The 55,721-nt window shown below is 30.7% G+C and overlaps 2 protein-coding genes across 9 annotated transcripts; one reads left to right on the top strand and one right to left on the bottom strand.

The window, feature by feature from the left end:
• Positions 1-12,777: 12,777 nt before the first annotated feature.
• On the bottom strand, positions 12,778-28,991 carry LOC105790166 (RNA-binding KH domain-containing protein PEPPER). 6 transcript variants are annotated; one of them, XM_052634617.1, is made up of 8 exons: positions 28,612-28,991; positions 27,893-28,142; positions 26,620-26,768; positions 26,287-26,541; positions 25,504-25,698; positions 25,017-25,154; positions 13,869-13,916; positions 12,778-13,008 (listed from the first exon to the last, which is right to left on the bottom strand). In XM_052634617.1, the coding sequence occupies exons 1-8, from the start codon at positions 28,900-28,902 to the stop codon at positions 12,793-12,795; spliced, it is 1,542 nt and encodes a 513-aa protein (XP_052490577.1). In that variant the 5' UTR covers positions 28,903-28,991; the 3' UTR covers positions 12,778-12,792. The 6 variants fall into 6 exon arrangements, with proteins under 6 accessions (XP_052490577.1, XP_012473068.1, XP_052490578.1 ...); XM_012617614.2 differs by lacking the exons at positions 12,778-13,008; positions 13,869-13,916 and adding an exon at positions 15,671-16,169 and having other exon boundaries at positions 28,612-28,990; XM_052634618.1 differs by lacking the exons at positions 12,778-13,008; positions 13,869-13,916 and adding an exon at positions 15,671-16,107 and having other exon boundaries at positions 28,612-28,990.
• A 6,208-nt stretch (positions 28,992-35,199) lies between these two features.
• Positions 35,200-41,333, top strand: LOC105790165 (protein trichome birefringence-like 5). Of its 3 annotated transcripts, XM_052635172.1 has the most exons (6): positions 35,200-36,043; positions 38,035-38,227; positions 38,683-38,852; positions 39,390-39,548; positions 40,147-40,478; positions 40,972-41,333. In XM_052635172.1, the coding sequence occupies exons 1-6, from the start codon at positions 35,436-35,438 to the stop codon at positions 40,974-40,976; spliced, it is 1,467 nt and encodes a 488-aa protein (XP_052491132.1). In that variant the 5' UTR covers positions 35,200-35,435; the 3' UTR covers positions 40,977-41,333. The 3 variants fall into 3 exon arrangements, with proteins under 3 accessions (XP_052491132.1, XP_052491131.1, XP_012473062.1); XM_052635171.1 differs by having other exon boundaries at positions 40,147-41,333; XM_012617608.2 differs by having other exon boundaries at positions 35,201-36,043; positions 38,686-38,852; positions 40,147-41,333.
• Positions 41,334-55,721: the final 14,388 nt, after the last annotated feature.

Here is a 55,721-nt window from a genome sequence, read left to right as displayed (position 1 = left end):
TTGGATATGGGATAGAGGTGATCATGGGTTGGGCGGCCCGGCTCGGCCCGACGGTCCGCCCGAAATATGGGAGGGTTCGGGTAAAAATATAGGCCCGAAATATGAGTTTGGGTAAAAAACGAGGCCTGTTTAGTAAACGGGCTGGGCCTCGGGCACCACTTTTTTGGCTCGGGTAAAGTTTATATTCATCAGTAATTTCGGTGGGAGGGTAAAGTTTTTACCCTGTTGGAATCCCTATAATTAAGGATAGAAATCTTACCTTATTACTAGTAGTTCCCTTGTAAATAGAAACTAATCTCAGTTACTGATTCTTAGGAAATTAGGATTTGTTTCCTTTAAAATGATTATTCCTCTCTTTATAATCTATAAACTAAAGCAATAGAATAACAACATAATTTTTCTCTCGAGTTTTTCATGGCATCGGGCTTTAGGATTCATTCGATCCTATTTTTCTCTAATTTCCTTCTTAAAATTCCTTGGTTTAGTCCTCCAATGGGTGATATCAATGAAAATTTCTCTAAACCGAGACATCAAAATAACTCGAATATCAATCGGGGAATCACTCAAGGTGAAATTAATTCCTCCTTATAATCAAGAATCATCGGCTAAATGGGAAGAACTTCTTGCAATGGTCACAATCGGTTCTTATAGTGATTCGTGGTCGTGGCAAATTAGGGTACATCAATGGAGAAATTCCACGACCAACCATAGCTGATCCTACTTATGCCACTTGGGAACTCAACAATTCAATTGTAATGGCTTGGCTAATCAATTCGATAGAAGGCCATATAAGCCGCACCTATCTTTTTTTCAAAACTGCAAAAGACATGTGGGATGCAGCCAAAGAAAACTACTCAGATCTTGGAAACTCCTCCCAAGTATTTGAGATCAAGCTTAAGTTAAAGGATATCCAACAAGGAACACTCGAGGTAACTCACTACTACAACAATCTGAAAATTTTGTGGCAAGAACTGGATATGTATTATGAGGCAAATTGGGGTGAAGGCGTAGAACACAACAGGTTTACGACCCATCTCAACAATGAACGTCTTTATGAGTTTTTAGCAGGACTAAATCGTGAGTTAGACGAGGTCCGTGGCTGAATTCTGGGTAGATCACCTCTTCCAACGATCGGTGAAGCATTTGCAGAAGTTAGAAGAGAGGAAAAGCGTCGTCTTGTCATGATGGGAGATTCAAAGGAGCCTAAACTTATGACCCCAATTTCTAACCGTCCTACTGAATCCTCTGCACTCATCTCCAAAGGTCCATAGCCACAAAAACAACGTGCTGGAAATGATTCTGGATCAACAAGACCATGGTAGTCACTGCAATCGTTTTGGTCATACAAAAGAAAAATGTTTGAAACTCCATGGCTATCCTGAAAAAAAACAGAAGGATAATAAGACTGCCATTTTATCCTCCACTACTGCTGATGATGTTCTTGATGTTCGCTTAACCAAAACACAACTTGAGACTCTCCATAAGATACTTGGTACTCCCACTACTCATGGATCTCTAGCCACTCAAGGTACTGCCCTCAACATTGCTTTTGAATTTAATAATCAATCTCCTTGGATACTCGATTCGGGCGCCTCCGATCACATGACAAGTGACTCCATGTTGTTTCACACCTACACTCCTTGTCATAACAACTCCCGAATCCGCATAGCTGACGGTTCTTACTCACACCATATGGAATAGGGGAAGTACAAATGACAGAGAGTTTTTCTCTCGATAAGTCCTACATGTCCCAAACTTGTCCTGTAATTTACTTTCAATTAGTAAACTTACTAAGGATGAAAAAGTTCTTGCTGAATTTTCTGCAATTGGATGTGTGATACAGGAACATAAATCAGGGAGGATGATTGGCACTGCTAATGTTGATGGTGGACTATATATTTGGAATAAAAATAGTACACAAGGGGGACTAGCTCTATCCACTTCAAAAGAGGACACTATTATGTTATGGCACCGTAGGTTAGGACATCCAAACTTTGTGTATTTGAAAAAACATCTTCCGCTGTTATTTCGAAATAAAAGTATTAATTCCTTGAAGTGTGAAATTTGCCAATTATCTAAACATACCCGTGTGCCATACCCATTAAAACCACATATTCAGTCCCAACCTTTTTCGCTAATCCATAGTGACTTATGGGGAGCCAGCCGAGTGAAAAATATTACAGGGGCTAGATGGTTTATAACATTCATTGATGATCATACTAGGGTCTGTTGGGTCTATCTACTAAAAAAAAATCTGAAACACCCAAAGTATTCCAAAATTTTCACTCAATGGTTCGAACCCAATTCAACTCTACCATACATACCCTCTGTACTGACAATGGGAGAGAATACTTCAACTCTGTCTTAAGTCTATACCTTTTTGACCAAGGCATTATACACCAAAGCTCTTGTCCTGACACTCCTCAACAAAACGGGATCTCTGAGAGAAAAAAATCATCATCTCCTTGATGTGGCTCGAGCCATAACGTTCACTATGAATGTTCCAAAATACTTGTAGGGAGAAGCTGTCCTCACTGCCTGTTATCTCATAAATCGAATGCCATCAAAGATCCTCAATTTCCAAACACCTCTAAATACTCTTTTAAAGGCCTTCCCTCTATTTCATGTTCCTAATCTTCCAGCCAAAATATTCGGCTGTAAAGCTTTTGTCCATAACCATCAACCAAATCAATCCAAACTTGATCCTCGATCCCACACCTGCATCTTCATTGGATATTCCCTTACACAAAAAGGCTATAAGTGTTACTCACTAACATTGCGCCGAATGTTTGTCTTTCGGGATGTTACCTTCTTTGAAAAATAACCATACTTTGCAGCATCTCATCTTCAGGGGGAGATTTTTAATGAAGATGAGACCCTTAATACTCTTCTCATTATACATCCTGATCTTACTACTACTATCACAAACAAACCTATCCCAGATTTAGTTGCTATTTCCTCTGTGCAGCAAGAATTTAACACCTTCCTTCCCAATAACAATACCTCCACCGAAGTACAACAGCCACCTGATCAAGGAAAACAAAAATCTGAGTTTACTCCCAACGGAATCGTTCTCCTGAACCGACATAAAGAAGCCAATTACATCTCCAACCGAGGACTGCTCAAAGAAGTCCCACCTCCGTCACCATCCATCTATCTTCCAATTGCGATTCGAAGGGTACAAGGAGTCGCACTCAACATCCTATTTCTCGGTTTGTATCCTATGGAAATTTATCTAAGTCTTACAAAGCTTTTGTGACTAATGTTGATTCTAAAAACTCCAAAAATATAGAAGAGGCTCTTGAATCACCGAGTGGAGACAAGCCGTGATGGAAGAAATGAAGGCCCTCAAAACAATGAAACATGGGAAGTCTCGAATCTACCTAAAGGGAAAAAAACAGTAGGGTGCAAATGGATTTTCACTACGAAATTTAAACCCGATGGCCGTATTGACCGATACAAAGCTCGACTTGTGGCTAAGGGATTCACCCAAACTTATGGTCTCGACTACAATGAAATGTTTGCACTGGTTGCCAAGCTAAACACTGTTCGGGTCCTGCTATCTCTTACTGCCAACCTTGATTGGCACTTGACTCAATTGGATGTAAAAAATGCTTTTCTCAACGAGGAGTAAATGAGGAGGTGTACATGGATTTCCCACCCGGGGTTGAAGAAAACAAGGACCAAGTGTGTAAGTTGAAGAAGTCATTGTATGGGTTGAAACAATCTCCACGAGCGTGGTTCAGCCGATTTGCAAAAGCTATGACTAGCAGAAATTACATTCAAGGACAAGCAGACCACACCATGTTCTACAAGCACTCGGAAGAGGGTAAATGCTACATCCTTATCATTTATGTCGATGATATAGTATTAACAGGAAATGACTCGAGCGAAATTTTGAGATTGAAAGAATTTCTTGGTACAGAGTTTGAACTTAAAGACTTGGGGAGTCTTAAATATTTTCTTGGTATGGAGGTACCAAGGTCGAAAAAAGGTATCTTCATTTCCCAAAGGAAATATGTTCTTGATCTACTGTAGGAAGTTAGTTTGATGGGCAGCAAACCAGCCGAAACTCCTATGGAGTTTAACCTTAAATTGGGAACTAATGAGAATAGAGAAGAAATTGACAGGGGGAGATATCAACGTCTAGTAGGAAGGCTCATCTACCTATCTCACACCGTCCGGATATAGCCTTGATGTGAGTGTTATTAATCAAGATATGCATGCCCAGGGAGAAGCACCGGAAGTTGCATATAGAATACTAAGATATCTAAAAGGAACTCCTAGTAAAGGCCTATACTTCAAGAAGACATCAACAAAGCGTTGAAGTCTACATCGATGCGCATCGGGTTACATTAATGATAGACGCCTACAAGTGGCTATTGTAGTTATGTTTGGGGTAATCTCATGGCGTGGAGGAGCAAAAAGCGATTCGTGGTAACACGCAGCAAGGCAGAGGCGAGTATCGAGCACTATCTCATGGTATATGCGAAGGAGTTTGGATACAAAGACTTATGGGACAACTAAAAGTGCCTTATACCGGACCTATGATGATGTCTTGTGACAATCAGTCATTGTCGAGATAGCACATAATCCATGCATCATGATCGGACCAAACATGTGGAAATAGATCGTCACTTTATAAAAGAAAAATACACTCGGAGAAGTATGTATCACCTACCTACCTACTAGACAACAAGTTGCGACATGTTAACTAAAAGTTTGAACGAAACATGTTTGAAGAACTTATTGGCAAGTGGGTTTGATTAACATCTACACTCCAACTTGAGGGGAGTGTTGGAATCCTATAATTAAGGATAGAAATCTATTGGAATCCCTATAATTAAGGATAGAAATCTTACCTTATTACTAGTAGTTCCTTGTAAATAGAAACTAATTTGATTCTTGATTCTTAGGAAATTAGGATTTGTTTCCTTTAAAATGATTATTCCTCTCTTTATAATCTGTAAACTAAAGCAGTAGAATAACAACAGAATTTTTTCCTCTGAGTTTTTTCATACCCAATTTAAATGCATCTGACCAACCAATGGAAGGTGATATTGATCAGTTAAAATATTTGATGAACTACATCGTCAATATGCCATTCGGATTTGTTATCTAAATTATCAGAAATTCAATATGCCGAATGAACTATCATGTTTTCTTACTCAGCTCAATTTTCGACACTTGTAAGTTATCTTTCACATATTTACTTTAAAGTTCGATGACTCATATGTTTTACTTCATTAATTTCATAATTTTTTATTTACTTATTTTCCTATGTCCAAATGGATAGAAAATACATGAGTCCCGTGTTTCTACTGGATGCGCCTTTATTTTGGAGACCTGTTGATAAGATCCATTTTATTATAAATCTGGATCACACGATCAAGCGTAGAGAGATTAAGTTGCCTGGTCTTGACAAATACCTAAATATGTTGAAAAAGAAATATTTATATAATTGGGTGTTGGCGGTGAAACGTGATCCGGTGCTTAAATCTATATTCGAGCATGCAGAATTTAGTTACTCAACCAAATCCTTTTCCTCTTTAGTACGGTACTGCTCTAATGTTTACCGTCATTACAACGACAATATAACACAAAAAGTAAGATTTCAATATTTTTTATTATGATATTCTATTTACTTTTGTTATTAACTTTTAGTTAAATTGTTTATTTTATAGATTAGCATCATTGACATTGAGAATAAGTTGAGTAGGCAACTGCCAGAATTGTATCTTCATCTATTTGAAGGTTTAATCAATTATGCAATAGGCAATAAACGCAGGTAAGGAATATAGAAAAATTATATTATTATTGTAAAATTGTTTTTTTAATTCATATTAAATGAATATTTATTTTAATGTTTTGCTATAGGGAGCCAGTTTGTTCGAAATCAATTATTTATGAAAATATATGAAAGGTAAGCAAGTTGGTTTTCTCTTTAAATATATTTAGAAACTGTCACACCTCAAAGTCTGGACTAGAAGTAGGAAAAAGAAAAGAATAAAAAAAATCACGTGATTAAGAGGAAGAAAAGAAAATACTGAGTTTAGAAAATACGGGTTAGAGAGTAGTAACTAGAACTTCGGATTAGCTTAGGTGAGATTAGAATTGAAATCAAGGATCAAACTGAAGCAAATTACTTCAATTGAAATCGAGAAATTCGATTTCTTAAAACAAGTAGCTAGAAATTAGACTATGTTCAAAGATTTAATTTCATGCATGTTAATAATATATTTAATCTTCTTACTTATTTTTTATTCAATTTTATTATGTTTATAATTGAATTTAAATTATGTTAGTACTATTGAGTATATATTACTCAGCGTATAGTTATGTTTATTTTTGTGCGTAGGTCTCTGATGGGAGCTTTAAGTAAATACATGGTCAAGCATCCATTTTCTCCAGCTCAACTCAAAAGTCAATTCGTTGCTATTTTGTATGTTGAGTCTTACGGTATGTAACTAGGGTTGGTAAACTTGTTACTTGAGTAATTTTAGGTACTTTCGGTACTCGAGTCTTATGTTTTTTCTTTTTAATCTACCTATTGCAAATTTTCCCTTAGCTCGGTTTGATTTGTGTTTAGTTGATCTCTTTGTGATAAGATTCTTACGGTATGTAACTAGGTTGGTAAACTTGTTACTTGAGTAATTTTAGGTACTTTCGGTACTTGAGTCTTATGTTTTTTCTTTTTAATCTACCTATTGCAAATTTTTCCTTAGCTCGGTATGATTTGTGTTTAATTGATCCCTTTGTGATAAGATCCTTATAGTGATTGCTTAAGCAAGATGCTTGATTGCTGAAATAAAATGAGTCTCTTTCTGGAATTATTTTGTTTGTGTTTTCTGTTTAATTTTCTCAGATACCTTAGGAAGTTCAGAATAGACTTTGAATTTAAGCACTCAAGCTACTATTGCTTGAATCCATTTGACATTCTCTGTTTTCGTTGGAACACATGTGGGAAGACTGGTGAATGGACAGTCTATGTAATGTTGTGATAGCAAATGGAATTGCCTACTTTTGACAAGCCAAAGTGCCATACTTTTCTCTCTACTTTGTGTTAGATGTTACATGAACTATGTGCTATATTTAATATTAAGTGGTAGTGGCACATTTATGCTTTATTCCCATTGAAAATTTTAAAGCTTGCTAAAAACCTGATTGATGAGGATCGTGTTGTAAAATGCTCAGCTTGAAAACAAGATAAGCAATTTGGTGGGAGAAAGATGGGGAAAGAGGAATGTGAAGAGAGAAGATGGATTAATTGTCAAGTCTTGAAATAGTTATAAAGCCACCAGCTATTGTCTAGCATAATACAAAGCTGTTCGAGTTATAACCAGACCAAATCATATTAGTTGCATTTCATAATAACAGGTCCAAGTCAAATACATAGTTTGATTTGGTATATGTAGTTTTAAAAAAATTGGGTCGAGCCCGAGTTTAACATATATAATTTTTTCATATATATAATTATATGTTTTTTTTATTATGTTGTTATTTTAATGAATATTGTTATTTTAATGTTTTGATATAGGGAGCCAGTTTTTTCGAAATCAATTATTTCTGAAAATATATGAAAGGTAAGGAAGTTGGTTTTCTCTTTAAATATATTTAGAAACTGTCACACCTCAAAGTCTGGACTAGAAGTAGGAAAAAGAAAAGAATAAAAAAAATCACGTGATTAAGAGGAAGAAAAGAAAATACGAGTTTAGAAAATTTGGGCAAGAGAAATACGGGTTAGAGAGTAGTAACTAGAACTTCGGATTAGCTTAGGTGAGATTAGAATTGAAATCAAGGATCAAACTGAAGCAAATTACTTCAATTGAAATCGAGAAATTCGATTTTAACAAAACAAGTCGCTAGAAATTAGACTATGTTAAAGATTTAATTTCATGCATGTTAATAATATATTTAATCTTCTTACTTATTTGTTTATTCAATTTTATTAGGTTTATAATTGAATTTAAATTATGTTAGTACTATTGAGTATATATTACTCAGCTTACAATTAAATTTATTTTTGTGTGTAGGTCTCGGATGGGAGCTTTAGTAAATACATGGTCAAGCATCCATTTTCTCCAGCTCAACTCGAAAGTCATTTTGTTGCTATTTTGCATGTTGAGTCTGACGGTATCTAACTAGGTTGGTAAACTTGTTACTAGGTGGTTATGATGATGTAAACGATGTTTTCCAATTAGATTGGAAGGACCTTGAACGTGGGTGGAGAAAAACTACTTCTATGTTGTTCCCTCGGGCTTTTCCCCTGGTTTTTGCTGCAGAAGGAAAAATTTACGTCTTCGAACAATTGGGTTTTGTATCTTTTGGCGAGGTTTACGATGTAAGTGGGGATATTTGGGAACCATTGTCGCCCCCTCCGGAAGCTATCGCTCTAAGTAATCCTGTTCTAGATTCTTCCCGATCTCGGATTTTGGTGCTCTGCCATGTCAAAGATTCTCTTTACGCTTATTACTATGATCGTAAACATGGGTTTGCCTCGAACAAAAATTTTGTTACTGGTCTGACTTAGCGTCAATTCGTGGACGATGTGCTGTATACTGTCATGTATAATTATTCTGGTGAGTTCTGTTGTTTGGAGGCGTATAATTTGCTTGATAAGAAACATTTGCCCGTCAAATGGTTATCAGAATTTTCAGTGGATCCACCAAGGAGTGGCACTCTGTTTCGTTTGGGCAATGGCGAGTGTATTTTGGGTTGGGTGAACCATATCGATATGAGTTTTGAGTACATAAGATTTAATATGTGATGCAACGAGCAGGGAGGGATTCATGCAGCTGCAGAGCATCAATCTGCCATCACTGTTCCATATCGATCCAAAGATATTTGTGATATATTTTTGTTCTGAATGAAGGTTAGAGCCCCCTTCATTTCACTACTACATCATGATTATTCATTTGCCAATGCTGCTTGCCATTACATTTGGTTTGCTCTAAATGAAGGTTAGTGCCCCCTTCACATCACTACCACATCTTAATTACTCCCATCCTTGTAAATTGACGGATATTTCATTTGCCAATACTGCTTGTCATTGCATTTTGTTTGCTCTTGTTGTCGCTAAGAAGTTGATAGTCAGCCTGGAACTTCCTGTATAAAACTTGAGTAATGGTAAGGTACGGAGTAGACGAATCAGGCGTCGTATTTGCATTGTGTGAAAATGTCTTCCTTTTTCCAAGACTCGGTTTTATTAGGACTATGCGCCGTGCTCTATTTGTTGTTTTAAATGGGTACGAGGCTCCTAGCACCTTTAGAGAACTAGAACTCAAGTTCTGTCTTTGCCTTACCCCCAATAGTTGCTTCTAGTTTTGTGTTCCAAAAAGAAAAGAAAATATCCTGATCTAAACAAAGGCTTAAATTCCCGATGAAGTACTTAGGAAGTTGGTAGACTATGACAATGTTTCTGCCTAAAATATCAGAGCGAGGTCATTACTTGTAGGTAAGTGAAGATTTAACTGACCTCGGGAATGTACAACCTTCATCACCGCACTTGCTCCTAGGGGTGTTCATTCGGTTAACCGGTCGGTTAACCGACCCAAAATTGCTATAACCGAATTAACCGACCTTCCAAAATTTTTAACCGTTAACCGAACCGAATTAAAAAAAAAAATGTAACTGAACTGAAATTTTTTCGATTAATAAGGTCGGTTAACCGAATTAACCAAAAATTATGTGTTTTTTATTTTTGGTTAAAAATTACCCGAATTACCCGATTAACCGAATTAACCGAATTACCCGAAAATTACCCAAAAAGTTCGGTGTTGAGCTTGAGAAAAAATTGGGCCGGGTTTAATTTGACCTAGTTTAGGCCCTACCCTGCAAAATTCGGTTTACCCGATTTTTTTGGGTTAACCGACCGGTTTCGAACCGATTTAACCGTTAACCGAAAAAATCGAAAAAAATTAACCGACTCCCGACCGAATTTTTTCGGTTAACCGACCGATTAACCGAATTCGGTCGGTTAACCGAAAAAAAATCAGGTTAACCAAATTATGCACAGCCCTACTTGTTCCTTTCAGTCATCCTTTCAGTCTTCTTGCAACATCTTGTTTTATTGGTTTACAAGGTTTTCTCATCTTACTGAACAGAAATTTTTGCAGCATGCATATGATAAGAAGCAAGGTGAAAGTGCAGAAAATATAACTATTACTAAGTGAGAATAGATTTATTCAATAGGCTGAATTTGATTTGAGATAGTGAATGTTATTACTAAGTGAGCTATTAGCTTGTTGAAATCAGTAAGAGAGTGGACAAACTATTACTTGAGAATATAACTCTAATAAATGGGAATTACTTAGTCCTACAACTAGAGAATTTGAAGTAGAGAAAAAGTAATTGGTGGGGGACAAAAATATTTTGCCATCCTATTTCCGGTTTTGTATCGAATGTTTTCTTGGAAAGTAAGAAGGTTTGAGAGCGATAATTATATCTGTATTGTTTTTTTCTCGTTTCTTTGATTTTGTTCTTGCGTGCTTGACTGATGAAGCTCCAACACGTAAGAAGTCAAAAATGAAAATGGAATGAATTACATATGAAGATGAATGTTGCAGACTGCAGATGTATATCTGAAAAACCATTAATAGATTATGTGTTTGTTTTGTTGGTAGTTGTGAGTTATAATAATAATAATCTTACTCACTTTTCATTGCTGTAAAAGGTCATGGAAGCTTTTATTATTATTAACAATGTTGATTTTTAGGGCTCATTTGGAGCCTGTTGATGTGGTCTGCTGATGGATATGTGTGTGTATATATTTTTAATTATTAATTTTATGTATCAGAATGATTATATTATATATCAATCAAATATACTTTAATTTGGGCTAAAGGGTAAAGAAAAGCCCCTAAACTTTTTCAAAAAATCAATTAAGCTCCCTGATCTTTTTTGTTGAGCCCTTGAACATTTGAATTACAATCAATCAAGCCCTTTAACTTTTTTCAATTTTCGCTGCAATGATATAAAATTATATTCTTATTCTCAGATTTTTTTCCCCCTTCCTTTTAGCCCGCAGCTGGAACGTGTTGGTGCCTGGAGTTGAGTCAAGATGTTGATGGTGAAGAGAGACTTTGAAGACGCTGTCAATTAGTTTGGTTAAAACTTTGAAGTTGTTGATGTAATTGGGTGCTTTCCTTTTGAATACCGAAATATTGACAAAGTTAAAACTATATAGTATTGTGATTTTGCACTTTCTTCAGTTTTCGTAAGGTCATCTCTCTTGCCCTTCAAATAACACCCATTAAGTGGCTTGAATTTTTATTTTTTAAATTAAATAAATGTATTTGAAAATTAAATTTAACCTTTGTGGTCAGAGACGAATTCAGGGGGTTGGCAGGGGGTCGGATCCCTAAAATGGGAAATTATTATTTTAGCCCTATAAAAAATTTAAAATTTTAAAATATCGATGAGAGTGAAGTATAGTGGTGAGTTTCAAATTTCACGCAATTTTGCATATTAGCCCTAAATAATTAAAGAAATTTGAATTTTTTACTAAATAAGCATTTAACAAATTGATGGATTTAGAAATAATAGTGAAGGTTATATTCGGAAGTATTTTACTATCCAATTTATATAGCGTTTGGGAACTTAGTTTTAAATTTTGGATTTGAATTTAAAAAATATATATACAGATTGAGTGATAACATATATACAAAATATAACATCCATCATTATTTCTTAAAACAAGAATTTGTTGGATTCCTACTAACTAGTAGATTTGAGTTCTTAAGGTATATATGAATTTGACAAATTCATACTTTTTTTAATACCATTTTAAATATATATTATATTGAAAAAAATACATTTATAAAAAAAATAATTTAAAGATCATCATATTAGAGTAGCAGATTTAGGGGTGTTTAAATTTCGGTTAAAATTAATCGGTCAGTTAACTAATCTAATTCGATCAGAGATTGGTTAATACTTTTTTGAAAGCTCAGTTATCGGTTAATTTGACTCGAAAGCGAGTAATTAACAAAATTAATCGAACTTAATAACTAATATCATGTATTATATGTATTAGGCTTAGCCTACTACCCACCTAATCCCCAACCAGCGGCTCACCCCAGCATTCCTAAGTCCAACCTAATATAAACCTAATCTAGTATAATTTATAAACCCAACCCAATTTAAAGTATTGGGACTGAATCTGCAACTTTCATAAAATACAAGTACTAATAGAGATATTTAGCCGATTATTTTAACCTGAAAGTTTCAGGGATGGACTTGCTCAATTGGTTTGCAGACAAGTCTAGATACAAAAGTTTGGACATAAGTCTTAGTTCCAAGAGTACACTGCCAGAAAGTTTATTTCCATTCAAACCAAGATAAAGCAAATATGTCAACTTTTGCACAACCCCCAATAGGAAGACACTACACCTTGAAATTCATTGTCAAATCAATGAATTTTAGGTTCGGGTAAACACCTAAATATTTAGATATATTCCCTCTAAGTAGGGGTGTTCAGTCGGTTAACCGAACCGAAATAACATTAACCGAATTAACCGACTTTTCAAAATTTTTAACCGTTAACCGAACCGAAATTTTTTCGGTTAATTCGGTCGGTTAACTGAATTAACCGAAAATTATATGTTTTATATTTTTGGTAAAAAATTAACCGAATTACCCGAATTAACCGAATAACAACACAGTTAACATGATTTGCAAAGATAAAATCAAATATATTGTGCTTCACTTCCTGAAAAGACTAGCATTTCCACAAGAGAACATTGTATTAGATGGTAAACCAGAAGAAATCAAATATTTTCTCTTAAAGAGGTATTATGCCAATGGTGATGAGTCTGTTCCTTTCCCACAGAAATTGGACAGTTTCCACAAATAAATTATAAACACATACAAATACACAGTAAGGAAAGGATAATCTAGCACCTTATACTTCCCAAGTATATCATCCATGTGACTAGACAGACCTAGCACTATGTCCTTAAGTGCAGCAGGAGCACGAGCACGAGCATGAGCTGTTGAGTGGCAGGCTCCCTGGCAGAAGATTTTAAAAGAAATAATACAACTACATTACATAAGAGAAATAAACAAAATGAATGTCGCAAGCAACAAATTTCAGTGCATAGTGCATGCAGAAAAGGAAACATAAAGCTGCTTCCAAACTACTTAACACTCTCCTTTATAAATAGGACCAGTAATAACTAAAACTAATGAACCACCACTTCGGTTACAAGAACAGGACAACAAACAAGGAGCAAATAACAAATAATTCCAGATAACACTACGTTAATCGTCGATTGTAGACCAATTGATCAAAACAGATGGGCATGCCACTATTTGATAAAAGGACTCTCTCATGCGCAGACATTCCAAATAAGTAAGATTTCTAGGGATCTTATATTCATGGGTTGATTCTCTTGGAATACCAGGAATGATGCATGCCTTAGCTACAGGTTTGCTTATTTTGCAGTTTGGCCAAAGGGACATGTAAACTTCACCTATCGCATCCCTGATATTGCAATGCTGCCATAACTGTTACGCATTTAAGCCAGATGGGCTATAATGCATTCTGAACTTGAGATGAAAATTTTGAAACAGGAACCTTGCCATTAAAAAAAGGGAATGAAATGCATTCTAATTGGATATCTTCAAAATCTAAAAAGCACAGAAGTTCATGGATTTGGTTTTTATTTAATTCTCAACCAAGGCATGGAAAGTGCAAGGAGACCAGCAATTAACAGCAATTCCGTACATTTGTAAACTGTAAATGTCATACATATAAAGCTCTCTGGCTTAAATTTTATTCTCATTCGAACACCTACATGCCTTATTACGTATCTTTGAATTCCATTTTTCAGTTAATCACTTTTTCTTTCATTTTTTGGTAATAATACCTGGATTATACCCAAAAGGTCCTCCATGAGTTCCACCGTTAAATCAACCTGAAGCCATTAAGTCTCAAAAACAAAGAAAATTAAAACTTTTATTAAAAGAACAATTATAAACTGACATGGTAATAGTGTTGCATCACCAACCATAGATTATACTACGAAGACATGCTTCAGACCAACCTTTGCAATGACCTGAGTTATCCAAGGGGCTAGCACACCACAACATAGATCAATCAGAACTAGAGGTGATCATGGGTTGGGCGGCTCGGCCTGGCTCGGCCCAAAGACCTACTCGAAATATGAGAGGGTTCGGATAAAAATATAGGCTTGAAATATGGGTTTGGGCAAAAAAACGAGACCCGTTTAGAAAACGGGCCGGGCCTCGGGCATCACTTTTTTTGCCCGGGCTTGGCCCGGCCCGAATGTAATAAATATTTATTTTTTATTTTTTAAATATTTTTAAAATACTTTTTTTTATTTTTGTTATTTTTAAAATACATTTTTGGTGTTTATTAAAAAAAAGGCCGGGCCGAGCTCGAGCTTAGGAATTTTTTCCTGAGTCGGGCTTGGACAAAATTTTAGGCCCATATTTCAGGCCGGGCCTAGGATGCAGGCCGAAATTTTTTTGGGGCCCGGCCCATGATCACCTCTAGTATGAGAGTATTACAATAAACATAGTCTTATTAGTTTGAAAATTATTTTATGGAAAAATTTGGTAAGACATTTTATTGAAAACCTTTTACGTTGACCATCCTATTTTACATAAAGCAAACATCAAAAAAAGCTGAAAATACTTTTCATAAAAGCTTTTATGTTGAAACAAATGGAGTCTTGAACTGTTGGTTTTACTTGAAGTATTTCTTTTACTCAAAATATGATTAGAATTGTTGAGAAATTGAAAGAATGTTTTTAATTTAATTTAAAATTTTGATTATGTAAAGCTAAATATGTTATTTTATAGTAAGAATTATTTAAGAGCTTTATATAAAAATATTTTTTCTAAAAATATCATATAATTTTTTATAAATATTTATGAAAGTGATTTTAAAATTTTATCAATTAATGTTCAAAAGCTTTAAAATAAAAGTTTATATTATAAAAATAAGTTAAAAATTAAAAATTCAATCGAAATAAATATAAATTAAAATGTTAAAAAAATTCGAGTGAAGTGAGTCAAAATGACCTATCTATGGATTTGATTGGTCAATTAGATTGGAAATCGATCGAGGTACTAATTTGGAGAAAAATTTTAGGTTCAAAATCAATTGAACAAAACTAAAAAGCAACGATTCAATTTTTTTATATTTTTATGGGGTTTTTAATAATTTATTTAATCGAACTGTTTGGATCAAACGACGAACCAATAACCTAACCAGTTTGACCATCAGTTCGACTTTGAAAACATTATTAATAATTAAACACTTTATCATTTCAGTATAGTTTGGGCTTTTGAACTAACAAGTTTAAATTAAGTTTTAAGATATGATTATTGATTTTTTTATTTTGTTTCACTGAATGATAAAGTGTCATAATTACTCACCGATGGTGCATTGACAATGCTTTTTTTATATAAATATATTTAAAAATCACTAAATTTATATTTGAGTCCAGCCAGGTTTGAGATTAACACTGAGCTAAATAAGATACAAGCTCAATAATCTTATTCAAGCTCATTTGTCGAGCTTAACATTTTTGCCAAAACCTTCTCATATTTTAAGTAAATCTTTCGAGCCTAGACGATAATTTGACCTTTGAATAAGTACAAGCGGAGCTATATAAACTATAAAAAAGAAGGGGAAACACAATTGAAAGAAAAAAAACTCATCCTTCATTCATAATTAACAAATCATTATTCCCGAATGAGATCGAACCGTGACTCAAATATTTTCAAGATTTTAATTCACGGTCTACTCTTGGATAGATCTACAATTATGCTCTTTCTTACACCCATCCTCATGTCTAGTCATTCAGCTTTGGTAATTTATCTTTCAGATAACACCCATATTTGCTTCTCACTTAAACAACTCAAGTTCCATCAAAATCCTAAACTATAAATCTTAAACCCATTTTCCTGTCGGATTCATTAGCTTAATAAAACCGACATATTCAACAAGCTGCAACATATTCAAATGGCTCGGAGTCGGGAGATTGACATTTGAGGGATGGTGCGATCTCGGGTTTATCCGCCGATGGGGGCGTTAATATCTTAAGGGCGAAATCCCACAAATTTCTTAAGTGAAACCTGAAGCCATGGCAGCATCACACATGATAGGAGCTGATCTGAAAGTTTTAAGTTTTGATTTCCTATATAACAATATGAATTTGCATTATGTAAATCCAATATATAACAATATAACACAAAATCATATATTGATATTGATATTAATATTAATCTACCATCTATAAAAATAAAATAAAATATTTTTTTAACTAATAAAAATATCTTTTATTATTTATTATATTCGTATTATCGTTCAAAATGTAAGTATTTTCATTCAATTAAAAGCTAAAATATCACCAAAAAAAAGTGTAATTTCATAATTATTTTCATTCAAATTTCATTAATGGTTTGAATTTTTATTATTATTTAAAATATTTTGATTATGTTCAACAATTTAAATTATATTACTTTACATTAATAATATGAAATAAAAATATATTATTTAATGAATTGAAAAATTGATATATATAAATACAAGTTTGAAAAATCTTTTGAATTGACAAAAATAATTAATATTTTTCATTATATTTCTAATTTTATCATTCTATCATATTTTATTGCTCATTATATTAATTTTTCATTCCATATTATTTTATTATTAATATGATTATTAAAAATATAAATAAAATTCTAATTCAATTCACAAGCTTTGGTTAAATGAGTTGATTTATAATAAATTTTAGCAAAATATATGTTAATAAAAAAGTTAAATTTTATATTAAACCATTTTACCTCAAATGTAATATTTTTTATTAACTTCACCTAAATAAATTTATATAATAAATAAAAATTAAAATATATATTGAGTTTAGTTATAATTTTTTAACCCAAAATAATGAACTTTATATTAATTTAAGAAATTTTTATATTCTATTAAATACTAATACAAATTTTAATTATTTATATGATACCTAACTTTACATTTAATATATAATTGTATAAAAAATAAATTTCTAATAACATAAGGATCTTATAATAAATTATATTATAAGATTTATTTCGTTATATTTTTTTATCTTATATTACAATTATTAAAAGTCTACCAAACAATTGTAAAACTAGAATTTACTAAGAACTAACTAAAATGTAATTAACACCTAATTAAATAAATCATTACTTTACCTTTATTTGTTTTTTTCTTTAAGATTTAGAGCTTTTGGGTGGATTCGGATGGAAGGTATGCTTACTTGCGGTTAGTGTAAAAATAGTGGTACGATGAGATTAGATACTGTAGCATGAAACAAAAAGTAAACTAAACGCACCACACCACACCCCATCACCTATCCAAACCTATCATTCATATCGGACGATAAAATTTCAATTTTAATCCTTCTATTATGATCACATTCGAGATTTAATTTTTATATTTTAATTTGACATAATTTGATCTTCTACTTTAATAATGACATTATTTAATTCAAACAGTTATTATCCTCAATTATTTCGATTAAAATGTAGACATAATTTTTTCTTAAAACATCTAACACAAAAAAATCAATCTCAACATTATAAGTTAGAATGCATATTTTTAGAATAAAATCTGCATTAGCATTTTACTTGAAATAATTAAGGTGCCAATAATTTGGACAAACTAATGATTCTATAAAAGTAGAGGGACTAACAAAGGTGAAGCCACGAATTTTTTAGGTGGGCAAAATTGAATTATAAATTATTGAGTGACCAAAAGTGTAATTTTATCATGTAATAACTTATTTTATTATCATTTATAAGGAGATCACAAAACAATTTTTTTCCATTTTGTGGGGGGCCAAAGTCCCTATCTGCCCCCTTTGATTCGCCTACGTGGATTAAAACTGTCCATGGGCCAGGCCAGATTGAGGCTCAATTCCATAAAAAGTTTCAATTCCAAGCCCATTTTCAGATTGGCACAACCCGCGCAAAAAACCTCTTTCACTATTCAAAAATTAATAAAATATAAAAAAATATTTTAATTGATATTTTATATATTTTTATAATTAAATTTAAATAAAAAATATTTTTCATTATTGTAAAAATTCTTACTCAAGCCCGACCCGACTCCTGACACTTAGACAAGTCTAGCATATGTACCAATTTATGTCAAACTAAATATAGATAGTAAATCCTAAATTTAAATGAATAAAACAAATAAAGTGAACTCTTATTAATGAAAATCTTGAATTAAATTTTATGGATTTACTCGTTTGATTTAATAAAAGAGTTTAAAAGTATGAAAAAGTAAATTGACATTGACATTGAACATATTTTAACCTTCAAAGTTTTACTTAATAATTTGACAACAAAAGATAATTAACTTAACACGAAGCATAGGATGGGAACCATACTCATTATTATATAGGTTATGATAAAATTAATATTTAATTAAGTATTTATATGTTATCATTGTGTTCAAGGGCGACGACAAGCGGCTAACAAAGGCCTCCAACCCCTTTAAATTGAAAAATTACATGTTTGGCCCCTTAAACTGCTAAAATTTTAATTTAATCATTTAAAAATTATAAAACTATAAGCTAATGAAATAGTGAAGTTACATTTTAGCTCTTATAAAAACATTGAACTTAATTTCTCCCCAAAGATTCCAGGCTTCGCCCTTAATTGTGTTTTTATTATTAATTTTTTATATTATGTTCATGTGTCACTATCATGTTTTCAAATTTGTTGTGTCTAATTGATACTAAATAATTCCAAATTTTGTGCCACTTATTGTTGCATTAATATACATGCTAGTTTTTGTTGTTATTTGTTGTGTCGTCGAAGCACCATTGGAGTAGTGGAAGAACAAACCAACAAGCCGAATTTCATGGCCCCAATTGTGAGAAACTTGAATCAAGTGAAAGGGAGTGTGTATAGGGTTTACCTTCAATTGATAAGTGTAGCTCGAATCTAGATGACACATTCACATAATCGAAAAATGCTTTCACAAACCTTTAGCTGCAATTCATTCGTACCATCTTCTATGCATCCACTAGATCAACAATCAAAGTCTTTTTGAAATCGGAATCCACCAACCTCCTTACACTCGTGCTAGCCGAAGCTTTGAACGACCAAAAATAGGAATATGGATTTTGGATTACTGTAGCCAAAACAATTCACAAGGTCATCTTAATCCATAAGAAGAACATCACCATACAATGCATATCTCTTAAACTCATTATAGTAAGAAATCCATATCTCTTAAACTCATGATGTTATCTTACACACCTATACAATGCATGTGTTTCTTCATAAGTTTTGTTCCACAACTTGTAGAGCTTGCTATTGTTCTACCTTCGGTTCAATAAAGTCTTATAGACCTTAAACTTCTTTAAGTTCAATCTTTCTCCCACTTTTCACTCTAAATATGAACCCCTTTTTATGATACATGTCCAACTAATAATACTTTGTCCTTGATGGGATTTTTACATAAATGTATTTATTAGATTTGAGTTTAAGTTTAGTAAATATCCAATATCTAACATAAGCTTCACAAAATCACATCTAGATCAAATACGATTTAGTGTAAAAGCATCTTAGTCTAATGTATTTCCTTAAAAGAAAGTACAAACATTTGTATGACTCATCATTGATCAAATCATATCTAACAGAGTTGAATTCCTCCCCTCAAACACTCCACTCCATTGTAGAGTACCAAAAGTAGTATATTGTGAAACCATGTCACATTCCTTCAAAAGGTCATCAAACTCTTAGCTTAACTACTCTCTGGTTCGATCTAATCGAGAGTCTTGATACTTTTGTCTAGTTAGTTTTTACTTCATCCTTGAAGTCCTTAAACATTTCAAGGGCTTTAGATTTATGGAACACAGGGTAAACATACTCATAACAATTGAAATCGTCAACAAAAGTAACAAAGTATTGAGAACCACATCTAGCATCTAAACTTATTATTCCATATATATCCTTTGTAGTCTTTGTACAAAAGCACATATGTGAGAACCACGTTTGATAATAAATACCAAATAACTAGTACAAAACAAATTAACTTCAACAACAAAAATACCTGAACCAAAAGCCTTACTTCCTTTCATCTTCATAAGTTTCTCAATATAAGTAGAACTCTTCTTCCTACATTTGATTTGATCATAGAGAAAGCACTTACCTTCTTTAACCACATCACCTTTTGGTTCCAATGCAACTTTAAAGCACTTAGACTTGTCGTTAGCACTATCTTTTCAGTATTTTACTTTTGCCTTACCCCTTCAAACCATTAGTATAGCCTTGAGTACAAGCTTCTTGCACCTTTTGGTTCCAATGCAACTTTAAAGCACTTAGGCTTGTCGTTAGCACTATCTTTTCAGTATTTTAGTTTTGCCCTTACCCCTTCAAACCATTAGTATAGCCTTGAGTACAAGCTTCTTCAAGTTTGCCTCAATTGTTTTCAACATGCTAAACAACTCTAGCAAAGATTTTTATGTCTCGTTCATGTTGTAATTCATAATGAATTGACTATAACTGCCCGAAAATAATTGCAAGACAACATTAGTGGCCAACTCTTGCAGGTCTTTTATGTAGTCTATCATCTTGAGAACATGAGTTCCCTCTAACATTTTACATTGAAGTAGGGCCTTAAAATTCTCATACCAATCTTGACGTGCTTGCCCCTGAAAAACTATTTTAGGTGCTCGATCATATCATTTGCGACCATGTCCTCATGTTGGTTTTAAAGTTTAAAGTCATAGTGGCAAGCATTAGACATTTTATGTATACCATATCATTAAGATGCCTCTTGTAACCATCCTTATCAACTTGAGAAGCATTAATTGCTGAGGGCTTAGGAATGGGATCTTTAAGAAAATATAATTTTCGTTCTTGTTTGAGGACTATTCAAATTAAGATACCAATCCAAAAAGTTAAGACAATTTAACTTGTCCTCCTCAAAGATTAATTATAATGAAAGGGTGTCAGATACTTTTGATGCCATGGTAATTTATAACCACAAAAATGCACAAAGTAAAATACCATGATATGATCACTTAAAACAAGACTTTATTAAAAGATACTCACTATTTTATTCATAATTAATAATGGTCACTATTAATCTCGAAAATTCTTATTAAAGAATTCTTAATAGATCAAAATCTATACTTCGCCTCCTCTTAAAATAGTTTTAGCCAATCACTTAATATTATAGATATTTAGGTAAGCAATTTTTACAAATTATTACGTCTTATGTAATTCCCAAAAAAAGCTAATGAATAACCACTCAAATCATCTAATGAACCTACCAACTTACTTGCCTTTTAAGTCCCTAAATATATTAGGATAAAATGGTTAGGCACCAACCTTTGGCAAAACCTACATTGTATAGAGGAGGGCTTGACTAGGGTAAGCAATAAAAGGCATTAACACTGAACCATTGTTACTAACTAAAATATTAGATTTGAGAGTATAAAATCAATAAATCGAATATTAAACCGAAAGTAACCAAAATAAATCTAATCGGAAACTCATCAAAATCCAATTAGTGTCATGTGTTAACACAAAATAAACTCGAACTCAAGGTTTTAACATTGCTATTGGGCCGCTAAAACACCATCGACATAGTGAAAAAACAAATTGACAAGCCCAAACCAACAGATCCAAGTGCGAGATACCAAATCTAAGTGGAAGAGAGTGAATGGTTCACTTTTGATCGATAAGCGTAAATCGAATTAAGATGCATCCATCCCAACTTTTATGTCATATGCCTAATTGTTGATCAAAGAGAATCATTTAAAGACAAAAGGTCACCATCAACCTTCTACCAATGCTAATAGATAATGTTGTTTAAACCATACCGATCGATCAAAACAAAAAAACAACTGGAATATCGATCTAGAGAAGGGTTAGACATCGTGAACCGAGCTACAACCCTAATTGAATTGACAATTGAACCAACTAAAATGATTCTCTATTTTTTAAATAATTTATTATTTTTAAATTTTTACAAACCCTTTAATAATTTATTTATTTAAACAGATTAAACCAATCTATTTGTAAACTGATGGTTTGACCAATTCGACCATCGATATGATTTTGAAACCTTACTAATCGAATCTTAAAGGGCTAAAAATAGGGATATGAATTTCAACAAAACTTTTCCACAATAATGTTATCGTGTAATCTATCCCTTCGTCAATGATCTTTAGATTGAAAATAAATCACAAGACAATCATACTAGTAATGTCCAATCTTTTATTTCTGAATTACCGAATAGACTTCTGATGTTGGGAACCATGGTGACCTCAAGTCCAAATATCACATACACCATTAGCACTATGAGAATCATTGTGACCTTCACATAACAATCCAATAAGCATTCTCTTGTCGAGTCAATCCAATTCGTTGTTCTCTGACATGTATCCATGCATTGACTCTCATACTCATAACACCACCTTGTTATCAATCAACCACACACCAAGCTTGGCCGTATTATTATTGCTCCAATCCACAACCATGATCAGTTCAAGAATAGTCTTACTACTTTAACACTATGAGTAAAAAATTGTAAAAGAAGATAAAGGAAAGGTTAAGAAATATTTCATTTGGATGGTTAAAACTAATAAAAGAAAGGGAAGTACTTTCCACAACTTTTGTTTGGTTATACTAGGGAAAATTAAAGAAATGATTGTCTATAATGGTTTATTTTATTTGGATGGTTAAAATTAATAAAAGGAAGGAAATATCTTTCCTTTCATTAATTTTCTATACAAATTGGAGTAATTTCAAGAAAAGCAACCGAGTAATAAACTCCCATTAACTTTCCCTTAAATAAATAAATGAATAAAGTTATCCAAACATAGGGTAATTTTTTTAATTTATTTAACGCATAAAATAAATACTGAACACAATAATATGATCACTAAAGCAAAGTAAATAATATGTAGTCATTGGGCGTACCATAATCATATTAGATGTATTACTAATATTTTATTTATTTGAATTTTGATAAATTAATTATTCCTTAAATTTAACATTTTATTCTCTAAATTTAATTAACATTATTTGATATATAATTTTCAACACATTAATTAATAATTCAATTTAGGCAATTAATCAATTAGATTCTTGGACAGGTATTGTATTTATGTTATATTAAATTATTATTTAAATTTTACTTTAAAAATTATCTTGGGATAATTTGCTTATTTTGTAATGATAATTTAATTTGTAACTCTAAATTAGAAAAAGAATCATCAGAAATATATTCAATTTATCCAAATACTAGTTTAATCTAAGATTGTATTTTACAAATTAACTATCACTTTTTTAAGTGTAAATAAATAAAATATCACCAACCAATATTAATATTTTTTTATTTTTATGTATGTTAACATAGCCAAAAACATACATAATGTTACTCATATTTTTAACACATTATTTTTCCCAAAATAATTTAGAAGAAAAAAATTCTCCCCATCTGATTGTGTCAAAATTTAGTTCTAATAATATTTTTTTCCTTTTATTTAAGTTAATCTCCCAGATAAAGTGAAACCAATTCAATTAAAAAATTATCAAAAAATAAAAATTATAAGGGTCAAGGCATGTTAATATCTTTTAATATTCTTAAAATAGAAGTTTCATTTAAAATTTTAGAAATTATCTAAAAGGGCATATTCCTTAAATTTTAATTCAACAAGTCTAACCATAATTAAAAATCATAGAAGTTAATAAAAATTTCAAATTTGTTACAAAACCCAACCAGTTCACGATTTTAGATTTCAACCTAACTGACCTGATCTAATCCAATTCCAACAACACTGAATATCTTGAATCTAAACAACTTAATCACTTATATTTATATAAAATATGTTAGTTTGGGTTCACAATCGTTATTTATTATTATAACTATTTATAAAAGGTGTTATTTAAAGATCAAATTGGGTACAGAAATCAATCATCATTAAGCGCATGATATTCATGAACCTCACCAACCCATTTTATTGTTTAAACATTTTTAATATTAATAATAAAAATAGGTGGGAAAAACATACTGGGTCATGTGTGAAATTACTCATTTTAAATATAAAATTAACTGAATATTTAATAAATGTTTAATATGAGAAAAAAATTCAATTTGAATATTGAATAACGCTATTTTTTCGATTATGAATAGTTTGTTAAATGAAATAAAAGACGCTATTATATTGTATTGATTAAAGTAATATTAAAATAAAGATAAAATGCCTATTTAATCCTTGTAGAAATAATAATTCTCTTTTTATATTTTTAATTTCTTAGATACTATTATTAATATAATTCAAAATTATGGTAATAAAATCGTACTTGCATTCCTTTTACATACATTATATTTAAAATGATACGTAAAATAATATATTGTAAATATTTTTAATACATTATAGTACACACATTTTATATTTAGAAAATTAAAATTATTTCTTAAGCATTATTTACTTACTTTTTTTTTTTGAGGAATAAGCATTACTTACTTTTAATTTAACATATATTGTGTGTATCAGTATTTTAACAATAAATATTATGTAAATGGGCATAATAGAAAAAATTATATTTTTGGGTACAATTACAAATATAAAGATAATTAATTAGATAATCTTATGGCATTATTATTATCAGATAATTGAAGTAGAATTAGGCAAAAAGGTTCAATGTTTAAAGTTTTTGAGTGTCAAACTTGGATGTAAATCATTACATATTTTACTTGTATCCCTATTACATCAAATGTTTTCAAGAAAGCATTAATATGAACTAATAATTTTACATACATATATATAAATATATATATATGTATATAATTTATATTAAGTTTATAGATATATTCTGAAACTTAACCCGAGTCTGCACTCCTCACTCGCCCCGTCCCGCCCCGTTGTCAATCCCATCAGAGAAACACACCCATTCAAGTTTATACTCCAAAGTGAATTTAAGGTAAAATAATAATTTTCTTAAAGCCTAAAAGTAGAGTAGCCACTTACACTTGAAGATCCCCCATATCCACCATAGGGTTGGGATGAAAGTGCAGATGAGCTGCCTAACTGCGAAAACGAGGACCTATAGCTCGTGTCTCTGTAACCGCTGCTCATAACCGGATCCTTGTGATTGCTCATAAATTCCTGTATTAAAACAGTCTTAATATGTAAATAATGCAAGCACCAAAATGATTGTTTATAGAGAAAAATATCTATTCATGTTACTAGTCTTTGGCTGTGTGTCGGATGTGTGTTCAATTTTTCTCAAGGTTTCCATGTATTGGAGGGGTTTTAAGTATCAGATATTGGAACCCATGTTCAAATATGCATTGAATAAGGATGTTAAACACGGATCAAACCCATTAAAGAGAGTACAAAGGAGGCATAGTTCCATGATTTACATAGCAAAAGAGAAGTCATAGTGATAGTAAAACTTGAAACGCCAGCCAGTTACAGTGAATTAACAAATAGGTCGTATGGGAAAGTGTCTTACTTGAATAAGTTGTTGAGCCAACTGAACCTGAGATGAGGTGCCTTTAATTTCAACCGTTATTTCATCAGATAGGCCCCCACTTTCTTGCACGGTTATGACGGCTCCACTAGTGCGACGAATGTGTGCAATATTAACTCCTCCAATCCCAATAATGTCCTCAGCATAAGAAAATGGTATTTGCATGGTTTGAGCAATCTGATTCCATAAATGCAAGAAGAGAGATGACAATACATGATAAACCAATGTAATGCAAAATCCTAATTTCAACAACAAAACATCATTAAAAAATCTCTAAGCTGAATTAAATGTATGTAATGATGAGCATGTAATTAAGAGAAAGATTGCCACTTTCAAGTTCTTTAACTCAAGTAGCAATGATTTGGAGCAAGTAGGGCATGAATGAACTAAAAAATGGCTCAAAGTGATTTTCTTCTCACCCTCTTGAATTAACTACTAATTAAAATAGTACTTAATTTCATGGAGAATCACCTTGGGGTTTTACTTATTTGGCATTTTATGTTCATGTCTTGTATAAATAAATGTTTCACCGGATTATGAATTTCGACCAGCTTCGGATTATGAATTCTTGAGAATTTAGATTATTGAATACGAGATTTCCCTCTCTTACCCTATTTTGGTTCTGCCCTCTAATTTTCAATCTCATCTCCAAATCCCCCTTTCCCTTCCTTGTTTGACATCATAATCTCTGATTTCGCTCTCTCCCATTTTGGTAAAAGGAATTAAAAAATAGTAATACTAATCGAGGCACGTGTAAAAACAAACCTGAGTAACTATAGGAACAGCGGTTCGAAGAAGGCCTGAACTAGAATGTACTGTCGGAAGTGCAGGATCCTGTCCATAGAATGAAATTCCAGATGGGATTCGTGACTCGAACTGTTTTTCATGATCAAGGAATAAAGAGTCTCTCCTTGCTGTAATAGGAAGATCAATTCCGATTCCACTTTGAGAAACGGTAAGCAGAGATGACTTTTCAGCCCTTGTCTCTGCTTGGAGATCTTGAGTGACAACCGTATTATGCTACAAATATACATAGCAAATCTTAGCATGAAACAGCTGCAGTCTACATAACAACAGTTTGATAGGAATCGAACTTACGGTCTTTTCAAAAAGAGGAAGAACAGTGTGATCAACCAAAAATTTCCTCAGGTGCCCCACCACTGCTTCAAGAGCTTTAAGAACCTTCAGGGCTTCCCCCTGCAACTCCGCAATCCTCTCATCTGCTACCACATAAGATGGTGTTTCATCTGTACAACAGAAACATGTTCATCGTGAATTTTACAGAAACCAAAAAACCAATGATTTATAGGGCATTTCTTGAACAGAATAATATACAAAAACTTGGATCTATTGTACAATTTATGCAACCATAATGGTCTAAAATAATTAAAGGAAACGTCAAAATTTATTACCTTCTATTACTAGAATCGTAAGTATCATGTACAAGTTATAAAAAATGCTTCTATGCGTCTAGAACCATACAATTGCAACTGTTTAAGTTAAAATAGTAGTAAAGTTCAGATGAATTATCAAAGGATCAAATGATTGAAGCAGACAATATGACCAACACTCTGTAGATTTTGGACATTACAACCTAAGGCAGCCACTTATTGATTCCTCGACATAACAAAGCTAAGCAATAAAATCAGCCGGTTAGGATATTAGCTAAAATCATACAGCAGGTATCATTATGTTATCTAAGTCTCAGGAACGTGAATTTTCAGCTATACAGATTGGAAAACTTCGTGCACCCTCACTTTAACAGGGATGAGAAGACATTCAGCTGGAAAAGGGGCGTCCTTAAGTTCTCTAAATCTTTACTAAAATTAAAAGAGGAGGCAAGTTTGGTTGATTTAAGCAATAACCCCTTCCAACAAAGTCCCTCCAGCCAAAACAAACAGATAACCAAAGCACGTGAAATCCCCCCAAAATAGATAAATGAAGCATGCACATAAATGAGCATAAGCGTGCACCCATTAAATAAATAATAAAGGGCACGGGATCTCAATAATCATCCATCAATGCACTGAGCCATGCAGAATTAAGCCAAGACTTTATTGATTTAAGGTTTACTTCATGCCTAGCATGGGAATGGGTAGGATAAGTTCTTATTTAATTTCATATTTATCAATTACTCGACCTTTTTAATTAAAGGATAGAACAATCAGTTGGTTTTATCCTATATGATGAGGATTAAACAACTCAGTCAAAAGGCAAAAGGATTGTATAATCCCACAACAATAGCGTTACACAAAATAGGGCTAGAGCATTAAAATTACAAAATAAAGATATTTCATTAACCAATCCATATGCACCAACTGAAACCTAATTGCAAAGAACTCTTATATATTTTAAGAAGTACAAAACATACCTGTTGACAACACCTTCACAGATGCACCGGTGCTCTCTTGTAATGACTTAATTAAGGAGCCTTGCTTTCCGATTAAACTGATTGCTTGCGTAGAAGCTACCAACAACCGGATCGAACAAAATGCAGCTCCAGCTGCTTTAGCATCCCCATCGTTGTCCGGCAATCCAGAGACACGTTTAAAAACTCTTATAGCAGCATCCATTGCAGGCGAAAGAGGCGCCTCTGGTGCTTCCTTTCCAGATACTAGTACCTACAAGAAAAAGCCAATAAATTCAAGGAACCAGTACAAGGGTAGCTAGATTTACATAAATCTCATAATGGACAAAGTACTTACTATTTGCTCCAAAATCAAATCTTTGCCTACAAACAACAGTTCTACTTCTCCATACAGTAATAGTTACAAAAGGGTACCTAGATTTACATAAATCTCACAATGGGAAACCATCCTATTAAGCTCAGTTGTCACTTTTACTGCAATTTTTCGCTACCAAAAAGAAAATAAAAACGAAATTTTTAACTTTTTCGAATCAAGAGATACAAGATTTGCATCAATATAGATTAATTAGGCCTAAAGTTTCTCTTCTTTTACCCTTAGCTCGTTTTTTCATTATCAAACTTATTATATAAACTAAAGAGAGCCCAATGAATCGACTACTGTGAAAGAGAAAATAAGGAAAATATTTTAAGGTAAAAATTAAAAAATAAAAAAGGGCGTTTACAATTCGATCGGGAGTTCCAACAGCACCATCAAGTACGCGGATACGGGCCCGGGTTTCCTCGCACATCTTCTTGATAAGCTCGCCTTTACGGCCAATTATGCTGCCCACTTTAGAAACCGGCACGATGAGCCGAAAAACGCAGTGACCCGGCCAGCCGGGCCACTTCTCTACTGCTGGGTTATTAGCGGTCGTTTCTGAAGGGCTTACGGCTGATGGGTCGGCTACTATAGCCGTGTTGTTCGGTGCCTGGGTCTTTGCCGAACCGTTCTCCGAGGCGTCGGCGATTTCCATGGCGGGAATTTTTACTTGCAAGAGCTGGTCGGGGCTTCGAAAAAGAGGTTTCTATTTCGACTTGCTTGAGAAAATAAAACGGTGTTCGTCAATTACCACGGAGGTGTTTATAAATAGATAAAGTCGGGTCGGGTTTGTGTTGAATTAAAATAAGGTATTTTTTACATTCATAAATCTATATCTAAAATAATTTTATTTTAATAAAATAACAAATATTAATTTAAGGTTTTTATATAAAATCTAAAAAAAAATTGTATGCTAATAATAAAATCGGAACTACACTTGATCATGGGTCGGGCCACTCGTCCAGATTTGAAGGCCTATCCAAAAAGTTAAAAGGATTTGGGAAAAAATATAGGCTCGAAAATAAATTTAGACAAAAAAAAAATACTCGTTTTCTAAATGGGCTGAGCCTCGGATATGATTTTTTTTGTCCCATAAACTTTTTTTCCCTGTTTTGTTGTTGCTATGTTGTTGTTTTACTATTTTGCTACTATTTTAGAGACTTTTATTTGTTAAGTAGCAACTATGTTAGTGTTATTTAAGTATAAAGACTTTTTTTAATGTATTTTCAATTTGTTGAGAAATGTTTATTTTAATGTTTTTAGTGTATTTGGTTTATTATATTTTTTAAATTTATTTTTATATAAAAAATCTAAAACATAATAATACGGGTGGTTGGGTTGAACTCAGGTTTAGCATTTTTAATTTAGATTGACCCAACCCGAAAATGGGCCTAAAATTATGCATCAGCCCCATCCGAACCAGTCCATGATCATGTCTAATATGAACCCAATACACCATCATATACACTCTTCTTACTTTATTGTTTCTACTAATACAATATTTAATTTTCATGTCAATTTTTAGTAAATATATTACACAATTATTTTCACTCAATATCACTAAACTATTCACAAATTTACGTTGATGACATTTAACTTCAAAATGTTGCAAAATAATAATTAAACTATACGAAAGTTTTCACTTAAGCTATTGAGCTATTTGAACTTTTTTAGTTAAGTCATTGTAATGTTAATTATTTTTTAGTCCAACTAGCAAGGTCCAAGTGATGAGTTGACAATCAGTAAGGTTGATTGGTACCCATCGATGAGTAGTAGAACATGCTTTAGATCCAAACGATCTGATAGTTAATGTCGAAGATTAGAAAATAAAGTTGTTTGAGTTTTAGTTCGTAGACTCGTAACGTTTAATGTTGTTTCATGAAAAAATTAACCATATAAGAGAATAAGAATGAAATCTTTCGATTGGTGCAGGCGATGTGAATAGAAAATGACATACAATAGCGACTTTAACAACACAATAACTTAAATAAAATCTTTCTAATAGTTTGATGACCATTTTGTAACTTTTTAAAATTTAGTGACTAAAACGTAAAGTTAGTAATAGTTTAGTGACATTGGGTGTAGTTTACCCATTAAAAAAGGTATTTTAATATTTATAAACATGATATTAAGATTATGTATTTTTTAGGCTTAATATATCATTTGGTACCGGTTTTACACTTTTTTTATTGCGATACTTGTTTTATATTTTGGTCCAATATGGTACCTATATTTGACAAAAGTATATATTTTGGTACTTGAAGTAACAATATTATCTTTTTAGTGTCTAATTCGAGTCTTATGGTTGATCCGAATGAAGTTATTTAGTGTTAATTATGAATTTGTTTAATTTTGCTTTTGATTTGTCAAATACAATCCTATGGATGAAATTTAATTATTTAGGATTGATTCGATGAAAATTCACTGCTAATATTTTTAGCTAATTATGATTTTTTTATTAAATAAACTCTAAACCCCGAATTAAACACTATAATTTTTGTCAAATTTAGGTACCATATTAAACCAACAAAAACACAAGTACCAAATTATGCATTAAGCCTTTTCTTCTGTAATCCGTTTATAAGTTCTGATCTTATCAGTTATTTTTGACATAATATTTAAAACTACCCATAGCCCATCCTTAACCTTTAATATGAGGACAGTGCGATTTAGTGTACTCAATCCCACGTACAATTACATTGGCAACAATGCGCATACCAATCGAGTTAAGATTCAATTAGCTAAATCTTTCGTTTTTGATTATACCATAAACAACACCCTGCTTTATGCCAATGACTTTTGTACTTTTTTATAATTTTTTAATTAATAGTAAAAATAAATGTAAATAAAAAATGAATGAATGCCATTTATCTAAACTTTTAGTTTAAATATTTAATATCAAAATCAAGGTTTTTAGAACATGATAGATGATTGAACCAATCAAATCACATGTTTTCGGTTCGATAAATTCGTTCAATGTAATTAAATATATTATTAAGAATTCATAAAATTAAAAAATAAACATAAAGAAAATAGGTTCAACTAGTTTTTTAACTTGGTTTAATAGGTTTTGAATGCTTTGTGAGTCAATTAGTGTATTCCCTCTCTCCAAATCAGTGCTCTAATCGGTTCTTGATTTAATCGACCAATCCAATCCAGTTTAATAGTAGTTAGATATTTTTAACAATTTATTTGTTATTATTTAATATATTTTTAATATTTGTACTTACTATATATTAATCACTTGATTAAGTTGGTGTCGTGGATGCAATTGGACCAATTCAGTTGGTCAATGACTAAAATATCATTATTTTAAAATTTTGTATCATTTTAATGATATTTTTATTCTTTTATATTTTTATATAAAAATACCAAAAAATTTGCAGTTGAAATACTATAGTTTTTGTATTTTTATAGTAATTTTCAAAACATTATTTAAATGAGTTTTAAAATTATTAAAATACTAATGTCATTTCTTTAAAATTTTCTCATAAAATATGAAAAATATATATATTTGCATTTGAAATACGTTAAAAAACCATGGAGATCCTTAGGTTTCAGATCGTATTTTTCCCCATCTATTAAAAAAACAATAAATTAGCCCATGTATATTAAATCAAAGAGTAAACTTGTCATCTTTTTTAAATTTTTGTTCATTTCTGGTATAAAAAATTGACATGGCTAACAAAATAATCAACAACACGTGACACGCTGACATACAATGATTAGTTTTTAACAGTAGAAGTGAATGGATTTTTAATAGAGTGGCTGATTTACTCTTTGATCTAACATGTATGGACTAAATTGCCCATTTTTAGTAGATGGGGCAAAATACAATCAAACTCCGGTACAAAGATCTCTATAGTACTTTTATCGATAAAATACATGTTTAATAAAATTTATATAAAATTTATATACAAGTTTTTACTACTCCATCTAGTGGTTTACATAAAATAATTATTTTCACCCACATCATGAGTGTGATATAATTTAATTTATATTCTAGATCGATGAATTTAATTTCAACTTCTTTATAAATCACTATCTTTAATTTTATCAAATTATATCATTAAACTTTTATATTTAACAAACTATATATCTAATGTTAGTTGCATAATTCTAATTTAAAATATGTTTTATTATGTTAACGAAGTTTTGGTACTGTTGATAAATGTTAAGACTTTGAATCTTAAGTATTCAGATTTGAGTTCTATCATATGCAATTACACTTGTGTAGTCTCCAGTCTTATTATGCATTTCTATTGCCACTAATTTATCTCTCCATCGAATCAAATTAGCTAAAGGCGTGCGTTCATGAGCCTATACTAAAGTTTCAATCAATTCTTGTCAATATCCGGGCCAATAAATTAATAACATAAATCCGGTAACTTAAATAAGATGTCCAAAGAAGAACATCCACGCCTAGACTGATAAACTATTCATAGCAAATAAGTTATACCTATTAATAAATTGTGAAGAGTTTAACCATAAATAATCTATTAACCATCTCGTCAAATAAGTTGAATAATGGGATATATTCGTGTTTTAATTCGAATCAATTTTTTTTCGTTTGTCTGTACATGGTAATGGCTTGAATATGCTTTATAGTTACTTGGATAATACTAAGATTATATTATAGTTATAGGTGTTTTTCTTTTTAAAATGACTTAAATTTAGTTCTTAATTTTTCATTTTTCCGATTTGGCCTTTATTATTATTTTAGCTAAATTTGACCATCAACCTTAAAAAAATTAAATTGTTTTTAATAAAAATATGCACTAAAATATTAAAGCTCCAAACATGGCTACTCGCATGACAATTCACATGTACTTTATGTTAAATTTTGAATTTTTATGAAAAGTTCGATATTTTTAATTTAAAATATATTTATAACTTTTAGATTATTAGTTAAAGTGACATATAAGACAAATACTGTCATATGAAATACATGTGAATTGTCACACAATTTTCCACGCTAATGTTGTTAAAAATTTAATGTTTTAATCATCATTTCCGTTTAAAAAAAAGTGAATTGGCTCTTTTTTAAAGGTCAACGACCAAATTTAGCCAAAAAAATAACAAGGGCCAAATTGATCAATTATGTAAATGTTGAGGGATAAATTCATTATTATCCCTTTTAATATACACCAAAATCTATTTTCGTATCTATATATAAAAAAATTATGGTAAACTACCCAAATTTTAAGGTGCTTTCATTTTGGTCATTGCAATTTTGTCACTCAACTTTTAAGGCACTTTCATTTTAGTTACTCGAGCATTAAATCTCTAATACTCGCCACATCATGTTTATAATTTCATTTTAGTCATTCAACTTCTAGGTCACTTTCATTTTGATCACCAAATTTATTTATTTTTAAGTATTAGTTGGGGTAAAAAGGACATTTAGAATTAAAGTGAAAAAAACAACAAAAACTAAAATAATGCATTAAAAATTGTCAAATCCTACTTGTTTACCATTTTACCGAAGTTCTATTTTCTCTTTAAATTTGAAAATTTAAATATCAAAATTAATTAATTAAATTATTGAAAATTTATCATCCCTTGATAGTATTAACAAATTTGTTATTATAATATTAAAATTAATTAATTTAATTTCATTCTAGAATTTACAATTTCATTTTAGGTTTCCAAATTATAATAAACTCAAATAACTATCTTTAATAATGGTCTACAAAGTCCAAATTTCTTTTGATTATATGATCTCGAGTCTTTCATGCTAAGATAAAATAAAGAAAAATTATTGCAATTAATTAATTTTATTTTCCATGTCTAACAAAACCTACCACTTTTAATCGCTTATTTACTAAAACGAAAAAACAATTTAATTTAATTTAATTAATTGTGAAGATTTTTTCATTTGTTTCTAGCCTAGCATGGAAGATTAAAGATTATATGGCAAATTTAATTTTGTTTTGTAGCCAATTATTAAACATGATTTATTTAAGTTAAGTTCAGTAAAGGATAATCTAGAAATATAAATAAATTTTTAAAATTTAGAATGAAATTAAATTTATGAATTCCTTTATTACAATAATAAATTAAATAATTTATTTAATTAATTTTAATGTTTTGAAATTTAAATTTTCAACATTGAGGAAAAAGAAAAAATTGAATTCTCGGTAATTGGATAAACAAGTACAATTTTTTTTAGTGCATTGTTTTTTAATTGATTTCACTTGTACAATTAGCCACGTTAAGAAAATTTTTGGGTGGCCAGAATGAAAATGTCCTAAAAATTGAGTGACGAAATTATAAGAATTTTTTAATGATCAAAATGAAATAACCCTAAAAGTTGGGTGACCAACTAAGTAGTTTACCCTAAAAATTAAAAATAGTCAAATTGCAGCCGCCTGCTACAAGTTTCTGTTTATACATTTCAAAAGGTAAACGTAAAAAGACATTCCCAGTACCTCTTAGTTTCAAAATTAAGCAAATTGATCCCTCTCAAAAAAATGGGAGAAACTTAATCTTTTCAATTTTGAAAGCAAGCAACTTAAAACAATTAATCACAGTGTTAATGTTTTTCATCAATTGTACATAATTTTAATTGATATAAAAAATTTAGCCCTTAATATTTACATATTTTGTCAATTTAGTCTTAATTCTAAAAATCAATAAATTTAACCTCAACATTTACACAAATATTTTAGGCTAAATGTGTTAAACCGAGACCATATTGACCAAATGTCTAAACTTTAAAAGCTAGAGTTATTATAGCAACCAAAATTGTATACAATTGACAAACAACATTAGTGTTGAGACTAATTATCCTTAATTGCTCACTTTTGAAATTGAAAGAGATTAAATTGTTTCGATTTTTCTGTGAGGGATCAATATACTCATTATCAAATTTAAGAGGGACTGGAGATGTGTTTTTTCCAATAGTAAAGGAAACAAAAAGATCCGATGCAACCTCCCTTAACCAAATCCAAATGGACGATTCTCCTTCCATTTCGCGAAAAACCCGTTTTGCATTAACCACAGTTGTCTTCTTCGGCATTGTTCTTTTCAGTAAACGCACGCTTGAGCCCTCCATTTCCGTTTACCAGGAATCTTTTTCGCTCACCACATCTCACATTCACTCTTTAGTCTGGAGATGTGTTTTTGCCAATAGTAAAGGAAACAAAAAGATCCGATGCAATCTCCCTTAACCAAATCCAAATCCAAATGGACGATTCTCCTTCCATTTCGCGAAAAACCCGTTTTGCATTAACCACAGTTGTCTTCATTGCATTGTTCTTCTTCAGCATTGTTCTTTTCAGTAAACGCACGCTTGAGCCCTCCATTTCCGTTTACCAGGAATCTTTTTCGCTCACCACATCTCACATTCACTCTTTAGTTCCCCCTTTTCCCGACCCACCACCGCCATCTCCGCCGCGACCGGCTGGCTCAGAGCCACTGAACTTATCAACCCACCAAGACCCCATCCCTTCAATTTCTCAAACTGTTAAGCTTGACTCTTCTTCAAATGCCACAAGCGTGGACGATCCGTTCTCTGCCCCAAAGAGGCAGAAACCACCTGCTGGTAATGGAGCTGCTCCAGAGAAACGGAACCCACCGCCGCCAAATAACGGAGTTGTTCGCAAGGGTGAAGTGAAGAAGAGGAAAACCTGTGATCTTTACACTGGGACTTGGGTGAGAGACGAAGAGTACCCAATTTACAAACCGGGTTCTTGCCCTTACGTTGACGATGCTTTTGACTGTCATGGCAATGGAAGGAAAGATTATGATTATTTGAGATGGCGGTGGAAGCCTGATGGCTGTGATCTTCCAAGGTATGTGTTCATTTCCTTAAAATTATATAATTTTACTGTGTATCAAAAGCAATTTCTCTTTACATTATACAAACAATTTATTGTAGTGTAGATGCATTTAGTGAAAATGGTTCGTTGCTTTTTGTGGTCTTCAAATGTGCTATGTGATATTTTCAAGTAGTACAAGTTGCCTTGGGAATCAGGGAAGGGTCTGCAAATATTGGTATCTGAACCCCAAATCTATTGAATACCTCATTTTAAGAAGGTTGTATGAATCAAATGAACTAATAGCAAAATCCTCTTGCTAAATTAATGACTTTATTTACCTAATCTTCTGATCTAATGTCATTGCAAATTTGTCTTATTAAAAATTGGGATGAAATTTTTAGTATATTTAGTTATATCTTAGGAAAACTTTTCTCTAAGGCCACACATGTGGAGGCCTAATTGTATTGTTTGTCAATGATTTTAGTTAATCCCTAATTTCTGTGGCTCAAGTTGAATGTTTTGTAGAATTCCCTTTTAAAGTTCTACAGTCAGTTGTATGCATAAATGAGTTATCGAGTATTAGAGTTATCGTAGGTCAATACTGGCTTGTAATGGGGTTAGCCTGAATTCTTTTTGTAGGGTTAAAAGCTATCATATTTGTTAGTCAAATTTTGTTTACTTTTTCTATGGTGAATCTCTTATCTTCTTTCGTTTTCAAATTCTTAGCAAGTTTTTACCTTTTCCGGTCGCATAATACTTTATATTATTATGTATTTTGTATTAAACTTCCTAGGTTATTTTTACATTTTTATGTAAAACTTATGGACTATTGTTATAACTAGTGTATTTTGTCAAGTACATCTTTGGTGCTTTTAGACTTGTAAAATGTTTCTATTACTTTGTTAGTAACAACAATATAGGTGGAAATACTCTCTTTTGTACCAGTTCGGCGATAAATACTTCAAGGATGAGTTACTCTAGCTATCACTAATACTAGATTAGAACATTATGCTACATGAACTGTTTGCTTTGTCCTAATATACCTGCCGAGGCTGATACTTCTTTGGCATTACAACTGCAAATAAGTATGAGACTTGGATACTCAAGATTCACGTAAAAGGATTTCCGAAAAACATGAAATGCCCATGTTGGTTAGATACTCTTATTATAGACCCCTTCTCAAGTCGCTGTAACTTATCAAGGGGCATTTCCGTGCTACTCCACTTAAGAACAAAATGTAATTTTGACTTTAGTAAGTTTTAGGAGAAAGCAATGTAGCCAGCTATATTGATCTAAGAGTGTGGAGAAGAGCGGTATTCCTGGCAGCTTGCTCCCCAACCCGTGCATTTAAAATTCCCCCAAAGCTACAGATATTGTGTAAGAGTAGAAAAAGGCTAGACTTTGATAATTTTGGGCTCTAGAGATTTGGGCAGTCGCAGGAAAACAAAGGGGAAATACTTGCATAGATAAACAGGAGGAAATTCTTTCCTTTCAGCCTGTTTCGTTTATTTTGTGTTGGCATCAAATGGGGAAAGATGCTTAGTGCATGCAAATGCATATTTCTGGATTGTAGAATAGATGAGAATTTGAGTATTTCAAAGCTCTAAATATGCTAATAACTCGGATTAGAAGTGACTGAGGGTGAGTTATTGAATTTTGGACCTAAAGAAGAGGTTTATATTTTCTCATTTCATGCATTTTTGTAATATTAACCTCGACTTGCTATCCTTGCTTAAGTTAAAGCACACTCTAATCGTTCATACAAGAACCTAAGAATACGATTAATACCTTCATCTTTAGTACTTTAAAAACTTTTAGTTCATCTTTGAAGCTATAAATACTGCAAATTGATGATATCCTATTGCACTGAATTTCTGTTCTGTTTTGACAAGGCAGCCCTTTCACTTAACTCTATTGCTAATTAATGCCTGCTTAGCTGTGGTTTCTTTCTATTTAACCTTGTTTTTCCTCACATTTACTTGCTGATTGCAAGTTATTTTTTTTAATTTACCAATTGAACTCAGGTTTAATGCTACGGACTTCTTGGAGAGACTAAGAGGTAAAAGACTGATGCTGGTTGGAGACTCAATGAACCGCAATCAGTTTGAGTCAATGTTATGCCTCCTCTACAAAGGCCTTACCGATAAGAGCAAAATGTACGAGGTCAATGGCAACAAAGTATCAAAAGGAAGAGGGTACTTTTTATTCAAAATCAAGGTAACAAGATGCTTGCTATATTTCTTCATTACTCAGTTGAATGCATTCTTTTAATGGCTACATTTTTCCTTTATACTTTCCTTTATACGTTCTTTTAAAGACCACATTTTTCTATAGGAGTCCTCAAAATTGTCCATAATCTCTCGTATCTTTCATTAGGTTTCTTCATGTTTCATTAATTGGACAAGTGTTTTCTAAAGCATCTTTTTCAACGAACCTTTTAACTTCATCAAGCACTTAATCTTTTGAGTTGAGAGTATACAATTTTATTCCAATAGCATATTGCGACCATGTATACATTATTTTATTTTTTATTTTGAAAAATAAACTAATTTCACTCGTGAACTGCTAATGGAAAAAAAAAAGAACTTTTACAAACAATTGAAACCAGAAAAAGGATTTTATGAAAAACAGCGGTTTGTGATTTCAAAACAATCTAAACTTCGATTTTTTAGCAGGACTATAACTGTACAGTGGAATTTGTAAGGTCTCATTTTCTTGTACGACAAGGTTCTCGCACTCTATCGTTAGATTTGATTGATAAGTCATCTCGTAAATGGAAGCGAGCTGATATTCTCATTTTCAATACCGCCCATTGGTGGGTTCATGGAAAGACTGCCCGAGGGTACGTTACAAATCTCACTACAATTATACTTCATACATGTTTTATTTTTATGCTACATTGATTAAGAGTTGCAATATCATAAGTCGAAAAATTAAAAGAAAAGTTACTTTTAGGGCGTGCTGTTGTACTTGGTAAGTGAAAAAGTGGGAGAGATGGATAAAAGAGAATGTAAAAGTTGAAAGAAAATGAAATTTGGGTGTGTTTGGTAGAAGAGAAAAGTAAGAGGGAAAAAATAGGAAAAATTCTCATTTTCTGTTACTATTAACAAAATTAAATCACTTAAAATCGAAAAAGAAAAGATGGATGAAAATGAGAGTGTCTCAAGCCCTGTATATTTTCATGATAATCCTTCATTCTTGTTTTTCCATCTTAGCTCAGTATGCTTTTATCTTCTTTTGTTTCATTTTTCAATCATAGCAAACAATGTGTGGAAAGAAATTTATTTTTTCTTTTCACTTTTCCATCTTTGTTACCAACATATCTGTTCGATCAAGCAAAGCCTTATGGAGAAATGACAAATATGATTAGTTGATACAGGAGAAATTACTACAAAGAAGGTGATTATGTTTATCCGAAATTTGATGCTACGGAAGCTTATCAAAGAGCTTTGAAGACCTGGGCAAAATGGATCGATGACAATATTAAACCCACAAAACAATTGGTCTTCTTTCGTGGATACTCTTCTGCTCATTTCAGGTATAACCGAAACACACTTTATTACCATTAGACTAGCTTCGATCTCATTCCTTTTAGTGATTAAAAAGCTAGACCAGTTAAACTAGGAACTGACTGTCTAACCCAGTATAGTATCTAAAACTGGTAGAGAACTGGTTTAACAGGCAAACCATTAGATAAAACCATTTATATATTTTAAAAATCCGTAATTTTGATCGTGGTTGATGGGATTTGAGCAATTAACCTCTTAGTTTTATATTGAATATTGTACCATTAAGCTAAATGCATGTTTTTATTAGTTATTAACTATATTTAGATTACCTAGACTGTAAACCAGGGTTTGACCCTCGGCCCGATTTTCTTAAGCTTGATTCCATTGCGAAACACCCCCTTTCCCTTTTAAGAAAATCCATATAGGGAAATGAGATTAATGCTATTCATTATTGAAATGAAAATCCGTAAGTATCTTGTTTACCATTTGATAAAAAAGGTTTGTATTCAAAGAAGCATTTAACATGCAATTTTATATAAAACATGCACCGCATGAATGTATTGTATATACACATATGTATATCGGATTAACTTGTGTTGGCTAATTAATTTCTGATCCTTGAAATAGAGGTGGAGATTGGAACTCAGGGGGAACTTGTCATGGGGAAACCGAACCAATTTTGAAGAGAGGTGCCTTTCTCGAAACCTATCCTCCGAAAATGAAAATAGTGGAAGAAGTGATTCGGGAAATGAAGTTGCCCGTGGCACTTTTAAACATAACAAGATTGACTAACTCTCGAAAGGATGGCCATCCGTCAATCTACCGCAAGGGATTAACAGAAGGGAAAAAAGTTTCTTCAAGGCATCAAGATTGCAGCCATTGGTGTCTTCCCGGAGTTCCCGATACCTGGAATGAGCTAATCTATGCCAATCTGTTTTTCAACGAACAATTTTCAAGAGGTAAAAATTAACTTCCAACATCTAGATTGGAGCTTTTTTATTAAGCAAAAACGAGACAATTAAGTAATTGTTGTAACACAGTAATCAGTTCATGTTGGTAAAAATATCATGGAAGCCCCTGCTAAGAGTAAAATTGTATTTTGCTCCCTTTACTAAAAAAATGGGTTAATTTGTCCTTGTACATTAGATCAAGGAACATATTGGTCTTTTTTGTTAAAAATTTCATCTATTCCTACTGTTAAAAGCCGGCGTGATTGATGGAGTAATTAGACAGCTATACATGGCATTCTATGTATACCTCATGCTGGCATACATGGACTAGTTTTTAATAGTAAAAATGGATAGAATTTTTAACAAAATGATCAATTTGCTTTTTGATACAAGGACTCATTTGTCTATTTTTGGAGTAGAGGAGGTAAAGTGCAATCCGCTTACTAATACAAGAGTTTTCATGATACTTTTACCATTCATGTTCAATCACTGTTTGCAACAGGATAAACTTGGCACCAGTCTAGGAAGGACAATGAACAAATATACAATACCCATTTCCGGAAATGGAACTGATGGGTAATATGGAAACTTTGTCCAGTTCGATAACCTGGGAATAGAGGTAGTTACCGGAATTTCAAACGAGTTGCTCATGTTTTCCATAGGAAGTGGTTGAGTGAAGAAAAATCCATGCATGATTGTCAAACACACATAATTAGCCAGGTACAAAACCACAAGAGTAATATGAACACTTGTCAAATTTCTGTTCAAAATTCAAATAGTTGTAGCCAATTCCATGTACCATCTTTTAGTTGTAACAATCAAACCTTATCTTTGAATGGAAAGCACATTTCACATCATTCATTACCTGCCGACCATTTGTTTAAGTAATTTTATATTTATTTAATACTTGGTAATTTAATAGTTTTTGTGGTGAATGATATTATTAGATCTCTTATTTGATGCACGGTTGGGTTTAAAGTTTTAAGTTTTTAATATTTATTTTAATTAATTATTATGTAAAATGCAAACATGTTTAAATAAACTCATTTAGTGTTTATTTTCAAGTACTTGCTATTTTTATTTTATTTTATTCAATAATGATGTATTATGTTATTATTCATGAAATTCATATACTAATGATGCATCAAATATTTTCTCATTTTAAATTTTGATTATACGGTTGAATCGAAATATAAGTGTGCTCAAAATATGACTTTTGTCATTTATTAAACTTAACTCAAGATTTGATCTCTGTATTTTAATTTGACAAAACTTTGGGTTTTAATTTCTCTATGGTTACATTTCAACTTATTAATAAAATCTGTGTTTTTTAAATATATGTACGGTCAACTAGAAAGTAAAAATTTGACAAAACTTTGGGTTTTAATTTCTCTATGGTTACATATCTGTACGGCCAACTAGAGAGTAGAATCACAAATTAATAATAGATGGGATAAATTTTAAATTTGTGCAATTTTATATATTAAATTTTAATTTTATTTAATATTCATAAATTATTAACATAATTATTAATATAATATTATTTTACGTTTATTAACTAATCTAAAATTGACATATTTATTTCCTTAAAATAAGCATAATTAAATCAAACTCAAAGTTCATATATTAAATTACAAATTAAAATAAATTTTATATATAAATTTGATATTTATCTTAAAAAGAGTAAAACATAAAATATGATAATTATTATAAAGAAATCATGTGACATAGATACCTTGTGGAAGAAGTAAATTTCACTATTTCCTTTCACTTTTTCTTTTCAATGTCCATCTGTTTTCGTGCTAAAACGCGTAAGGGCTCTTTAAAGTAATTTCTCCCTTTTTCTTCAACGACAAAAATGGTATAACTTTAAATTTAATCCTTTTACTTTTGAAATTTAAGAAGTTAATCCTTTTGCTTTAATTTATTAGAATTTAGTCTTCATACTTCATGAAAACTGATAAGTTGGTCAATTTATTGATAAACACGTGAATTTGAATTGCTAATATTTACTAATTTGTTGCATATGAATTGTTTGGGCACATAATTTTACAATTATACATATATAAATTGTTGAACTGCTAATTTTTCAAGTTAACAATTCAATGTAAAAACTTAACAATTTTACCGAATTGGGTTAATTTCTCAATTTTTAAAAGTGAATTGACAAAATCTATAATTAGATCAAAATATATATTATAAGAATAAAATACAAAAAAAAAAACAAGTCAAGATTCATACAAAATAAAATTATCTTGAAACTTATAAAATACAAAATATATGTCAAATTATGATTTTGATCCTCTATTATGTCCAAATTTTGAGATTTAATTTTTATACTTTAGTTTGACATGATTAACTCTATTTTTTAAATGAAATTGTTCTACTAACGACATTATAAAAATAGATGGATCAAATTATATAAATTAAAAGTACAAAGATTAAATCTAAAATTTGAGTATAGTAAAGGGACCAAAACTAAATTTTACCTAAGATATAAAAAACTGAAATAAGATTACGAATATGACAGGAAATGGCATATAAAAGCAAATGGCTGTGATTCTTATTCAGCATTGAACGTAATTATTTGGATTACATGCAGAGGCAACAAGTAAAGCATATTACTATAAACTTTATTATTTCATATTAATATAATTATTAAGTTAATATCATGGATTTACTTTGTTGCTTCGGCACATTGCCTTTATTCTCTTTTATTTTATTCCTTCCGTTGACTGTCTCCACACTTCGCACAGTTTTAAATAATAATAATAATGAAAAGCAGCAGAAGAAGAAGAATAAGATTTGGTTCACACCATCTTTGCTTCTTGATTTGGTTTTGAGATGGGTAAAAATATGATATAGGTCCCTGTACCATTCACAGTTTTGGCATTTAATCCATTTATTTTTTATTTTCTAGGAATTTTGGAATTTAGTTGGATGGGCGGTGTGTTTACTTCCGGTGAGGTTAAAAACAACGATGGCAGTGAGATTAGAAATAGTGGTGGGGTGTATATTTGGGTTCAAACGCAACTTTATCGGTGATGTGAGAATAGAAAATGACTATTAAGGACAAGAATAAAATTTATTATATATTTATTTTAATTAAAGACAACTCAAAAAAAGTTGTTTTTGTAAAACAATTCTCCATCCCAGTAAATTTACTCCCACCGGAGCATAAAGCACCAGCCAAAATTGACGGGTGTGGTGCAATTCAACTACCACACCGCACTTCACCACAGGTGTAAAAAGGGAGTTGATTCACCGTTTAAAAGACATATACCCTATTGATTCCATCTCTACTTTTTTCAGATTTTAAAATTCAGGTCAAATTGTTAGCATTATTAAATTTATTGGTGGGACATTTTGAAATAAAAAAATACTCATTTAGTAGCAATGTAATTAAAAGACCTGAATTTAACAAAAATAATTTTAATAGTGTTAACTGTTGGACCTAAATTTCGGAATACAAAAAAGTAGCTGATTAAATTCATAAGAATAAAAGTATAATGACTAAATTCCAAATTTACAAAGAATATAAGGATTATGACATATTTTGACCTTTGAGATAATATGCTTTCTTTCTCCAATATCGATTCTATCATCTAAGCTTTTAATAGCCTTTGATTAAGTTGTCATGAGTCAACCAAACGTCATTTCAATTAAGAAATGATACAATAGACCATTCATTTTACAAAATACTCATATCACTATAAGGACATTTTTGAATTTTCATATCACCATCTTTGCTTCTTTATTGGGATTTTGAGATAGCATGCTTGTATTTTCATATTGTTTAAGCCTTTAATTGAGTCGGTGTCATAAATTAATCGAGTATCAGTTCAGTTGGAAAATGACAAAAAGACAGTTCGTTTTACAAAGTAATAATGTTTGTCTTTTTATATTTTCTATAAAATAGTAAAAACTCACCCATAGAAAATTTTGAATAAAAAATACTATACAAATTTTTTGGTGAATTACAATATTAGGTAAAACTCGAACAACAAACGTGACTAATACGACTCGAACCTAGGCCACACCTCGGGCGATGAACTTTAATATTTCATCCAATATTTTATTTAATCTTTAATAAATATAATTGTTATATAATATTTGTCTCATCACTTTTATTAAAATTTCAAAATTATGAAGTAATTTTATTTTTTTTCTAGTTTCTTCATTGGCCACCAAGTCCAATAAAGTCTAATTAAGAGGATAAGTCAAACAAGCCGAAATTAACAAAAATGGGGTTAATTCACCAAACATCATCAAACTATCATTTATATGCCAAATTGATCCTTAAATCTCAAAACATTTTAATTGAGTCCTCAAATATTAGAAATTTAGTATTTTACCAATTAATCATTCTATTAGCCTAAACCTCGTTTTAAGTGTTAAATACCAATTTGAGTTTGAGATTGAGTATTTTTTAAACACGTGGATCATATCTAATTCTAATCCAAATTGAGTAATAAATTTAATATCCGAAATAAACTTTATCAAAAGAAAAGGGTAAAAGTACCATGGAAGCTCCTATACTATGAGTTAGGTTATATTTTTGTCTCATTTACTCAAAAGATAAGTAAATTAGTCGTTGTATGTTAGATTAAAGAGCAAACCAGTTATTTCTGTTAAAAGTTTCATCCATTTCTATTGTTAAAAACCGGTGTGGTTGATGAAATAACCAAACAGTTACACATAGCAACGTGCCACTGTACCTTAAACTGACCTGCATGGACCAATTATTAAAAGTAAAATTGAATGAAATTTTTAACAAATGGACCAATGCGCAGTTGAATCTAACATATAAAGACGAATTTGCCCATTTTTTAAATAGGGAAAACAGAATATCATCCGACTTGTAATATGAGAACTTTTACGATATTTTTTTACGTACGAGAATACTCTCGTGTGTAATGGAGATATTAGGTTCCATACGATGTTTTTTTACATCTATTTTGAAAATTATTGGGGAATAAAATCATGGCTCAGATTCGTTGATAAATTAAGATTAAGATCGAAGACCTTTTCTGGTGAATATACATTATTATCACACGGTAGCTTCTTAGAGTCTAAAGTGGTTGCCCCAGTTGTAACGAATAGAATCTAACACCAGAAAAGAAATTGCTTTTTCAACCAAGAAAAATATAATAAATAAAAATATTCTAACTATTTATCCTTTTTTCCTCAAAAATCTGCAACTTGGATTGTCGGCCAAATATATATAAATGAATAAAAGTCCTATGCATGTAACTTTATTAAGAGTAGGAATATTGTCGGCGGAGGCAAAAGTAAGTTCGAGTTCGTTAAAATGTATTATACTATTATTTTCTTATTTATGGGTTGGGGAGGGTTAGGGGTAGTTCTAGGCATATGATAAGAACTTATAATGAAATTAAACGTGCTAATATGGCTAATGGATAAATAAAATAGTGACAATTGACGTGTTACGTGTACCTCATACTAATATAGATGGATTAATTCAAGCATGACGGATGAGATTTTTTAACGGCGGAAATGGATCAGTTTTTTTATTAAAAAGTGAAATGGATGGAATTTATGGCATAGAGGGACTAATTCCAACAACTGGACAGTAATGTGTCATCACCTAATCATAGAAATGAAAGAAATTTTTAACATAATGATCAATTTGCTCTTTGATCTAACCTACAATGGCTAATTTGCCCATTTGTTTAGTAGAGGGGGCAAAATACAATTCGATTGCTAATACAGGAGTCTCCACGGTACTTTTACTAAATTCATTTATACCAGTGTATAACACTTTTTTATGTTTCATTTATGTAGGTCGTGCATGTAAAATATTTGAGTAAATTAAAATTGTCTTAACTTTATGTTTTACGTAAAAAAAAAAGCAATTCAACCACTAAATATATATTAATTTAATGATAGAGATATTTGATCAATTAGAAAATTTATATGCATGACAAGTACAACTACATTAATATATTTAACGGTTGAATTGTTAAAATATTAATCGTAGAAAATGTGCGTAAACTACTTCAATTTTACACCGATACAAGTGAATTCCTCCTATATATATAGGAGGATCCATTTATATTAGTGTAAAACTAGTTTTACATTATTCGATAACTTTTGTACGATTAGTATTTCAACAATCCAAACCGTTGAATCTATCAAATACAATTGTATTTGTTGTGCATACAAGTTTTCGAATTGATCGATATCTCTATCATTAAATAAATACATTAACTTTTATGTAAACTTTTTTACACTAGTGCAAGTGAATTATTGTCATTTAGGTTAATTATATCATACGTTCCCAAACCGTGATATTGATTCTAAGTTAATTTTAAACTTTAAAACGCTTTTGATCGAGCTCTTGAAGTATCAATGTTATACCCAATAAGTATTATTTATAGCTAAGCTATCAACTTGGTTGTTAAACTATGTAAACTGGAATATGATGTAAAACATTTTTAAAACAAGCAACTTGATATAAACAACTTTGATCTAACATTGTTTTGAGTTAGAATTTAACACCTAAGTTGATAGTTAAGCTAATAAGAAGATTTGTTAATGTAATATTAGAACTTGAAAACCCAATTAAAATATCTTGATGTTTGGGACCTATTTATAATTTAGCATAGTTTTGGACTTTGGAGACCCTGATGCAATTAACCCTATTATTTAAAGTGAGGAGAGAAAGAGGCTTAAATGCAATATTAGCTCTCAAACCATATTTTTTTCTACTTTTATTATTATCAAAAGTGGTAATTAAACTATTAATTTTATTTCATTTTATCTCAAAATATAATACGGACTAATAAAAGCACAACACATGTCAATTCTTACTAGACGTCATATATTATTTAGTAAAATAAAACAAAATTGATACCAACAAGTGTTGGACGCAATAATAAGCCACATTATATTTCTAATAAGAGAATGCGAGTTTGAACCATGAATATGATATTATTGAAAGGAACAATTATAAATTTCAAAACGAACCGTAAAATAAATATGAATAATATAAATTAAAATAATCTTGATAATTTAGATACCACTTTTAATAAAAATAAATAAATATCTAAATAAATAAATAAAAAACAATATGACTTGAGATTTGAGAATCAATTTTATATTTAAGCAGAAAATGAACATATAACCCACGGGCCACTTTATTATTTATATTACACTAATAATTCTCAAAACAAAAACAAAAAGGCTTTGATCAACATAAAACAAATAAACAAGTACAAACATATATTAAATCGAGTAAAATTATAAAATTTTAGAGAGATTAAAATGTAATTTTAATAAAAATTAATTTTATTTTTTTATTTTTAAATGGATTACATATATTTTTTTAATTTGAAGAGATAAAGTATAATTTTGTAATTTTATTATTTCTAAACGAACTCAATTAATTGAAAATTTTCATTTTTAAATTAGGGTAAGTCGAAAATTTTTTAGAGGAGCGGAATTAAATCGTGTATTTTCTATTATTAATTTAAAATTTTATAAACTATAAAATTGAATTGAATCGCTTTTATCATTCTGGAGGCTAAAGTACAATTTTGTAATTACTAATTTAAAATTTTATAAACTAAAAAATTGTCTAAATGAAAAAAATTTTCATTTTGAAGGGATCGGACCCCTGTCCTGGGCGGTTGGTCGGGGCTCACCCATTTTAAAATGAAAAAAGTTTCATTCAGGCCCTTTATAATTTAAATTTACACTTTGTCACTCTAAAAGTTGATAAAATTTTAATTTGATTCTTTAAAAATTATAAAGATATAGATTATTAAAACGATAAAATTATATTTTTACTATTATGAAAATATACTAATTAATTTTGGCCCTCAAAAATTTTTTTTAACTCCATCATGCTTTAAACCCTATAATTGGACTCAACTCTAAATGTCTTTGTCCGATTTATTCGAGTAAGAGTAATATTCAGATAAAGTCGTTTTAAAATAAATTTAAAAAACAATTAATTAGTTAAAAAAGAAAGAAAGAAAGTGGGTGACACCTTTTCTTGTAGAGACCGCAATACAGGTATCTATTTGAGGACAAGACACGTAATAGCCTCTTTGCCAGAACATGACAGACCTTTCATGCCTTCTTTCGGTTGATAAACACGTGTCCACTTTTTGTCATAACAGGTATTAGCTTTTTTAAATTATTAAAATTCAAACCGATTTGATGGATCAACTCGATTCTTAATTTGAACTGATTCTTAATTATTAAAGTGTAATGTCGCTTTTAGCAGTTTTAATTACGTTTAAGACAAAGTTTCCTCTTTTATTTATTTATTTATTAAAAATTAGTACACGTACGTATAACAACCAAAAACAGAAGTTTGCTCAAAATATTAAGAGTAAATTCTTAAAATAGTCACTTTTATTTATTTCATGTTACGTTTTAGTTATTTATGTTTATATGTAATATTTTAGTTATCGAGTCATTAATTGCCGTTAACGGTGTAACAGTGAAGTTGATGTAACACGCTAAATCATCATTTCAAATAAAAATTCAAGTTAAATTATACAATTGGTCCTCATAAAAAGTTTTAACAAATGGAAAATATAGAAAAACTACGTTAAAATAAGCGGAGAATGGAGGAAAACATAGGAGAAAGAGAAGAGAATGAAAAATAAAGATAAATAAATAAATTGCTCAAAACGAGAAAATATAGGGACTAATCAGATAATTTAACCTAAAATTTTTATTTCAAATTATGATTTAACGTATGACGTTAGCCTACCGTTATACTATTAATGACAATTAACGTTCAGTGATTAAAATATTACATTACGATAACGTAAATGACTAAAACATAACATTTCAATCATAAATGACTAAAATATAACATGAGGCAAACAAAATGACTATTTTAATAGTTTACCCAAATATTAATCAAATGTAAACTTTATTCTAACTGCAATTGGTGGTTCAGTTTTATTAAAAATTATTACACGTACATGTAACAACAAGAAAGGGTTTTTTAAATAAAAAATGGAAAACTACCATAACCGTTCATATACTATATTTTAGATTGTATTTTGGTCCTTTTATTGAAAATAGACAAGTGATAAATGCATCATAATAATATTTATACTTTTTGAAATTTAAAATTTTAATTTAACATAAGCAATAATAGTTAATTTTAATAACTATTTCTTTTTGATAATATGCCGAGGCAAAATGTTTAAAAGGTCTAAGGCTTGAAATTTTCTAATTAGGATCTTATAGAATTTTGAAATTTCTCATTAATCTCACAAAATTTAAAAAATTTTAATTAGACATAATTTTTTAAAATTTTTTATTAAACTCCTAAATTTTTGAAATTTTACTAGCGCCAAAATTTAGTCCTGGATCCATCACTGTAATACATGAATATAATAAGTTAACATAGAATTACTCACATAATAATATATTTGTCGCATAAGATTTCGGGCTTCACATAATTTTGCTTTGAATTAGGCTTGGGTTTATATTTTTTAACTGCAAGTGACTTAGCCTATTTTACTGTTTATAAAATATAAAAATATTCATGTTCATATATTTTATAATTAAATTTAAATAAAAATACTTTTTATTTATTTTGAACAATGAAATGGGTCTATTCAACACGCCGAGCTTAAGTCTTGAATTTTTTATCCAACTTATAAACATTTGTAGCAACGACTAGAATTTAGAATTCAAAATGAAAAATAACTAAAATTAATCAAATTTATAAAGGTTAATTTTCACGACTTACCTATAATAATAATAGAATTTAAATGCTAACAACATTTTAACCTAAAGTATTATGTTGTAAGCACGAGAACTTAGATTCAATCTGAAACAATTTCATTATGAATTTTAATTTTTTAATGATTAATAACCTCACACCTAAGACCGAAAGAAAACTTGAGAAGAGCCGTTATTTTTGGGCCGCATGTGTCGGCCGACCAGCCAGGCATGCGCAGCAGCATGGTTGAGGCGTATTTAGTCCATGCCGCACGCCTTGTCCACCTGCTTACGCGCCTCCACCGACCCACAGTCGGCCATTAGAGATGTTAATGACTAGGCTATTTCATTATATCCAAAACATAAAGTTCGTGTCTATATTCAACTCTTACTTTTTTTACAAGTAAAATTACAACATTGTTAAGTGATTAAACAATTTAATTAATTGTATTAACAATTTTAATTAGAATTAATCATTATAAATATTGAATTGATTTTTCTTTTTGAAGTAATGTTTGTTTATGTCTATAATCACTCCTGGCTTTTAATTCAGATTCGAACTCTCTTCTTTTTAGTTGTTGCAATAGCAATGATATCAATTGAACAAAAGCTCAATCGGTCTGAATTGAATAAATTAACTCGACTCTAATTAAATTGTAACAAAAGCCTCCAAACTATTATTTTCATTCTAAATTGGTCCAAAAACTTTAAAACTTTCTAATTACATCCTACAAACTATCAAGATTATATCAATCAAGCCCCTCCATTACTAAAACCGTTAATTTCCCCATTAAGTGACACATCATATCTTTTGTGGCATAATTTAATTTTTTTTTAAAAAAAGTTATGCTACATGGGATCTAATGTTCACCTAACAGTGAAACTAACAATTTGAATAACGAAAAAGCTTGATTGATACAACCTCAATAATTCAAAAGATGTAATTACGACATTTTAAAGTTCAAAGATCAAATTAAAATGTAAATAATAGTTTGGGAACGCTTAGTGCAATTTACAATTTTTTATAAGATGTTGCTAAAATATGAGTATTCAAAATGTTAAAACAACCCTTTGCAATATTATTCATAATATCAACTAAATATATATATTAAAATGTTTGGTGGTGTGATCATTATTTTCTGTTTTTATCTCATTTTTCTGTTTTGTTTTAAATTAGTTCTTGCTCGTTTTTAAATTGATTTTAGAGTTCTTGAGGCTCGATTTAAGTCTCGTTTTTTGTATAATTAGTATCATTATCGAATATTTATTAATGGTTGACTAAATTAAAATTTGAGTTGAAATTGCAAATTCTTGACTTGTTGTTTGATGTAGCATCCCATGAGAAAGGTGTTACATTTACTTGGTCAAATTTGAAAAAAAAAACTGATTTTTAAAAAAACAGTTAGGATTTTGGGTCGATTTTTGGGATATTCAGGAAAATAAATCGATTTTTAATATGTTTTAATTAAAAGATGAATTAAAATAAAAAACTTGAAAACGATATACCTATTAATTAAAAATAAGAAAAAGCTTGAAACAATATGAAATAAAAAATACAATTATGTTTAGAAGAAGAATTGAACTTGAGATTCAAGGATATAATAACTATTAATTGACCATCTAACCAATGAAACTAACGTGCTAAAAGTAGTAATTAAAAATAAAAGTAAAGCTCGAAATAAATGAAATAAAAAATGTAAGTGGGAGAAAAATTGAACTTGGAACTCAAAGACAAAACCATCTACATTTAACGATCTGACCAAAGGAGTTGACGTGTTAAAAAGTCAGAAAGTGTGTCCTCACTTCTCATTTCAAAATTGGCCTATTTCTCTAAATATATCATAAATCGACTCAAAACCCTAAATAAATTTTAAAATCAACATTTTTTTTCAAATTCGACCGTACTTAATCTAATAAGTTTTATTCTCTCTTTCATCCTTTCACTTTGTGCAAATTAAGAATTTAGTCCATCTAATTTTAAATAAACTAAATAATTAGTTTAGTTATTGATAAACACGTGAAGTTGAGCAACAATTTTTGTTAATATGTTGCATATAAATTATTGAACCGTTGAATTTTGTGTATAATTTATTGAATTTTGAGTAATATTTAAGAATGTTACTCAATTGAACTAACTTATTAATATTTAACAATTTCTGCTTTTTTTTTTTTTTACACAATGTTTAAAACTATTTATAGTCTTTCTACAACTCATAAATAGGAAGACAAATGTGCTTCAGCGCACTCGAACCCATATCCTCTTATATTGGCAACAATACACATACCAATCGAGCTAAAATTCAATCAACGGTATTAACTTTTTTAAAACTAATATAAAAGTAAAAATATTATTTTTCTTAACAATTTTTAAATATAAAATATTTTACTCCAGTTCAAATGTCTATAAATGTAATAATTATTTTATTTTCATGTTTCTATTATAACAAAACAAGTGCCAAACATGTTTTTTTGAATCATTGAAAACAATTTTTTATTTGGATTTACCTAATGTGTTTTCAATTATAAAAATAAAAATTTAAAATAATATTTTAAAATAAAATAAAAATAAAGAAATGTTTTTACAAACTAAAGCGAGACTTATTATCATAAATTTAAATTGAAAATAAAAAGTTTAACCCTTGTGTTTGGCCCACTGATCAACAAATGTTTACCTATAAAATTTATTTAGGTTTGAGCCTCCGATGGAGCAAATGTGGGGTAGTTGGAATGTTTTAAGTTAATTTAATGGTAAAATTATATTTTAATCCTTCTTAAATTTTAAAATTTAATTATGCGCTATCTAAAAATAAAAATTTTATATTAATATAATGATAAATTTTTATTTTTAATTCATTCAAAAATTTATAATTCAAATTTGATCCCTAAAATAAATAAATAGTAGACTTTCATGTAGATAATTATCTTTGGATGTAGTTAGCGGTGCTTATGGGCCGGGCGGCCCGGCTCAGCCCGGCAGTCCGCCAGAAATATGGGAGGGTTTGAGTAAAAATATAGGCCCGAAATATGAGTTTGGGCAAAAAAAAGAGCCCGTTTAGAAAACGGGCCAGGCCTCGGGCACCATTTTTTTGGCCCGGGCCCTGCTCGGCCTGAATATAATAAATATATTTTTTTATTTTTTTATTTTTAAAATATTTTTAAAATATTTTTTTATTTTTAAAATAAATTTTTAGTGTTTATTAAAAAAATAGGCCGGGCCGAACTCGAGCTTAGGAATTTTATTCAGGCCGAGCCTGGACAAAATTTCAGGTCCATATTTTGGGCCGGGCTGGGCCCAGGCCTAAGACGCAGACCGAAAGTTTTCCTGGGCCCAACCCGGCCCGACTCATGAGCACCTCTAAATGTGAATATGTCTCAATCATGTACGTGTGAATACTGATCATCTAATTGGATAATAAAAAAATTAAAAATAAAAAGGTTAAGAGATTGCTTTGGTAAGAGAGAGAAAAATAATATTAAAAAAAGGAGAGAGTAAGGAGCGGTGTGTATCTATGAAAATTAAGATGTAGATGGGAAGTCAGTTGAAAGACATCAAGTCATGTGATCACACGTTTTAAATCCAAAATTTGCTCTCCTCTTTTCTCTCTTGTCATGCCCATATTATGAAATATTGAAATATGAAAGGTACTTCTCATATGGCATTAACCCTTTAAAATATTTCATTTTATTTTTTATTTTATCCTATTGGAAAATTAAAAATAAAACTTCCAACCCTTGTTATAAAATTAAATTAAAAAATAAATATAAATGATTCCTCAAAATTTAAAATGTTTTAATTAAACTAGATTTTATCTGGGTGAAATAAAATATTTTATATTAAAATTATTTTCTTTTAATAATGATTATATGCAATATAATAATATTAAACACATGTTTGATTATTGAATTTGTAATTTTCAATTGTTTTATTTAGAAATGGAAGACAAAAGTAACATAATAATAATGTTAGTTATAATTTAAAAGAAGTGATACTTCTGTAATTTCATAACTAAGTTTTTGACTCAGATAAATGTGATAGCGACTCGGTAATGTGCTTAATATAAGTATTAGATATTAGATATATTCAGAGTGTCGATATTGTATTGATCTAGTCATTTCATTAGTTTGACTATCAATTTAGGCACTGTTGAGGGGAGAATCGACTGCGGGAAAAAATACGATTTGAAATTGGTTTTTTTGCACAACGGATTTGTTTTGAAAACCGAGATGGATTGTGATATTTATAGCAAAAAACCTTTTACCGAAATCACACTTGTATTTTCGGCTAGCAAAAAACAGTCTTCTCCGTTATTATAGTACAACAAACTACTTCGAGTTTGAGCTCGAACGATTCGAATTAAACGTAGAACCATAAATAACTTTCTTTACTTTCAGTGTGAAAGCAAAATCTCTTCTCAATAAAAACCGGTAGAATTGTTATTTCAGAAAATAGATTTAATACTTGGATAATAAACTCTCAGTATTTTTGGGCTAAGTAACAATATCTTCAAATTGTATATCTAGCCCTAGGTAAAATATTTGTTGAATTGTAAAAGTCTATTTCAATAGAAAAACATACTCTTAGTTGAACTAGGAGTAGGTGGGGCGGCAACCCTAATTAAACAAACTAAGGTTTGTCGTCCCTCTCTTAAACATGAGGGACTTTTGGGCATCTCCCATATCAAGTCCAAGTATAAATACTTCTTGGACTTTTAACTTAGTATTTTATTATTCGATCGAACCTGATATTTGTTTTTTTATTTCCCAAAATAAACATCTCAATTAAATAATTTTTTCAACCCAAATCTAATTTCGTTAAAATCATGACGATTTTACCGTAAAAAAAATATATTTAATATTTCTAGATTCAACGAATTTATTATGGCCAAACAATTTATTTCCATTTTCGAACTTTATTTAATTCGAAAATGTATTTTCATTCTCATTTTGGAGAAAACCATATCTATTTTCAAATGTTTCTCATTTCTCCATTTTTACCATTTTTATCTATTTCTATTCATTTAGTTCAACATGCAATTCATTTTTTATTTCAATGAACTAGCGGAGGGACCGACTGGATATATGCGATCAAGGCTCGAGTGATTTATAATTAAATTCCAACTTTTCACCTATTAATTATAAACTTATTTAGTCATGAAGTCATTCCACTAAAGTATCATGACTACGCTCTTCCCAGTGACATACCATTACGGAAGCAATTCGATTAGTACTTGTCCAATGACATTGTCATTAGTGTGTTACCTCATGGGATATCCTTAATCTATTTGGGATAAACTCGTTCTCCCGATATAATCCTATTTTATCTAATGGTAACCATTACATCTTCTTTCATGAAAAGTCAAATTTTATTAAATATTAATCAAGTCATTCATCACAAAGACGAACAACTCGTGACCACGTTTACTTTTCATCAATCATGTAATGCCAATAAAAGGATATCATTTACCCGTATCTCGGGCTATGAATTCCACTATCGTAAATGACTTTACATATTGCAAAAGTCATATACCCAACACA

This window comes from Gossypium raimondii, chromosome 8 (assembly GCF_025698545.1).
Source record: "Gossypium raimondii isolate GPD5lz chromosome 8, ASM2569854v1, whole genome shotgun sequence".
NCBI classification, from domain to species: Eukaryota; Viridiplantae; Streptophyta; class Magnoliopsida; order Malvales; family Malvaceae; genus Gossypium; species Gossypium raimondii.
Note: the sequence above shows the minus strand (reverse complement) of the source record. Positions and strands in the feature narration are given on the sequence as shown.

Coding starts and splice junctions, on each gene's coding strand:
- LOC105790166 (XM_052634617.1), bottom strand. CDS start 28,902: ATGGAAATCGCCGACGCCTCGGAGAACGGTTCGGCAAAGACCCAGGCA. Junction 26,769..27,892: donor TGTGAAGGTGTTGTCAACAG/GTATGTTTTGTA, acceptor TCTGTTGTACAG/ATGAAACACCATCTTATGTG. Junction 25,155..25,503: donor TGGCTCAACAACTTATTCAA/GTAAGACACTTT, acceptor GTTTTAATACAG/GAATTTATGAGCAATCACAA.
- LOC105790165 (XM_052635171.1), top strand. CDS start 35,436: ATGGACGATTCTCCTTCCATTTCGCGAAAAACCCGTTTTGCATTAACC. Junction 36,044..38,034: donor GATGGCTGTGATCTTCCAAG/GTATGTGTTCAT, acceptor AATTGAACTCAG/GTTTAATGCTACGGACTTCT. Junction 38,228..38,682: donor ACTTTTTATTCAAAATCAAG/GTAACAAGATGC, acceptor TCGATTTTTTAG/CAGGACTATAACTGTACAGT.